At 43.2% G+C, this 72089-nt stretch overlaps 2 protein-coding genes across 6 annotated transcripts; both read right to left on the bottom strand.

The window, feature by feature from the left end:
- Positions 1-4100: 4100 nt before the first annotated feature.
- On the bottom strand, positions 4101-20392 carry LOC115105216 (C-terminal-binding protein 1-like). 3 transcript variants are annotated; one of them, XM_029626972.2, is made up of 10 exons: positions 20237-20392; positions 19286-19389; positions 10580-10734; positions 10227-10371; positions 9890-10096; positions 9388-9602; positions 8219-8349; positions 7901-8028; positions 7527-7647; positions 4101-7344 (listed from the first exon to the last, which is right to left on the bottom strand). In XM_029626972.2, the coding sequence occupies exons 2-10, from the start codon at positions 19341-19343 to the stop codon at positions 7155-7157; spliced, it is 1350 nt and encodes a 449-aa protein (XP_029482832.2). In that variant the 5' UTR covers positions 19344-19389; positions 20237-20392; the 3' UTR covers positions 4101-7154. The 3 variants fall into 3 exon arrangements, with proteins under 3 accessions (XP_029482832.2, XP_029482833.2, XP_029482834.2); XM_029626973.2 differs by lacking the exon at positions 20237-20392 and adding an exon at positions 17390-17505 and having other exon boundaries at positions 19286-19371; XM_029626974.2 differs by lacking the exon at positions 20237-20392 and adding an exon at positions 17390-17536 and having other exon boundaries at positions 19286-19366.
- Positions 20393-20801: 409 nt separating this feature from the next.
- LOC115105219 (protein FAM53C-like) lies at positions 20802-41866 on the bottom strand. Of its 3 annotated transcripts, XM_029626979.2 has the most exons (5): positions 41779-41866; positions 40278-40518; positions 36468-36525; positions 31144-31985; positions 20802-22014 (listed from the first exon to the last, which is right to left on the bottom strand). In XM_029626979.2, exons 3-5 carry the CDS (start codon positions 36472-36474, stop codon positions 21748-21750), a joined length of 1116 nt encoding a protein of 371 aa, XP_029482839.2. In that variant the 5' UTR covers positions 36475-36525; positions 40278-40518; positions 41779-41866; the 3' UTR covers positions 20802-21747. The 3 variants fall into 3 exon arrangements, with proteins under 3 accessions (XP_029482839.2, XP_029482842.2, XP_029482838.2); XM_029626982.2 differs by lacking the exons at positions 40278-40518; positions 41779-41866 and adding an exon at positions 38001-38025; XM_029626978.2 differs by lacking the exons at positions 40278-40518; positions 41779-41866 and having other exon boundaries at positions 36468-37994.
- Positions 41867-72089: the final 30223 nt, after the last annotated feature.

Here is a 72089-nt window from a genome sequence, read left to right on the forward strand (position 1 = left end):
TATTGCTGTTCACTGGACCGTATGATCACTTGGCTACATAGCTGATGCCTGCTGGACTGTTCATTAATCACGGTACTCCATTGTATTTATTTTTTTGTTTATCTGTCGGGCCCAGCCTCAAACTCAGGCCCTGTGTGTAGTTAACCGACCCTCTCTGCCCATTCATTGCCATTTAACTTGTTGTTGTTATCTTAGCTGATTAGCTGTTGTTGTCTTAAACATTGTCTTAGCTAGCTCTCCCCATCAACCCCCGTGACACTTTTTGTCTCTCTCGAATATCAATTGCCTTGTATACTGTTGTTTAGGATGGTTACCATTGTTTTAGTTTACTGTGGAGCCCCTAGTCCCACTCAACATGCCTGAGATACCTCCTTTGTCCCACCTCCCACACAGGCACTCTCATTTGTTGACTTCCGTAACCGAAAAAGCCTTGATTTCATGCATGTTAACAGCAGAAGCCTCCATCCTAAGTTTGTTTTACTCACTGCTTTAGCACACACTGGGGCGGCAGGGTAGCCTAGTGGTTAGAGCGTTGGACTAGTAACCGAAAGGTTGCAAGTTCATATCCCCGAGCTGACAAGGTACAAATCTGCCGTTCTGCCCCTGAACAGGCAGTTCCTGTTCCTAGGCCTTCATTGAAAATAAGAATTTGTTGTTAACTGACTTGCCTAGTTAAATGAAAAATACAACTCTGCCAACCCTGATGTCCTCGCTGTGTCTGAATCCTGGTTTAGGAGGCCACCAAATATTCTGAGATTTCCGTACCCAACTATAACATTTTCCATCAAGATAGAACTGGAGGGAGGAGTTGCAATCTACTCCAGAGATACCCTGCAAAGATCTGTCATACTTTCCAGGTCTAGGCCCAAACAGTTAGAGCTTCTAATTTTAAAAATGAATCTCTCCAGAAATAAGTCTCTCACTGTTGCCGCCTGTTATAGAACCCCCTCAGCTTCCAGCTGTGCCCTGGACACCATTTGTGAATTGTTGCCCCCATCTATCTTCAGAGTTCGTTCTGTTAGGTGACCTAAACTGGGATATGCTTAACACCCCGGCAGTCCTACAATCTAAGCTAGATGCCCTCAATCTCACACAAATTATCAAGGAACCCACCAGGTACAACCCTAAATCCGTAAACATGGGCACCCTCATAGATATTATCCTGACCAACTTGCCCTCCAAATACACCTCTGCTGTTTTCAATCAGGATCTCAGCAATCACTGCCTCATTGCCTGCATCCGCTATAGGTCCGCGGTCAAACGACCACCCCTCATCACTGTCAAGCGCTCCCTGAAACACTTCAGCGAGCAGGCCTTTCTAATCGTCCTGGCCCGAGTATCCTGGAAGGATATTGACCTCATCCCGTCAGTCGAGGATGCCTGGTCGTTCTTTAAAAATAATTTCCTCACCATATTAAATAAGTATGCCCCTTTCAAAAAATGTAGAACTAAGAACAGATATAGCCCTTGGTCACTCCAGATCTGACTGCCCTCGACCAGCACAAAAACATCTTGTGGCGGACTGCACTAGCATCGAATAGTCCCCGCGATATGCAACGTTTCAGGGAAGTCAGAAATCAATACACGCAGTCAGTCAAGAAAGCAAAGACTAGCTTTTTCAAACAGTAATTTGCATCCTGTAGCTCTAAATCCCCAAAATTATGGGACACTAAAGTCCATGGAGAATAACAGCACCTCCTCCCAGCTGCCCACTGCTCTGAGGCTAGGAAACACTGTCACCACCGATAAATCTACAATAATCGAGAATTTCAATAAGCATTTCTCTATGGCTGGCCATGCTTTCCTCCTGGCTACCCCAACTCTGGCCAACAGCTCCGCACCCCCCACAGCTACTTGCCCAAGCCTCCCCAGCTTCTCCTTCACCCAAATCCAGATAGCAGATGTTCTGAAAGAGCTGCAAAACCTGGACCCCTACAAATCAGCTGGGCTAAACAATCTGTACCCTCTCTTCCTAAAATTATTAACGTATTGTCCGAGATCCCTAAAGATTGGAATGCCGCCACGGTCATCCCCCTCTTCAAAGGGGGTGACAGTCTAGACCCAAACTGTTATAGGTCTATGTCCATCCTGCCCTGCCTTTCTAAAGTTTTCAAAAGCCAAGTTAATAAACAGATCACTGACCATTTCGAATCCCACCGTACCTTCTCCGCTGTGCAATCCGGTTTCCGAGCTGGTCACGGGTGCACCTCAGCCACGCTCAAGGTACTAAACGATATCATAACCACCATCGATAAAATACAGTACTGTGCAGCCGTCTTAATCGACCTGGCCAAAGCTTTCGACTTGTCAATCACCACATTCTTTTCGGCAGACTCAACAGCCTTGGTTTCTCAAATGACTGCCTTGCCTGGTTCACCAACTACTTCTCAGATAGAGTTCAGTCTGTCAAATTGTCCGGACCTCTGGCAGTCTCTAAGGGGGTACCACAGGGTTCAATTCTCGGGACGACTTTTCTCTGAAAAATCAACGAAGTCGCTCTAGCTGCGGGTGATTCCCTGATCCATCTCTACGCAGACGACACCATTCTGTATACATCTGGCCCCTCTTTGGACACTTAACTAACCTCCAAACGAGCTTCAATGCCATACAACACTCCTTCCGTGGCCTCCAACTGCTCTTAAATGCTAGTAAACTAAATGCATGCTTTTCAACCGTTCGCTGCATGCACGACTAGCATTACTACTCTGGCTCTGGACGGTTCTGACTTAGAATATGTGGACAACTACCTAGGTATCTGGCTAGACTGTAAACTCTCCTTCCAGACTCATATTAAACATCTCCAATCCAAAATTAAATCTAGAATCAGCTTCCTATTTCACAACAAAGCCTTCTTCACTCACGCTGCCAAACATACCCTCGTGAAACTAACTAGAAGAATGCTGTGGTAGCCAATGCATGTTGTGTGTCTTGAATTCTAAATAAATCACAGACAGTGTCACCAGCAAAGTACAATCACACCTCCTCCTCCATACTTCATGTTGGGAACCACACATGCGGAGGTCATCCGTTCACTTACTCTGCGTCTCACAAAGACATGGCAATTGAACCAAAAATCTCAAATTTGGACCAAAGGACAGATTTCCACCGGTCTAAATGTCCATTGCTCGTATTTCTTGGCACAAGCAAGTCTCTTCTTCTTATTGGTGTACCTTAGTATTGGTTTCTTTGCAGCAATTCAACCATAAAGGCCTGATTCACTCAGTCTCCTCTGAACTGTTGATGTTGAGATGTGTCTGTTACTTGACCTCCGTGAAGCATTTACTTGGTCTGCAATCTGACATGCAGTTAACTCTAATGAACTTGTCCTCTGCAGCAGAGGTAACTCTGGGTCTTCCTTTCCTGTGGCGGTTCTTGAGAACCAGTTTCATCATAGTGCTTTCCCACAGTTCTGTTAAAGTTACTGCGAGGGTGTCTGTTTAATTTATTACATCACTTCCTCACAGCTTTGATATAGATGTGTGGGGGGCTGGTATATCTGTTACATCTGCTATCCAACACATCAACAGATTACACATACATTAAGGTATAATATTGCACATTATTTATACTACTACAATGATGGCATAGCCTAACGAAAAACTCTAATAATTTTATTACCCTTTTGGCCCACATTTTAATCATATAGACAGTCAGGGGAAATCCAGAATACCAAGTCTCCGTTACACAGCAGGTGGGAGACAGGGCGACACCGTGTAGTCGCTAACTAGCAAGCTAGCTAGTTAGCACACGGTCTCCCCAGCCTCCCGGCCTGCAGGAGCGACAGGTAGTGTCCTTCGCCACCGCCTGTCAGGCAGTTCTGTTTTCCTGCAGACGGAGGGATGCCCACATGCAATTTAGCCCTAAATTGCGGGTTGCAATCACACACTATTTGAGCGCGCAAGTTTGGCTTTTTGAAATCCGCAGGTACACTGTGCAGGATGGCTCTGTCTGACAGGTTTACTGGAAATTATGTGACAGGAGCTTTTCAAATGCTAAAATGCACACACACCACTTTTAATAATTGCATGGGAAGCAAAAAGAATACAATCTAACTGACAAAAATGCCTTACCACACCTGAAACATTTCAGAGGAACATTACTTTGTATTAAAATACTTTATTGTAGAAGCTTACATCACAATGATTGTTCCTATTTAAAAAGTTCAGAATAAATCCTAATTACAAATGTACTGGGTTGTTCTCATTTTGCAGTCTGATTTGAGAAATCTAAACATGAAATAGAATAGCCTAATGCACATTACATTTCTGTATGTTGTAATGTAAATGATCCAGGCATCAATCACATCAGATTTGAACCACATGGATTCCATTTCTAAAGATTTGATCTCTCTCCCATACATCACACCCCCCTCAGCTAATTTCAATTTGCTCCGTTTTCCAGATAAATGATCAGTTTACGTAAAACAGGATCAGATGCTTGAACGAACCCAGAGAGACACGAACGCTCTAATCATGCTGTTTTACTAGGGCTGTCAAGATGAAGTCTTCAGAATACAGATCTAAGCTATATTTAACTTAACTCAAAAAACAAAACAAAAAGGAGCAGAGTGGAGCACCCATTTCGGGAGGGTGGGAAAGAACACGGGAGGGAAGTTAACGTTAGGTCCAGGATAAGGCATTCATCACAGCTGTGTATAGCTCAATGTACTACCTCTGCATAGAAAAAAATTATGATATGGGTGTCAGCAAGAAGTCCACTTTAGCAACAATGCTTGATTCCCCTTGTCTGTTCATATTCTCTGTTGCAATGTCAATAAAACAAGTCATCTCAATAATGATAAAAACTTGATTGATGAAATTAGGCAAGGACAACTATTCAGTCTGTTGTAGTTCCATTGTTACTTGCTTTAATCTCATTTCTTATTTTTTTTTTTTTTTGGGGGGGTGATTCTAATGACAAATTCATTAATACCCATAAAGAGAAACATACAAGACAACTTCAAAACTACAAGCATGGAGGTCAAGACTCATCCGGGAGGATTTCTTTTCTTTGAGTTAGAGAAATCTGCTGAAACGGAGTAAATCATGCATCTTACTAACAGATGGGCCAACAGTGATTTCACATATTTTAAATTGGTGATAGATCTCAGCAGTATCTGTTAAGAGGAATAACAGAGCGTAAGCTACATTCAATATCTGTTAATGAGGTATAACAGGCATTTCCCTATACTTGGCCAGTGTGTAATTACGAGTAGGGGTTGAAATGAAATTCTATAGATCATGATGGCCAAAGACGGCAGAATTCCGTTCCACTGCTTTCCCATTTGTAAATTACCCCTGATTACAAGTAGGCATTATGGGAGGCTGTCCATCTTTGGCTGAAGGTCCCCTTCTCCAGTAACACACTTACACAAATCTGAAGCTGTGCCAGTGTGATACCATGTATAAACTCCCTTGATTTTCTATGACTGTTAGCCTGCGAGGGTAGCCTAGGTATGACAAAAAGTAGTCTGGGTACCAGTCTGTTTAGCTATCATTCCACTTCATGACATATGCCAAAGATTATTCGGTTTAGCATAACAAGGAGTGGAATGATAGCTAAACAGACTGGTACCCAGACTACTTGTGTGTGTGTGTGTGTGTTTGGGGGGGAGGGGTGTTATGGCTTTGCCACTAGCATATCAGAATTGCTGATAAGTATAAGGGACTTCATTACCCACATCGGACTGCAATGCTAAGTACACACCCAAACTTATACTCTCAATTTTCCACTTCATCTGTTCTTATACTGGCTTTGATAGTCAGTAAACAGATTGGATATCCCTGCCACAGATTCCCTGGTCTATGTCCACAGGTACACTGCTTCTTGACACAATGCCCGCTCAACCCAGAAGCCAGCCAAAGTACCAAGCATTAATTCAGATTAAGACGATTATGAAATTAAGCCATCTAATCATTTCTCGAATTCATGTAGTAGTAATGAACCGCTGTCCCCCGGTCGTCAAATGTTCTGAATATGGTTGTGAACAACCCTGTGACCAAGCCACAGATGCGTGCCTGGCGCACACAAACACAGCAGTGAGCCCTAGGTACACCCAGAGCAGAAAAACAAACAGAATTGTTCCTGATGTGGTCAGGACATTGAACTGAACCAACATCAACTGGGCTCCTGCCCCCTTACAAACACTACTATGGGTGTGGACACATTTTGCTAGGATGCCATCATCCTTGCAAATGTGACAGACTAATGTCTTGAAGCCTCATTACGCCATTCCATTGACAGCCACTATGGAATCCATACAGGTAAAATAAGTTTCAATGCCTGCAGTACACAAGATGAACACCCAAAATTATAGCATCAGACACAGCATCACACCTCAGACACTGAGGGGCAATGTTGATATTGGAGTGCTGTGAAGGAGGATAGATCATTTGAGTACTTGGCAAAGATATAGTTTTCATGTTGTATTCATATCCAAAGGTAACATATAAAGGAAATAGAAAGGTAAGAAGACCGCCGTCCCTCTAGTCTTGGCAACCACAAGGATGTGCAGAAGATCTATACATTTAATCATGAAAATATTCCAAGACCAACAGAGAAAATAAGTGTAGGTGGTGGTCTTGACAAACATCGTATGCTGTATGTATTTTCCTTATCAGCAGAGGCATATCTTTCGATATTATTCAATTCACATCAAAAAGCTCATAAAAAGTCAGAGCCACACTTTTATCGTGATAACTAGAAATGTATTGAGCCCAATAATATAAAATCCTTTGTAAGGTTTGTGAACAAATAGTAGTGGAAAAAACGTTATTCATCTTCTATACCATTCCAGACTCATGTCAAACAGCAATTCATATAAAAAACAAACAAAAAATACAGGAAAAACATTAACAGGTTTCTCTCCGTAAAGGAGTCATTTACAAAAACACTGAGCCACAGGAAAGTCAGACAAAGAGGGGTTTAAAAGCAAACTGGAAAAAATCCTTGAGTAATCCACTTATTGCTTTCTGGATGAGAGAAAAGAGGACGAGTGTAGGGAGTCTATGCAGACTGGTCTCTCGTGAAGGATTCTGTTCTGTTGGATGGGACCAAAGTTGGGTCAGAATGGACCTCAATACTAGTGTATCTGCTTGCATGAACATGAAGAGTGATGACGGAATGTTGTGGACCAGAGGGGAAATGGTAGCTGGCTACTGGTCCGTTGGCATGTCTCTGTCTGTTTCTGCTTTAGAGGGTTGCCCCGGCGACGGTGTGTGGGGAGGTCGGGACACAGGGGCAATCCCATGTGCCATAGCCAGGTTCCCTGCAACAATTCCCTCCACTGCAGTGCCTGCCCCAGTCAGGCCTCCTGCTGCCACTCCCACTAGACCAGTAGAGAACCTGTTGACAAATGAAGAGTTGAGACAGAAGAATTAAAATAGCATTATATGGAATTATCTTTCTAGGGTCATATAACACAAGCCAGATGTCATCAATACCTGGAGTTGTCTTTACTGTCACTCATTTATTACCTACGGGTGCTTCCTGTCCCTCTTAACAGTCTCCGCAAAGCATGGTCGTACCTGTAATCAGTAACACCATTGTGTTCAGAGTGCACAGCCCCAGGGTCCATGCCAGGCCACTGGGGCGTTGCCATCAGATACTCCTTATTCACACAGTTCTTCAGACTGTCAGGGATGCGGCCTGTTGGGAGAAAAAACACCACAACAGTCAAACGGATCAAAGTCTACTTAATGACAACTCTTGATAAGGTTTTTTTGGGATGACAAAACAACTTGTGGGCTGTAATACATAAACTATATCACTGTGCCAAGTCTCATGTGGACCGACTGTTGTTCACTCTGCACAGAAATGCAATTGTATCATTGTACCCTAGTGTATGTGCCTAATGCCTATAAATATGCTGTTATACACTGAGGCTTGCATAACTGAATACCTGTGATGGCCCGGCGCACTTCCCTAGCTGCCTCCTCCCGCGCCTCGAGTGACGCCTGCTCACTGTACCAGGATGCGTGGGGAGTGCAAACCAGATTGGGGGCATCCTTCAATGGGCCCTGAGAGAAGCTGGAGGAGTATAGATGAACAGACTGGTGAGAGATATTAAAGAGTGTGTGCAAGGGGGTGATCACAAAAAAGAAATGTTAAAATGGTGAATCACAACGGTCAAACCAGTTATTGTTTGCACGTTTTAAATGACTGGGCTATAAGCAGGATGAGGAGGCTATAAGTGCCTGTGGGCTGGGAAGAAGCTGACCTGAAGGGCTCCGTCTCGTGTACGTCCAAGGCAGCACCCCGTATCCTGCCCTCTTTCAGTGCCTGGGCCAGGGCCCTCTCATCCACCAGGCCCCCGCGAGCCGTGTTAACCAAAAATGCTCCCTGACGCATCTGCACACGCGACAGATCAGTCAGCAAGCCACGCAGACAAAAATAACACATTGGTAATGAGGGTGTTGTGGGTGGCAGAAATGGTGTACACATGTGTGTTGGGGTTGTCACAATACCAGAATTTTTACTTTGATTTCAATACCAGGTTCAGTATCACAATACTTGATACCACGGTAGACAGCCAAGTATGCATAAATCAATTAGACTTTGTTTCTACAAATACATAATGGTAATCATTTATTTGAATGGTTAATCTCTATTGATAAACTGGGTAAATCAAGATGTAGCCTAGGCCTAGCCACAATACAGGTAAATGCATTCTCAATAGGTGCATGCATTGATTTGAGTCTGTTTTGCCTGTCTTCATGGGGCTACAGATGACAATATGTTTCCCTTCCATTTGAGACTTATTTTATTGTACTGATCAACATTTGCATAGAAGTAGCTTATTTTCAAAAAATGTGTGCCGTCTCTTTAACCAGTTCTGACGTCATTCACGAGGGAGTCTGTTCGCTGATCATCTTAGAGAGAAACGAGAGACCGCATGAAGGGGAGCTAACATGATGCAGCCCAGACTCCCAGTGCAGGCTAGCAATGACTAACGCCTCAATCACACCGACAGCGTCATTGCATTTTGGTACACCAGAAGTACATTCATTTCCAACGGAAATCTGCGTTTGCTTCGCAGCATTGCAGAGGCAGTTGCAGTGCGTTCTGTGTGGTGCATATGTTGGATTTATCGAACGTATGCGTCAAACTGTATGCGTAGGCGGCTTGACAGAAATGGTAGAAGGTGAATGTTGAACTTTTGTTGCACACATATCCAGATGATCACACCGATAGCGTCGTTGTCACAAGGCGAAAGTGGAGCAGGCACACCGCTATAATAAGGGGTCGACTGGACTGATAGATCAGCAATTGACAGATCTAGCGAAAGTAACAAAACCTACTACTGAACCGTTTTTCCATTTTAAGAGTATCAAAAAAGTACAGAAGCGTCGGTATACCTTGCAACAGTAGTGGGCGTGTGTCTTATACCTGTTTAATGGTGAAGTCGTTGATGAGGTGATGGTTGTGCTCGTTGAGGCTGCAGTGTAGTGACACACAGTCAGAGTGGATGAGCAGGTCCTGCAGAGTGGCCATTCTCTGCAGGCCCAGAGAGCGCTCCACTCCGTCTGGCAGGTAGGGGTCGTAGAACATCACACTGAAGCCAAAGGCCTTGGCCCGCAGCGCTACAGCTTGGCCCACTCGCCCTGCGCCACAAGATACACTCAGACTTGGAGGATGGCGTAGTGGTCAGAGTAACCTCTCACTACTTCTCAGAACACTAAAAATGATTTACTTTAAATATAATATAAATATACATTAAAATGATCTGAGAGGACACCAACAATAATAATAATGATTAAAAAAAATATTTAAAAAATACACTGCAACTTCGAAACAGATCACATCAGAAAACTTGAATCAACATGTGTGTCCTATGATGACTGCACTTGCAGAGAGCCCTCGCTAAGACGAGATCAATTTCCCTCCTCACCCAGGCCGATGATGCCCAGCGTCTCTCCCCGGATGCGGGCAGCTCCACTGGCCACCTCCCTGATCTGCTCCACGCTGGAAGCCCTGGTGCCCTCTCTCATAGCCTGGTGCATCCAGGTCACACGGCGGTACAGGTTCAGGATCAGACACATGGACGTGTCCGCCGTCTCTTCCACTGATGTCGCAGGCACATTACACACAGCTATACCTGAGGGGGACAGAGCACAAAGGAGACAGCGATTAGTTATGATACATATTGAGGTGGATGGATGGATGGGTGTAGTAGGTAGGAGAAAAACAGATGGGAGGTGAAGCAAAGTATTGATCCAGTAGCCAACCTAGTTCAGCCGCAGCCTTGATGTCCACGTTGTCAAAGCCACTGCCAATTCGCACAATGATCCGCAGGCTCTTGAACTTGTCCAGGTCGTCCCGCGAAAGGCTGATGGTGTGGTACATCAGGGCGCCCACTGCCTCATTCAGCACCTAAAGCACCAGGGAGAGAATGTACGAGTTCTACTATTGCACTAAAAGAGCAAATACATTCCCTAGCTCCATTGAGTTGGAAATAGCCCCCACCACAAAAACAACAGACAGGTTCATGAAGCATGCATTTCACAACTAAAAAAAAAATGCAGATAGATACTTAGAGGTGTATAGGAGAGTAGTGGTGCTGGGAGAGATAGTTGGTTACCTTCTCGTGGATCTCCTGGGTGGACTGGGCATCACAGAAGGCCACTGTGGCCACGTCCTTCAGGACAGGCATCTCCACGGTGCAGTCACGCCCATCCAACAAAGCCACCAGGGGCCGCGGGTGCATCGGCCCATTCAAAATCGGGGGGCGAATGCCTAGATATATACAACAAATCAATTTCAGCAATGTCAAATGGGACCCCCCATGTCTCCTTTCTATAGCGTCAATCAGATAGACCATCTACATGATCACATAGGCCAAACTGTCAATTTCCACAGTTTCCTCAACATCTGCATGTTTGAGATTGATTGGGGAACACAATCAATAAAACCACCAAAAATATACGTAATTTGTTTTGTTCTTTATGATCGTAACAATGAAAACCAATCAGAAGTTGCAGTACAATAATTAGATTTTCACTTTCAAAGTAACATTTTACACTCTAAAAACAGGATTTAAGTGTCCACTCAAGTCTAGGGATTACAATGATATACAATATGATGATATACAGTGTCACTTAAGAAACGCAACAGGAAACCTGCCCTGTACACGTCACTAAGTAAAATCCCATATGAATGCATTATGTCCAGCATGGACAGAGGTAACACATTTTTGCTAAATCCCTTTATGAGGACCACAACACATCTACAAAAAGCCAGGATGTGTCTCAAAGTTATAGTGTCATTGCAAATTTAAGCTATTACACTCTCGGGCAGCAGTATTCCAAAATTCCCACTAACTAGATCCATGGTGCCAAAAAGGACAGGTTTCAAAATGACAGTATTTCTATAAATAATTGCCACATAAGCCATCATTGGGCATTAACATTTTTGGGGTTTATTGAGAACACAATAAAATGGCCCAAACAAACCACAGTGCCTTCAGAAAGTATTCACACCCCTAAACCTTTGCCTACACCCACACTAACCCATAATGTCAAAGTGGAATTATGTTTCTCAACATTTCTATAAATTAATACAAAATAAAAAGCTGAAATGTCTTGAGTTAAAAGGTATTTGTTATGGCAAGCCTAATTAAGTTCAGGAGCAGAATTTTGCTTAACCTAAAAGTTGCATGGAATAACTGAGTGGAATAACAGTGTTTAACATTATTTTTGGAATGACTACCAAAATCTCTGTACCCCACACATACAGATAAACGTAAGGTCCCTCTCAGTCAAGCAGTGAATTTCAACCACAAAGACCAGGGACGTTTTCCAATGCCTCGCAAATAATGGCAGCTATTGGTAGTAATACAAAAAAACAGATATTGAGTATTCCTTTTGAGCATGGTGAAGTTAACACAAACATTGTGGTGCACCCAGTCACTACAAAGACGTCCTTGCTAACTCAGTTGCCGGAGGGAATGAAACCGCTCAGTGATTTCACAAGGCCATGGTGAAATGAAAAAGTTTGATGGCTGTGATAGGAGAAAACTGAGGATGGATCAACAACATTGTAGTTACTCCACAATACTAACCTAATTGACAGAGTAAACATAATTATATCTGTACAGAATAGAAATATTCCTTAACATGCATCCTGTTTGCAACAAGGAAATAAAGTAATAATAAAAATTTAAAAAATTTAAAAAGTGGCAAAGCTATTAACTTTTTGATCTGAATACAAAGTGTTATGTTTGGGGCAAATCCAATGTAAAACATTACTGAGTACCACTGTACATATTTTCAAGCATAGTGGTGGCTGAATCATGTTATGGCTATACTTGTAATCATTAAGGACTGGGGTGTTTTTCACAGGATAAAAAAAATAAAAATGAATGGAGCTAAGCACAAGCAAAAACCTAGAGGAAAACCTGTTTCAGTCTGCTTTCCACCAGACATTGGGAGATGAATTCACCTTTTAGCAGGACAATAACCTAAAACACAAGGTCAAATCTACACTGGAGTTGCTTGCCAAAAAGACATTGACTGTTCCTGAGTGGCCGAGATAGATATTACTGCCCAAAATCTACCCAGGTTACCATATATACACTGCTCAAAAAAATAAAGGGAACACTTAAACAACAATGTAACTCCAAGTCAATCACACTTCTGTGAAATCACACTGTCCACTTAGGAAGCAACACTGATTGACAATAAATTTCACATGCTGTTGTGCAAATGGAATAGACAGGTGGAAATTATAGGCATTTAGCAAGACACCCCCAATAAAGGAGTGGTTCTGCAGGTGGGGACCACAGACCACTTCTCAGTTCCTATGCTTCCTGGCTGATGTTTTGGTCACTTTTGAATGCTGGCGGTGCTTTCACCCAATGGTAGCATGAGACGTAGTCTACAACCCACACAAGTGGCTCAGTTAGTGCAGCTCAGCAAGGATGGCACGTCAATGCGAGATGTGGCAAGAAGGTTTTCTGTGTCTGTCAGCGTAGTGTCCAGAACATGGAGGCGCTACCAGGAGACAGGCCAGTACATCAGAAGACGTGGAGGAGGCCGTAGGAGGGCAACAACCCAGCAGCAGGACCTGCTTCCTCCGTCTTTGTGCAAGGAGGAGCACTGCCAGAGCCCTGCAAAATGACCTCCAGCAGGCCACAAATGTGCATGTGTCTGCTCAAACGGTTAGAAACAGACTCCATGAGGGTGGTATGAGGGTCCGACGTCCACAGGTGGGGGTTGTGCTTACAACCCAACACCGTGCAGGACGTTTGGCATTTACCAGAGAACACCCAGATTGGCAAATTTGCCACTGGCGCCCTGTGCTCTTCACAGATGAAAGCAAGTTCACACTGAGCACATGTGACAGATGTGACGGTCTGGAGACGCCATGGAGAACGTTCTGCTGCCTGCAACATCCTCCAGCATGACCGGTTTGGCGGTGGGTCAATCATGGTGTGGGGTGGCATTTCTTTGGGGGGCCGCACAGCTCATGTGCTCGCCAGAGGTAGCCTGACTGCCATTAGGTACCGAGATGAGATCCTCAGACCCCTTGTGAGACCATATGCTGGTGTGGTTGGCCCTGGGTTCCTCCTAATGAAAGACAATGCTAGACCTCATGTGGCTGGAGTGTGTCAGCAGTTCCTGCAAGAGGAAGGCATTGATGCTATGGACTGGCCCGCCCGTTCCCCAGACCCGAATCCAATTGGGCACATCTGGGACATCATGTCTCGCTCCATCCACCAACGCCACGTTGCACCACAGACTGTCCAGGAGATGGCGGATGCTTTAGTCCAGGTCTGGGAGGAGATCCCTCAGGAGACCATCCGCCACCTCATCAGGAGCATGCCCAGGCGTTGTAGGGAGGTCATACAGGCACGTGGAGGCCACACACACTACTGAGCCTCATTTTGACTTGTTTTAAGGACATTACATCAAAATTGGATCAGCCTGTAGTGTGGTTTTCCACTTTGATTTTGAGTGTGACTCCAAATCCAGACCTCCATGGGTTGATAAATTTGATTTCCATTGATAATTTGTGTGTGATTTTGTTGTCAGCACATTCAACTATGTAAAGAAAAAAGTAATTAGTAAGAATATTTCATTCATTCAGATCTAGGATGTGTTATTTTAGTGTTCCCTTTACTTTTTTGAGCAGTATATATATATATATTTTTTTTTTTTAATGTTTCAATTTGTTTTACATTTAAAATCACTTAGCGGTAAGGAGAGAGTCGCTGCTCAGCTATTTTCAGGTCTCACTCTGACAAAGAGTTTCAGAGTTCCTTTGTGGAGATGGGAGAAACTTCCAGAAAGACAACCATCTCTGCAGCACTCCACCAATCAGACCTTTATGGTAGAGTGGCCAGACAGAAGCCACTCTTCAGTAAAAGGCACATGATAGCCCGCTTAGAGTTTGCCAAAAGGCACCTAAAGGACTCCCAAACCTTGAGAAACAAGATGATCTTTTCAGGCCAAGAATGCCAATCATCACATCTGGAGGAATGGCACCATCTCTACGGTGAAGCATGGTGGTGGCAGCACCATGCTGTGGGGAAATTTTTCAGCGGCAGGGACTGGGAGACTAGTCAGGGTCGAGGGAAAGATTAAGAGAGCAAAGTACAGAGAGATCCCTGATGAAAACCTGCTCCAGAGTGCTCAGGACCTCAGACTAGGGCGTTGGTTCACCTTCCAACAGGACAACGACCCTAAGCACACAGCCAAGTCAACGCAGGTGTGGCTTAGGGACAAGTCTCAATGTCCTGGAGCGGCCCAGCCAGAGCCCGGATTTGAACCCGATCGAACATATCTTGAGACCTGAAAATAGCTGTGCAGCGACACTCCCCCTCCAACCTGACAGAGCTTGAGGGGATCTGTAGAGGAGAATGGGAGAAACTCCCCAAATACAGATGTGCCAAGCTTGTTGCATCATACCCATGAAGACTCAAGGCTGTAATCACAGACAAATGTGCTTCAAACAAAGTACTGAGTAAAGGGTCTGAATACTTATGTAAATGTGATATTCCAGTTTATTTTATTTCTAAAAACCTGTTTGTGCTTTTTCATTATGGGGTATTGTGTGTGTGTGTGTGGGGGGGGGGGGGGCAAATATAATCAATTTTAGAACAAGGCCGCAACGTAAAATGTGGAAAAAGTCAAGGGGTCTGAATTCTTTCCGGATGCACTATATATAAAAATTGCCATTTCAGAGTACACAGTACACAAAGTTGTCTGCTTCATTCTCAAATACAGACAAGGCAGTCCTCCAACCCCCACCAGACCCCTCCTGATCAGGGGAGACTCCTCCAGCAGATTAGCAGAAGGGTGCGGTTGGGGGCACAGGCTTGTTGAGTTATCATGACCTAAATGTCTATGTCTGGAGGCAGAAACCCCTGCCCTTCTGCAACAATACACAGCCTGCCTGCTAGCCCTATCGCCACAAACATCTCATAAATAAATGTACAAACGATGTACACCTAAATTAGCAAAGATAAATAGGGATGGGCATTTGAAATGATTTCCCCATTTCGAATAATAATCAGATTTATTAAAACCCTTTTTACATTAGCAGATGTCATGATATTTAAGATATCTGGATAGTCAAAACATGTAATAAAGCATGTATTTTTTTTGTACTTCAATGGAGACTTGCTAGCACGACTAGAGTAGGAGGGGCCGGTGAGTGTGTATGGCAGAGAGTGTGCAAGCGAGTAGCCAAACTGACTTGCGCTAGTCAAACTTGTTGTTGCCATAGGTTATTTATACCATCATCTGGTAGTGCTCGTCTTAACTTCATCAAATATTTGTAAAGACGCTAGCTAGCTACATTAGAGGCTGTTGCTGTGCTGCCTGTACTTGACTCCAACAACTCCATTCATATGAAACAACAGGCTGTTTGTTAATCAGTCATTGTAGCTACTCCTAATTTAGCCCAAAAATAATTCTGTAATTGTATTTCCATTTAGAAATACCCAATTTCACTTTCTTATATGGCACCTTTCACTGCAGCACTGCTTTGATTGACCGACAACAAGCTACACGTGTGAAATGTGTGTAGGCTACCTGTGCGTCTTTTTTATGGGGCGCACTCAAACTGTTGTACATTTTAATATGTCATGGTCTATCCTTGTAGGCTATATAGCAACATCACAGATAATTGCTTTTCATTTTAAACTAAGCATTTATTGTTAAAATAGGCCTTATTTATTTGAATTGTCTTCAAAAATGACTAGTCTCCGAGTAAGCAAATACTCATTTCAGTTTAGATATTCGAATAACCATGCCCATCCCTAAGAGATAGCAGGAAGATAATTCATTAACAGTTGAGAAATCCCCTAAAGTGATGCAGCAATTTAACTCTGCTAATCCTTGAAGGGCAGTAGAATGCCAACCCACTCCAATAGCGCAATTCTAAAACGTTAAGGCCAGAGTGCCAAGTAGAGACAGCAGAAAACTCTGAATGACAAGCAAAAAAAATAGCAATTACCAGTGTCTTTCTAAATCATGACACTAAACACAAGTGATAATGGAATTCACAGGCACACAAGGGGCCTTTCGTGGAGCTACAATGTTTTGCAGAGCTAAGGAAAATCAAAGAGTAGCCTAGACATTGACGCTTTGAAGAGACGAGAATGCAATACTCAAAGCAACAGCACTGCCTGCACACAGACCACAGCACTTGTGACTGTCAATTGCTTCCTTTGCTTAATATGAAGGCTCCAAGTACAGATTACTGTTCTGTTTGCCAACAAATTCCATCATTCCTCCTCAAGGACAACGCATGGAAAAATAAATTGCTTTTTTGGCTCATTCTAATCTGATCCAGAAAATGAAACATAGCAGTAATAAGGCGCTAGTCTGACAAATCTTCACAGGCGATTGGAGCAGAATATAAACACACAACAAAAGCAGAGCGCTCACCAAACATACAAAAATAACCCATTTCTATCTAGACAAAAAAAGGCATTGATTACAAATTAACCTTAAGACGACAACAAAAAGGTGCACAACAGAAAGAGAGCGGAGCTGGCAACACACATGCACCATATGGTCTTGGAGACAGACGCCTGGCAGTGTGTGTGCATGACCATGTGTGCGTGTGTGTGGAAAGCCTGGTCTGACCGGCAGCAGGGCCATGCACACAATGCCATTCATTCAGCGTTCATTCATTCTCCCCCTCCGCCTGCCACTGTGGGTGTAAGTGAGCTCGCAGGGAGGGGTGGCTGATAATGCTGCAGGACCCCACCCAGCCCCCTGCCACACAAGCTCCAGAGCTCGCTTTCTCTCTCACACACACACACACAATACCAGGAGAGACCCCAAGGACAAAAATGCTAAACCAAATAGCAGATTTGTACTCTGTCCTATCCATCTACCCCGCTCTCGTCCCAGAAAAACAAGACATTCATCCTCCTAACCTTGCATGCTGCAGTTGACCAGCCTTTCTTCCTCTCCTTCTCCACTTACAGCTACTGTCAGAATGCTTTCGCTTGGCACAATCCCAGGCAAACACCCTCCTCCTTCTGCCTGCCCCCTGCTCCAATCAGAGGGAGGAACAATTCAGCCTTAACCAACCAAAACAAAGCTTATTAGCATTGAGGCGCTAGGTTAGGTAGTCCTGCATGTGCACCATTTGTGGACAAAAAAGGAATAACTTGTGGACTTATTTTGACACTGAGGTAAGCAGAGGGGAAGTGGGTCTACAACAGATCCACGTTTGGAAAGTCTGTTTAATAATACGATCCTTTAGATATTTTGTCTCAAATTCCCATAATGACCAGCCTTCCTGCCCACTGGCACAGTAAGTTGAAATGGAATTGGCTTCCCGCAGACTGTTTTTGTGCAACCCAATACAATGGAAAGCAACACTAGTGTATGTAAATAAACCCATGTTGCTAAGAGCAGCTAGGCTGCTACTTGATATGCAGTAAACTAGATTAATAATAAAGTGCATAATATGCCAAAAGCTATTGGAGAAAAAATTACAATGAAACATAGCCTAACCACATGTAAACCCTTGAGTAAGGCACAGTGCTTTCAAAACTGAATTTTCTGTAGTAGATAGTGTGGATATAGGTAAATAGATCTATGAGGTTGGAATAATACTGTAGAATTGTGAAAATTATGATAATGCCCTTGAAGTGTAAGAGCAGTTTGAAAAGATCACCTGAAATTTCAGCCTGGGGATGGAGTTTTAGTTAATAGACCAATAAGAAAGAGTTCCAAACCTCTGTAAATAGCAGCAAACCCAGCAGCTGATTGATGGAGCCCACTGTGCACTTGGGGACCTTCAATGCTGCAGAAATGTTCTAGTACTCTTCCCCAAATCTGTGCCTCGACACAATCCTGTCTCGGAGCTCTACGGACAATTACTTCAACCTCATGGCTTGTTTTTTTTTATCTGACATGCATCCTCAACTGTGGGACCATATAAAAGACAGGTGTGCCTTTCCAAATCATGTCAATTGAATATACCACAGGTGGACTTCAAGGATGATCAATGGAAACAGGACCCCTGAGTTAATTTCCAGTCTCATAGCAAAGGGTCTGAATAATTATGTAAGTAAGGTGTTTTTTTTAATACATTTGCTAAAATTTCAAACAAAATGTTTTTTATTTTGTCATTATGGGGTATTGTGTGTGTGTGTGTAGATAGTTTTTTCTCAAAATATTTATTTAAAACTTTTTAGAATAACAGCCTTATTCTATAATGTAACAAAATGTGGAAGAAGAGAAGGGGTCTGAATACTTTCCAAATGCACTCCTGTTTTATCAATGTATGTAACCTAAACAGCCAGTGATGACTTGACAAAGGCAACATGAAGGACCACAGGCAGCCACCCGCACTCTTTTGCCGATTATGGAATTAGAGCTGTTATTCAATCAATCATTGGAGAACCCTTCCCTTCACACATTGAACAGCTTATAAGACTGGTCGCATTCCCCTGCTCAGATGCTGCATGCATTAACCAATGGTTGCGTGCCACTTCATCAACTGTTTCATCAACTGACAGATTGCTATAACATATGTGGTTTGCTGATACGTAAAATAGCTATCCAGGCGTTGTAAGATCTGGCATGTCAGTAACGCCTGGGCAGAGGAAAGCTCCCATTGTCTGCCATAATGAAGTCAAGCGCAACTTCATGCTGTCCATCACCTATTTATGTCTATGGTCCATCATCAGGCCATTCTACATTGGATTTTTTTTTAAATAAAATGTTCAAGAATCCTTAGCTATGTTAGTTAGCTACAGAAGCGTGTACACGTGGATTGTCAGTCACTAACATAATATGGGGCAAAAGTATGTACTGACCTTCACAAATGCGGTCCAGCCTCTGGCGCTTGACTTTGTGCTTATCCATGAGAGCCATCAGCGTTTTTCACCCCAGCCAAAGCACAAACAGACCAAAGGCTTAGCTGTGAAGCACACAAGCCAAATAGTCAAAACACTTCCCGGGGAACAATGTGTACCGATGAAAACCTGTAAGCTAAATAAAATGAACAGCGTTTCAATATTTAGATAAATTAGTTACGTGACAGGCTTCGCTACTAATTCCTAAAGTTGCTAGCCACACGACTAGTCGTAGCTATGGCTAATAAAGTTGTTTACTTATCTCTGCTTAGATTTTTTTTTGCTAACTAATTATTTTAGTTAACCTCTCTAGCTAACATGACTGCTGGCAAGAGCCAACACAGACAATTAGGGGCTAACTTCTCAACCATTTCCATATTAAAACTTTCACACTATTCTGGCTTCTTAGCTAACGTTAGCTAGCTAGCTAATACGTAAAACACTTCGAAGCTTCAGTTTATAAGTAGCTAACGTTAGCTAAATAGCTAAGCAGTAAGCAATATACGAACTTTAACATCAACTATCTACTGTAGTTGGCTAAATGTTGTTAGTTAATGTTAGCAGCCTAACTAGCCATCGTCAGCAAACTAAAAAGTAGTTAGCTAGACTAACAATTCAAAGTCAGCCAAGAAAGTCGTGTGGCTCACATGGCTAGTTAGCGTACCGAACACCAGGCAAACGTGAGTGTTCGCGAAAACAGGCCTGTTTTACAAAGCTATCAGCTAGCTAGTAAGCTAATGATAACTAGCTAGCGCTGATAAATTACAGGCATACATCAACACACAAGTTCAAGCGGCGAAAAACATTTAGTTTCAAGAGAATAATACTACGACTAACGTTACGGAGCAGTAACATTATTGTAGATGTTGGATCAGACCACTAATTGGTAGCTAGCAAAGGTTCATTCATTACCAAATAGTGCAGGTTCTATTCTTAGTGCTGTGGGGTCTAAATTAGTTGTCTTCCCACTGATCTCTCGTCATGAATCCAAACAGTTTGTTTAGAGGAGTCAGGTGACAGACGAGTCACAGAATGAAGAAAATCCTATATAAACCACTATTAGTTGAGTGTGGCGCCTTCACGTAACACAGGAGGTATTGCATATGGCAGGCCGCACACTGACCATCCGCCCGATTGCTCAGGGACCACATTTGAGGTCGATTAGTTTTTTTCAAGATGGCAAAGATCATAATGTATTCTCAACCACAGGCAGGCTGCTACTTCCCTTTTCAATGTATTGCCCAATGCAATTGCTACAGTTCCAGTGAATATAGTGGAGGGCAGTCACAGACAGGATAAGAGTGGACTCTTACTGTGCTACTTGAGGATATCACTCACTGCCATTAATTGTGGTCAGTGATGGTTGGGGGCTACCCATTCTTGGTGGATGTGGACAGATACCTGACATGCATGCTTGAGATCAAGCATGTATGCACTACACACACATTATTTAAAAAAAGCTCACTGGACACTTGCCTTTCCTTGTAAAATAATTTCCAATAAACTTTATTTATTCACAAACTGAGTTTGAAATTGCCATCTTTTTTTTTTTTAACACATACAATAAAAAAAAATGTCTAAAAGACAGCCATGGCCTGCCCCAGGTCTCCCAGCTACCATCTTTACACAACTTTTCAACAAATGATCGCTGTATAATACAATATTACAATGTGCCCTCAGAATACAGTGGTTGCTTCCATTTTTAGGTTAACTTGTCAAACAGTGCATTCATTATCAATACATCTCTATTTTCAGAAGATGAGTCATAGATATAAAAGAAACAATGAAAGGACTAATAGCAACAGCTACACAATTCATTACCTTTTCATAGTTGTATTTTTTTGTTTACAGAAAAAAGGTGTCTTAAGGCTTATGCTGAATCATATGGATTGTTTAACAGAAAATAACAGGACTGCAGAAAGAACTGCAATGACATACTGCTCTTTTGCATCAAACTGAACAAAACACAGATATTCAATTCACCACCATCATTCAAGCCTATTCTTACTACTGCACCAACAAAAATACAATTAAAAGAAAAGTAATGTAAAAGAAAGCAAGTGACCAGAAGCTTGTTAGTCTTCCAAAATTCCATCAGTCTGAGGGTGCATTATATGAAGACATCCAACAGACACTATGGGAATAGCTGGCATCTCCAGCATTCAGATTATTCACAATGTTTCAGCAACTGGTTCTGGAATGTACTCTGATGGAAGGACAGCAGCCATGGCTACCTGAATTAATTGTTATTATTGGTAGTAGTCAAATCATGACCATTGTCAATGAGATTATATATACCCCAGCTCTTCCCATGAGAGAGAAGTCATGTTCCTGAGAGCCCTGCCGATGAAGTACAGCAGGGCTGGGAGTGGAGTGTTGAATGCTGGCGGTAAAGGGGAAAACAGTCTCCAATTAACAATATTTTAATTTTCTTCAATTAGGCTCAAATCTAATTCTGTACAATCCCTCTCAAAGATACTTGGCTGACACTCTTCTCGATCAGGATCTTCCTCCCCCTCTTCCCCCTCCTCGTCACTCTCGCTTAGAGGACCAATGCTTGTCCTTCCCAGCCCCTCTGGTGAACACGACCCTCTGAAGTCCCCCAAAAAAGTCTCAAAGCCCATGCAAACGTCCCCTCCACAAGCCAGCCTCCCACGCGCCATACCACTCAAGGGGTCTGTACTGCGAGTCTGAAAAGACACAAATAGGAGAAACATTTGAGAGCGAACAAGGCCTTGTTTACACATGTATCATCCCTCACTAGAAAAGACAAGAGCGGGCTACATTCAAACCACATGTTCTCTATTCATGATACAGAAATATGTCAAGTGTCGTTCCATATGATTTCAAATCATTCTGACTGCACCCCTTTCTGATTAGAATGAAACCTTCCATACATGTTTGCCCATGGTAGAAGTGGTCAGAAAGTGACTTTTTGGACCTGAACACCAAAACATTCAGGAGATAGAGGTGCTCAAAGTTGACCCATTTTGCATGCCTCACCCTACCATGACACATCCATGTCTTCATGACTGAAAGATAAATGTTTGAGTTTGTTATCATTTGAAAGCATACAAACAGGGTTGTCAAACTATTTGATCATTTCTTTACATAAATTACCTAAAAACCCATCTCACTCAATGAGAAAAAACTTGAAATATACAAGATGGCGGCGTACACATTGTTAGATTTCTTCATGGAGCAAAAAATATATTTTAATAGTTTGCTAAATTCAATTTTCTACGGACACCCTGCAACTAGACAAGGACATTTTATGAAACTCATGTTTCCACAAATGGAGGATGAAGACAGTATTGCCAAGGTTGGTCCATTATACACCAAACAGTATAATGGATACCCATTTTGGGGGGTTCAAACACAATATCTGGTGTTACAATCTGTAGCTAATGTTTTGGCTGATAAATCAAATAAAACATGAATAAAATTGTAATTACAACTTTCAAACGGTACCACAAAGATGGTTGAAGGTCCACACATCAGATAACGTTGACTTGAGTGGGAATATCCATTGACAATTTCATTTAAAACAATCTTCCATAGGAATCCTATTGAAATCATAGAAGTATAATAGAATATAGATTTGAATTCATGTTGACATTCAACAGTGGGTGGACTGGTGGCCATCTTTCTGGTAGTAATTGAAACTTTGAATAAAAAACATGAGCTGGCGCACACCCAGAGAAAATTATTTTATGTAGAAGTGCTGACTAAAACGGCAAATAAACTATAAGCTATAAACATAAAGAGAGTTGCACACTATATATAAACTCCCAGTAATTTATTGGGTAAATCACCAACAATTCGGCATCGCTGTGCCTTCAGGGTAATGTGATAAATGCTTGAACCAGGTTATGTAGAAAAACAGTGCAACCAATGACAATTGTGTCATAATTATTAAGTTCATTAGAATGAACTGATGGAAACTTAAACTTTTTTTTTCTTTTTAATAGTTTATAACATATTGAATATATTAGCCTATTGTTATCATATGAAAACAGTTAAATATTGTACATAATATGAGCATCAATATAGATTGTTTTATTACATTTCACCAATTAAGTATATTTAATTGTTTCCTATTTCATTACATTTTTTGTTACATGTCATCTTTTGGTTAAACTATAATTCATAATAAGCATCATCAACAGGGGGAACATAGTAGGTGTACGCTGATAAGCTGTAGAAAGAATATATCAATTTATAAGACTTGTTCATAAGAGAGAATTGTTCCCAAGGGCCTGAGATCAAAGTCAATATTCAGACCACTAGGGGTCAATGTTCTTACACCTGATTGAGCTGTGGTGTTCAGCAAAGTGTTGTTTAAATTGTCCTTTCATTTGTCCTACGTAGGCTTTCCCACATGAACAGGTGATGAGATAGATACTCCCTTGGTCTTACATTTACATTTACATTTAAGTCATTTAGCAGACGCTCTTATCCAGAGCGACTTACAAATTGGTGCGTTCACCTTAAGACATCCAGTGGAACAGCCACTTTACAATAGTGCATCTAAATCTTTTAAGGGGGGTGAGAAGGATTACTTTATCCTATCCTAGGTATTCCTGAAAGAGGTGGGGTTTCAGGTGTCTCCGGAAGGTGGTGATTGACTCCGCTGTCCTGGCGTCGTGAGGGAGTTTGTTCCACCATTGGGGGGCCAGAGCAGCGAACAGTTTTGACTGGGCTGCGCAGGAACTGTACTTCCTCAGTGGTAGGGAGGCGAGCAGGCCAGAGGTGGATGAACGCAGTGCCCTTGTTTGGGTGTAGGGCCTGATCAGAGCCTGGAGGTACTGAGGTGCCGTTCCCCTCACAGCTCCGTAGGCAAGCACCATGGTCTTGTAGCGGATGCGAGCTTCAACTGGAAGCCAGTGGAGAGAGCGGAGGAGCGGGGTGACGTGAGAGAACTTGGGAAGGTTGAACACCAGACGGGCTGCGGCGTTCTGGATGAGTTGTAGGGGTTTAATGGCACAGGCAGGGAGCCCAGCCAACAGCGAGTTGCAGTAATCCAGACGGGAGATGACAAGTGCCTGGATTAGGACCTGCGCTGCTTCCTGTGTGAGGCAGGGTCGTACTCTGCGGATGTTGTAGAGCATGAACCTACAAGAACGGGCCACCGCCTTGATGTTAGTTGAGAACGACAGGGTGTTGTCCAGGATCACGCCAAGGTTCTTAGCGCTCTGCATGAGATGATACCCCTAACAGGGATTTTTCAACCTGGATGTTTTTATAGTGCTATTGCACTGTGCGCATTAGCCACATTTGTAGTTCCCATTTGGAATGGGTGTCAATAGTGTCTGGTGGGCTCAGGATACAGGTCAGATCTCAGCAAGCTATCTATAATATTGCGACCACACTTATAGACCACAGAGTGGGGATTCCTTGAACAGGTGTGCGATATTTTTGTCTGATTGCAGAATATGCCAGTGCTTTTTCAGGATTGCTTTCATTTTCTCCGAACACTTGGTGCAAAACACTGTTGCGCTGTTATTCTTCTTTGGTTGAGTTAAGCAATTCCTCTCTTGGTTTGAGATATTTTCATCATTGCAGTGTTAAGAGTTTTGTCGTTGTAGCCTCTCATTGAATTTTTCTTTTTTTTATAGCATTGCTGTCAAATCTGTCTGGTGGCTACAAATTAATTTAACCCTACATAACTGGCTATATGGTAGACCATTCATGAGGGGACCCTGCATAACTATATGCACATAGCAGGGTATTGCGGCCTGTGGGCTTTGTGTATAAGTCTGTGTGTAATGCATCACTCTCTTTGATGATCCATAAATACGGGTAGTATACTTTTCTCTCAGTCTGCATGGTGAATTTGAGGTATTCAGAGCTCTCGTTTAGTAGTTTGTAAATCATTTAGTTCCTGCTTACTTCCTCCCCATAGCACAAAGACATCTATGCATTTCTTCCATAGGATGCCTTTAGAAAGTAGGGTGTGTATGTTTTGTAAAGGAGTGCTTCCTCAAATTGTCCCACATACATGTTTGCATAGTAATTGAAACGTAAAAATTAAATGTCAATAGTGTACCAGCTAAAGTGGTTAGAGCGTTGGACTAGTAACCGGAAGGTTGCAAGTTCAAACCCCCGAGCTGACAAGGTACAGATCTGTTGTTCTGCCCCTGAACAGGCAGTTAACCCACTGTTCCTAGGCCGTCGTTGAAAATAAGAATTTGTTCTTCACTGACTTGCCTAGTTAAATAAAGGTTAAAAAAATAATAATAATAAATAAAAATACCCTTGTAAAACTGAACATCCTACCGATCCTCGACTTCAGCGATGTCATTTACAAAATAGCCTCCAATACCCTACTCAATAAATTGGATGCAGTATATCACAGTGCCATCTGTTTTGTCACCAAAGCCCCATATACTACCCACCACTGCGACCTGTACGCTCTCGTTGGCTGGCCCTCGCTTCATACTCGTCGCCAAACCAACTGGCTCCAGGTCATCTACAAGACCCTGCTAGGTAAAGTCCCCCCTTATCTCAGCTCGCTGGTCACCATAGCAGCACCCACCTGTAGCACGCGCTCCAGCAGGTATATCTCTCTGGTCACCCCAAAACCAATTCTTCCTTTGGCCACCTCTCCTTCCAGTTCTCTGCTGCCAATGACTGGAACGAACTACAAAAATCTCTGAACCTGGAAACACTTACCTCCCTCACTAGCTTTAAGCACCAGCTGTCAGAGCAGCTCACAGATCACTGCACCTGTACATAGCCCATCTATAATTTACCCCGAACAACTACCTCTTCCCCTACTGTATTTATTTATTTAGCTCCTTTGCACCCCATTATTTTTATTTCTACTTTGCACATTCATCCACTGCAAATCTACAATTCCAGTGTTTTACTTGCTATATTGTATTTACTTCGCCACCATGTCCTTTTTTTGCCTTTACCTCCCTTATCTCACCGGATTTGCTCACATCGTATATAGACTTATTTTTCTACTGTATTATTGACTGTATGTTTGTTTTACTCCATGTGTAACTCTGTGTATTTGTCAAACTGCTTTGCTTTATCTTGGCCAGGTCACAATTGTAAATGAGAACTTGTTCTCAACTTGCCTACTTGGTTAAATAAAGGTGAAATAAATCAAATAAAAAATAAACATTTAAATATTTTTCAGTAATGAAAACATGGATGACATCTCATGGTAGGGAGGGGTATGCAAAACAGGTCAACTTTGAGCACTTCTATCTCCTAAATGTTTTGGCATTCTGGTCCAAAAACTTTCACCACTTCTACTATCAGGAAACTTGGATGGAAGGTTTCATTCAAATCTAAAGGGGTGCTATCAGAAAGTAATTGAACTCTTATGGAATGACCCTAAATCAAATGAAATCAAGTTGATATAACTGTTTAGGAAGTGGAAAAATGTAGCATCATATAAAATCTTTGTGATTCTTACAACATGGGCGCAGTAGTTTAGCTAGTTCAGGATTTTCTTTTAAAAAATGTGACAAACAATAGAAACAAGGGTAATATGATGCCACATCTCCCTGAAAATTAACTGGGATTGTATTGTCAACTTGAATATAGCGGGCTGGACTACCGAATACTGTAGGTGTAAGCCTAGTCTCGTATGCTCTTCCAATGACTGTGGCTGTTGAAAGAGTATTCTAAACCTAAACAGAACACAACGGTTGTACATATACCACATGTAAATGAGTCTGGCAAAATTAACCTGCAACTTTTAAAATGTAGTGTACCATGTTTTTTTTTTATGTGAAGGAGTGACTGGGTGAGTGCACTGAAAAGGGACGCCAGACTTTCTTGCAGCTGCATGCAAATTATATGCAAATCCAGTCAAGAGTGAGTCTTGGTGTACAGTATAACATTGGCCTGGCATTGCCTACAGGGAGAGCCATTGGCACCCTGCCAATTAACCACACTCAGGGTTTGCGCCTGGGGCATGGGAACAGAAGAAGAGACATCTGCGGCCTGGGACGATTGGTAACAAGGACAATAATACACAGGTATGGTCTGTATTCTAAGAATGGAGTTATGGGTGAAAGTTGCCTCTGCATGTCTATTGGATGTTATAAAAGGCAGACTCAGCGATATGACGTCGATGCTTGGGGTGTGGCGAGCAGTTGGACAAAACGAGTATCAAATCAAATTTTATTGGTCACATACACATGGTTCGCAGATGTTATTGCGAGTGTAGCGAAATGCCTGTATCGTAACGGTTCTGGATACGATTTTGAGCAGAGTATTTTTTGTAATTGTCCATGATCAGAAAAAATGACATTGTCGGGTGCCAGCACGCATCTTTATCATGTCAGTCAGTCAAGGTTTAACGTGATCTAAATAACTCAACTGGCTAGTTTGCAAAGAGAAGGGTGGGCCGTATGCTCTGATTGGATAGTGAAGTTGTAGCTGTCCACTCGCTTCATAATTTCACCTGATCATTCCTTTGGTCTGATCATTTAGATTGCTGCTGCCTGCTACTATGATAAATTGCATGGTAAAGACGTTTGCTATCAAGCTATCAATGTGTATAATATCTAACAAGCGAGGCAAGGGTATGGGAAGAAAAATTTGGGATGCACGATATATCGGTGAACATATCGGAATCGACCGATATTAGCTAAAAATGACAACATCGGTATCGGCCCAATGTCTAGTTTAATGCTGATGTTAAAAACCGATGTCAAAGCTACATTGCATACCTATATAACGTAGGTAGATGAAGTAATAATACCACGTAAAATTTTGCGCTACATGTGCAACACAGCATTCCTAACCTAGCCCACATAATGTCTGCTGTGTGGATCGAGCAGCCATTTGAAAGAGTAGGAACATTTCAGTGAGACAACTCGAAGGCGAAATCCATTAAAGCCAAGGTAATGGAATTCATTGCCCTTGACAATCCACCGGTGGTCTCTGTCGTGGGTGATGCTGGCTTTCACCAACTGGTCGAGCACCGGTACACACTACCAAATGCGCTATTTTTAGATGTTGCCCTACTGGAGTTACAGAGTAATAGCGCACCAAATACATGCTATTAGCGTCACCACATACATACTATGGAACGCCATTTGGATCTTTGTTTGTCAAAAATATACAGTAGCACTGTCAAAAGCACTGTCAAAAGCTGTACAAAAAAGTCTGCAAACAAGCAAACACTGGCCACGAATGATGCGTTTACAATACCGCGTTGGTAATAAAGCATAATTTGTTCGACCACAACTTCTGGGGTCACTAGCTTTAGCTTGGTAGCTAGCTACCACCAATACAACCAGCCTGAAAACAATGACCAGTAGAAACTGCAGGCATTTTCATTATTCTTAGCAATGATTTAGGAATCGTTGTGAGTAAGTATTAGATAGGTTGCCACTAGTTCACCTATTGAAATTGAACTTCATTTCATAAAAATAAATAGTTAGCCAGCTACTTAACCCTGTTGCCCAAAGCTAAAGTTATGAGCAACCAGCTAGCTTCATCTGGCTAGTGAGGCTCGACCGGACCGGGTTATGTGTTGTAAAGCTAGCCACAATAAGGATTAGGCACAAGAGTGGAATTTGCGGTTTGCCTTCAAAAATCAAAGTTTGTCATTGATAGTGATGCAAATGAACACAAATAGTAGAATTATGCCATACTTTTATTTAAGGCTAACCGCAAAGTCCACTAATGTGGCTAATCCTTATTGTGGCTAGCTTCACATAGATGGGTCTGACAACCATTAATCAAATAAGAACTGTCTTATAAATTAGGGTTATTTTAGATGACACCTAGCTATATAGTTATAGTTATAGTTATATAACTATAGCAACTGAAACAGATTATGTCGTGTTATTTGACCTGTCATAGTGTTATTTGATGTGTATGTTTTTTGACACGCAAAGACCCAAACAGCGTTCCATAGAAATCCTGGTTGAGAATGAAACGACTGAACAAATGAACAACGAAACAGCACAGCAAGTAAGTGAAAGAAATAGGTTTTGATTAGATTTTACTGGTAATGGGGACATACGTAAATGCCAACAAAATAACCTTTTGGTCAGTGTGGTGTGTGTGTAACCTTTAACTTCTTTGGGATAGGGGGCAGTATTTATGTCCGGATGAAAAGCGTGCCCAATGTAAACTGCCTGTTTCTCAGGCCCAGAAGCTAGGATATTCATATAATTGGTAGATCTGGATAGAAAAAAAACACTGAAGTTTCTAAAACGGTTTGAATGATATCTGAGTATAACAGAACTTATTTGGCAGGCGAAACCCTGAGGACAAACCAACCAGAATTTTTTTCAATGGGTTTTCATTGGGAATCTAGAATTCTAAGGCAGTTCCTTGCCATTCCTTTTGCCTCCACTGGATGTCAACAGTCTTTAGAAATCGGTTGATGTTTTTCCTTTGTGTAATGAAGGAGTAGGGCTGTCCAGAACAAGGGTCGAGTGAAGTGTACTGTTTGATAGAGGCGCGTGACCTGAAAAGCACGCGCCACTTTGTTTTCCTCCGGTATTAAACGCAGTTTATCCCGTCTTAAATTGTGTCGATTATTTACGTTAAAAAATACCTAAAGTTGTATTAGGAAAGTTGTTTGAAATGTTTGGACAAAGATTACAGGTAACTTATGAGATATTTTGTAGTCATGTTGAGTGAGTTGGAACCGGTGTATTTTCCAAATCATACACGCCAAATAAATTGACATTTTGGACATATATAACGACAGAATTAATCGAACAAAAGGACCATTTGTGATGTTAAAAATGAACATATTGGAGTGCCAACAGAAGATCTTCAAAGGTAAGGCATGCATTATATGTTATTTCTGACTTTTGTGTTGAGTCTGGTGAGTTGAATTATGATTTTCATGTGTATGTTTGCTGGGGTGCTGTCCTCAGATAATAGCATGGTTTGCTTTCGCCGTAAAGCCTTTTTGAAATCGGACACTGTGGTTGGATTAACAAGAAGTTAAACACTGATGCGCATTCTGACTGAGTGACAGCAAACTTGGCTGCCTGCTGCAAATTGAGGACATACACATTTTTGCAGTGAGAACGTGCAGGAAGGTATTTTGCCAACATATACTTAGCATATTAAAACACTTTTGTTTTTTCCGATCACAGGTATCATCCAATCCGACTATCAACTGTGAATTTACGTATACAACTAGGAGAACGTTAATGTTGGCACACCTCTAGTAGATGCAGAAAGTAAACAGCAGTAGGTCAATTTCTGCAAAACAGTAGGGAAGTGGATATTCGACCAGCAGAACAAATATTTAAGATTAAGGTTAAAGGTCAACTCAGCAATATGATGTAGGTGCACAAAGTAAACAGCATAGTGGGTCAATTTCCACAACAACTGAGGGGGTTTTAGTGCAAAGCTCAACTTCTCTGCTGTTTTGGGGCCCTGGCTACCCATGTCCATGCGCAGATACTGTGTGACTGTATGAGCGCAAAGTCATGCATCTTGCTTATCTCAATATCTGCGGTGGTGCTCGTGGCAACGTCATCTTTCTGAGTCTACCTTTAAAGGGATAGTTCAACCAAATTCTATATTGGTTTCCTTAACCGGTATGCAGTCTATGGACAATGTATGACAGGAATCCATGCTTTGGTTTTGTTTCCGAATGCTAACGTTCTAGGCTGTGTGACACAAATACCATGCATTGCTGTCATACCTTGTCCATAGACTGCTTACAGGATAAGGAAACAAAATTCCATGTTGTAATTTGGGTGAAATATCACTTTAACAACTTTCCTCTGGCTAGCAGATGGCATGTTCCACCACCACCCTACATACGGCTAACATTTCTATTCATTTCTGACCCTTAAAGATTTTTTGTTTACCTGAGTCATCTTGGTGAAATCCAGTACTGGCCGGGCAAATGGTCTGTCTGGGTCACGGCGTCGCTTCAGTCCTGGTTTGAGAAGGAGCAGGTCACAGGGCTGTGAGTGGCAGCGAGGGAGCTGAGGGGGGATGGCCCGGCGAAGAGAGGACGGGGTGCTGCAGGCAGAGGAGGGCAAAGCAGGCACAGCCGGAGGGGGTGCTGCACAGTGGGGTGGAACTGGAGGCGGGGGCAGGAACTTGGCGGCAGCCTCTCTGATAAGGACAGGTGACAGAGAGAAGCGTCGCTGTGGAGGAAGGGGAGGGTGGAGCGGGGACGGAGAGGAGCATGATGATGGGGAGTGGAAGAAACAGCAGCAGGCGCCTCCTCCAGCAGTGTCACTGGGGTCCCATGGGAAATTCCAAGGCAGTGGGGAGTCAGGAGAGAGAGCAATGCTAAAGAATGTGGGGCTTGAAGAAGAGTGTAGTGAAGAATTTAGAGATGAGCTAGGAGCACGAAGCGGACAAGGCCCCCCGGCTACCCCTCCACTGTGGCATTGACGATTCACAGGTGTCCAGACCCTCGAAGCGCTGGGCCGCCAGGTGTAACGGCAGCGTGAAAGGTCCTCTGGCACGGACAGTGAACGACAGTGGCGTTTGGGGGGTGGCGGGGGGGGAGGGGGTGCACCTGGAAAAGACAGGTCTGTCACTGAGGTGCTTGGGACCAGGGGCTGGTGCAGGGCTTCCCCCTCTGCCAGGTGAGTTTCGGGGGGAACCAGAGGGACAGGGCAGGGGGGGAAGCTGGAGCTCAGCACACCCTGCAGGCCAGGCTTGGAGGGAGGGCAGAGCTGCCAATAACCACTCTCTATTAGGGAGAAGGAAAGATGATACCATAAATTAGAGCTTGAATGATTAACCAAAAATGTCGACATCAACCAAACCGACCACTTATCAAATACATTTTACAACACTAGAGAAATGTGAAGTTTGAAAAGAGTCTGCTAATTTGGGCAATTCCTAATGGGACATTTGATAACTACTACAATCAAAGTAATACTAGTAACAAGTATACAAACATAACTATGGTGCACATTAATGTCAGACTTATCGTTCTATTTGTGACAAATCTATATCATAATAAATATACTGAAGAATTTTGTCCCTTCTAACATTAATAGAAACCACTTTTGAGATTTATTTAATTAAATAATATGTGAGAAAATCAAAAAGCAATTCATTCCTGATACAATGTAGTTGCAGCTTACTCTTGACAATGACAGCGGTCCTAAAGCTAACTTCCTGCAATTCTATCCATTTTACCATGGGGATTTGAACTGTGTATTTAAATAATGTATTCTCGACATAAACGTTGTTGCTCATTCTAATATTTCTACGACGTGACTATAAATGAGAACTTGTTCTCAACTGGCCTACCTGGTTAAATAAAGGTGAAACAAATACAAAAAAATACACACAAAAAAACACCCCATATTTATTTATATACTGGATTCTTGACATAGCTTACTAAGTACTGGGCGATATGGCCAAAATATATAATTTTTTTATTTTTATTTTATTACAGTACGACAGTATTTTATGTTTTTTAATAATAGAAGTTCTACATTTGCTTTGAGTAGTGCGTGACCCTAGGGTGGCAACACACACATTCTCAGTGATTTTAATGGGTCTTTCTCCATTCTGATTGAACAGTATAAAACAATTCAACACCAAAAGTCGTAATTTCCATTTGAGATCATTTCCACACTGCCACGTAGGGCTGCACGATATGGGCAAGTAATCTGGGCCTTATTTTAACAAAATGTTGCAATTTGACTTGCGATTTAGAGCAAATCACTTGGGTTAACTGTTAGAATCATGGGAATAGAATTTCAGTATATAAGTATATAGTTAGAATATAGTAGTGGGCACTTTTAATACAGTGTTGTTTGACATGACAACGAATGAAAATGCCAGGGAGGAGTTATTGTGACAGGGTAAAAACTAAATGTGTTGATAGGTGTTTCCTAGGGGACCCAATAATCTTTGGCTACATTGAATGCTTTCTCTTAGCTGCTTCATGTAGATAACATTCTTGCTTTGCGTTTAATTTACCTCTTTAATTTAGAAGACACTGTTGCACAAACATGCCGATTACGTCTACGCAATCACTGGTATTATCAGGCTGCATAGCTAATTACGCTTGCTCTTACTCAGTACATTTATTAGCTAGCTAGAGATTAGCATTAGCAGCTAACAAGATTTAGGAACAAAATGCTAAGAAAAGACAAACTAGCTTGTTTGCAGATGTAAGAAACAAGCTAATAGTGTAATTATAGAATGCTAGTAGATTTATATTAAAAGCAAAGTGACAACTGCATCGATGTTATAAATTGTGTTGCATATGCTGCATTGACCATGCAGACTGAAGGCAAGTGTCTCCTGATTGAAAAACATCAAATGCGCTCCTTGAGTGACAGGGAGTGTGCCTAGGTCTGTGTGGAAAGCGGCATAGAAAGAGATGACTCAAGTAGCAGAGTAAACTATAAAAATGGACGCTACACATTGCGTATCACATTTAAGAAACCAAACATTCAAATACCGGTACAAAAGGTAAAGTAAAAACCCAAACCAGTCCGTGCATCAATACCTGTTTATAGCAACAACAAAAAAAGAAGGGTATAGCGCCCAGCCCTAAGCTTACTCTAATAAACTCAGCAAAAAAATAAACATCCCTTTTTCAGGACCCTGTCTTTCAAATACAATTTGTAAAAATCCAAATAACTTCACAGATCTTCATTGTAAAGGGTTTAAAACACTGTTTCCCATGCTTGAACCATAATTAATGAACATGCACCTGTAGAACGGTCGTTTAAACACTAACAGCTTACAGATGTAGGCAATTAAGGTCACAGTTATGAAAACTTAGGTCACTAAAGAGGCCTTTTTACTGACTCTGAATTACACCAGAAGAAAGATGCCCAGGGTCCCTGCTCATCTGAGTGAATGCACCTTAGGCATGCTGCAAGGAGGCATGAGGACTGCAGATGTGGCCAGGGCAATATATTGCAATGTCCGTAATGTGAGATGCCGCTACAGGGAGACAGGGCGGACAGCTGATCGTCCTCGCAGTGGCAGACCACGTGTAACAACACCTGCACAAGATCGGTACATCCGAACATCACACCTGCGGGACAGGTACAGGATGGCAACAACTGCCCGAGTTACACCAGGAACGCACAATCCCTCCATCAGTGCTTAGACTGTCCGCAATAGGCTGAGAGAGGCTGGACTGAGGGCTTGTAGGCCTGTTGTAAAGTAGGTCCTAGCTAGACATCACCAGCAACATTGCCTATGGGCACAAACCGACCGTCGCTGGACCAGACAGGACTGGCAAAAAGTGCTCTTCAAGTGACGAGTCGCGGTTTTGTCTCCCCAGGGGGGTGACGGTCGGATTCATGTTTATAGTCGAAGGAATGAGCATTACACCGAGGCCTGTACTCTGGAGCGGGATCGATTTGGAGGTGGAGGGTCCGTCATGGTCTGGGGCGGTGTGTCACAGCATCATCGGACTGAGCTTGTTGTCATTGCAGGCAATCTCAACGCTGTGTGTTACAGGCAAGACATCCTTCTCCCTCATGTGGTACCCTTCCTGCAGGCTCATCCTAACATGACCCTCCAGCATGACAACGTCACCAGCCATACTGCTCGTTCTGTGCGTGATTTCCTGCAAGACAGGAATGTCAGTGTTCTGCCATGGCCAGCGAAGAGCCAGGATCTCAAACCCATTGAGCACGTCTGGGACCTGTTGGATCGGGCTAGGGCCATTCCCCCCAGAAATGTCCGGGAAATTACAGGTGCCTTGGTGGAAGAGTGGGGTAACATCTCTCAGCAAGAACTGGCAAATCTGGTGCAGTCCATGAGGAGGAGATGCACTGCAGTACTTAATGCAGCTGGTGGCCACACCAGATACTGGCTGTTACTTTTGACCCCCACATTATTCCATTTCTGTTAGTCACACGTCTGTGGAACTTGTTCAGTTTATATCTCAGTTGTTCAACCTGTGGTAAATTACATTGATTGGACAGGATTTGGAAAGGCACACACCAGTCTATATAAGGTCTAAGCACGTCAGAGCAAAAACCAAGCCACGAGGTCGAAGGAATTGTCTGTACAGCTCCGAGACAGGATTGTGTCAAGGCACAATCCTGTCTCCTCTGTGGAGATGGGAGAACCTTCTAGAAGGACAACCATCTCTACAGCACTCCACCAATCAGGCCTTTATGTTAGGGAGGCCAGACAGAAGCCACTCCTCAGTAAAAAGCACGACAGCCCACATGGAGTTTGCCAAAAGGCATCAAAAGGACTCTCAGCCCATGATAAACAAGATTCTCTGATCTGATGAAACCAAGATGGAACTCTTTGGCCTGAATGCCAAGCGTCACATCTGGAGGGACGAGGTCAGAGACCTGACCGTTGTGGTGCGTCACATCTGGAGGAAACCTGGCACCAGCTGTGGGGATGTTTTTCAGCGTTAGGGACTTGGAGACAACTCAGGATCCTTGATGAAAAAATGCTCCAGAGCACTCAGGACCTCAGACTGCGGCGAAGGTTCACCTTCCAACAGGACAACGACGCTAAGCACACAACAAGACAATGCAGGAGTGTCTTCGGGACAAGTTTCTGAATGTCCTTGAGTGGCCCAGCCAGAGCCCAGACTTGAACGCAATCCACAATCTCTGAAGAGATCTGAAAATAGCTGTGCAGCGACACTCCCGATCCATCCTGACAAAGCTGCAGAGAAGAATGGGAGAAACTCCCCAAATATGAGTGTGCCAAGCTTGTAGCGTCATACCCAAGAAGACTCGAGGATGTAATCGCTGCCAAAGGTTCTTCAACAAAGTACAGATTAAGTGTCTGAATACTTAAGAAAATGTGATTTCAGTTTAAATACATTTGGGGAAAAAAATGTAAAACAGTTTTTGCTTTGTCATTATGGGGTATTGTATGTATCTGATTGAGGGTAAAAGAACAATTTAAGAATAAGGCTGTAACATAACAAAATGGGGAAAAAGTCAAGGGGTCGGAATAGTTTCCGAACGCACTGTATTGCTGAGTGTACCTTTAAGAAGACTCCCTTTGCATGATCAGCCTGAGAAGATACATGCGTGGAATAAATCACGTAATGTGTTTTCCTGTTTAACAACCTATACAAACATTTCCTTTCTGTCATTTGGAATTCACCTCCATTTATCTGTGCTCTTATCAACAGTGCAAAGCCAACGTTACAATGCCTAATGCAAGACATTGCTGAATAACAGGCTACGTGGTTTCACTTGTACATACTCACCAGGCATCAATCCATCTGTAGGCCAGCAAATTCCTAGGTTGTTGGGGTCCAGCAGAAACTGGAAGACAGACATGTTTATTGAGGAGCAAAAGCACAGGGGAAAAAATTCAGAACGGCTCAATTAACAGCAAGAGAAATAAATGGTCATGAAGCTGAGCACTGTTACAAACAAGACAAGGACATGCAAGCAGAGTCATAGGCTGACACAAAGGGGGCCCCCGAGTGGTGCATCGGTCTAAGGCACTGCATCTCAGTGCTAGAGGCATCACTACAGACCCTGGTTTCAATCCAGGGCTGTAATCACAACCGGCTGTGATCGGGAGTCCCATAGGGCGCCACACAATTTGCCTAGCGTCATGCAGGTTAGGGGCGGGTTTGGCCATTATTGTAAAATAAGAATTTATTCTCGACTTCAAAACAAATTTTATTAGTCATATGCGCCGAATACAACAAGTATAGACCTTACAGTGAAATGCTTACTTAGGAGCCTCTAACCAACAATGCAGTTTAAAAATACATACAAATAAACAAAAAAACATAAATAAAAAAAACAAGTAATTAAAGAGCAGCAGTAAAATAACAATGTGAGACTATATTACAGGGGGGTACTGGTACAGAGTTAGTCGAGGTAATATGTACATGTAGGTAGAGCTATTTAAAATGACTGCATAGATGATAACAGAGAGTAGCAGCTGTGTAAAGGGGAGGAATGCAAATAGTCTGGGTAGCCATTTGATTAGATCTTCAGGTGTCTTATGGCTTGGGGGTAAGAGATGTTTAGAAGCTTCTTGGACCTAGACTTGGCGTACCGGTACCGCTTGCCGTGCAGTAGTAGAGAGAACAGTCTATGACTAGGGTGGCTGGAGTCTGGCAATTTTTAAGGCCTTCCTCTGACACCGCCTGGCATAGAGGTCCTGGATGGCAAGAAGCTTGGCGCCAGTGATGTATTGGGCCGTGCGCAGTACCCTCTGTAGTGCCTTGCGGTTGGAGGCCGAGCAGTTGCCATACCAGGCAATGACACAACCAGTCAGGATGCTCTCGATGGTGCAGCTATAGAATCTTTTGAGGATCTGAGGACCCATGCCAAACCTTTTCAGTCTCCTGAGGGGGAATAGGTTTTGTCGTGCCCTCTTCACAACTGTCTTGGTGTGCTTGGACCATGTTAGTTTGTTGGTGATGTGGACACCAATGAACTTGAAGCTCTCAACCAGCTCCGTCGATGAGAATGGGGGCGTGCTCGGTCCTCTTTTTCATGTAGTCCACAATCATCGCCTTTGTCTTGATCACGTTGAGAGATAGGTTGTTGTCCTGGCACCACACGGCCAGGTCTCTGACCTCGTCCCTATAGGCTGTCTCATCGTTGTCTGTGATCAGGCCTACCACTGTTGTGTCATTGGCAAACTTAATGACGGCGTTGGAGTTGTGCCTGGCCATGCAGTCATGAGTGAACAGGGAGTACAGGAAAGGACTGAGCATGCACCACTGAAGGGCCCCTGTTTTGAGGATTAGCTTGGCGGATGTGTTGTTACCTACCCTTACCACCTTGGGGCACACCGTCAGGAACTCCAGGATCCAGTTGCAGAGGGAGGTGTTTAGTCCCAGGGTCCTTAGCTTATTGATGAGATTTGAGGGCACTATGGTGTTGAACACTGAGCTCTAGTCAATGAATAGCATTCTCACATAGGTGTTCCTTTTGTCCAGGTGGGAAAGGGCAGTGTGGAGTGCAATAAAGATTGCATCGGTGGATCTGTTAGGGCGGAATGTAAATTGGAGTGGGTCTAGGGTTTCTGGGATAATGGTGTTGATATTAGATGTCGACCGATTAATCGGAATGGCCGATTAACTAGGGCCGATTTCAAGTTTTCATAACAATCGGAAATCGGTATTTTTGGACACCGATTTAAATTTAGATTTTATTTATTTCATCTTCATTTAACTAGGCAAGTCAGTTAAGAACGCATTCTGGGCCTCACGGGTGGAGCAGTGGTTAAGGGTGCTGTACTGCAGCGCCAGCTGTGCCACCAGAGACTCTGGGTTCGCGCCCAGATTCAATCTTGCAAATTACAAACTAACTAGTCCAACGCTCTAACCACCTGCCTCTCATTGCACTCCACGAGGAGACTGCCTGTTACGCGAATGCAGTAAGCCAAGGTAAGTTGCAAGCTAGCATTAAAAAAATAAAAATAAATCAATCAATCAAAATCACTAGTTAAACTAGTAATAATCATCAACCATGTGTAGTTATCTAGCGTGTCCTGCGTTGCATATAATCGATGCGGTGCGTATCATTGCTCCAATGTGTACCTAACCATAAACATCAATGCCTTTCTTAAAATCAATACACAGAAGTATATATTTTTAAACCTGCATATTTAGCTAAAAGAAATCCAGGTTAGCAGGCAATATTAACCAGGTGAAATTTGGGTCGCCTAATTTGCTAGAATTTTACATAATTATGACATAACATTGAAGGTTGTGCAATGTAACAGGAATATTTAGACTTATGGATACCACCCGTTCCGTATTTCACTGAAAGAATAAACGTCTTGTTTTCGAGATGATAGTTTCCGGATTCGGCCATATTAATGACCTAAAGGCTCGTTTTTCTGTGTGTTATCATGTTATAACTAAGTCTATGATTTGATAGAGCAGTCTGACTGAGCGATGGTAGGCAGCAGCAGGCTCGTAAGCATTCATTCAAACAGCACTTTTGTGCATTTGCCAGCAGCTGTTTATGACTTCAAGCCTATCAACTCCTGAGATTAGGCTGGTGTAACCGATGTGAAATGGCTAGCTAGTTAGCGGGGTGCGCGCTAATAGCGTTTCAAACGTCACTCGCTCTGAGACTTGGAGTGGTTGTTCCCCTTGCTCTGCATGGGTAATGCTGCTTCGAGGGTGGCTGTTGTTGTTGTGTTCCTGGTTCGAGCCCAGGTAGGAGCGAGGAGAGGGATGGAAGCTATACTGTTACACTGGCAATACTAAAGTGCCTATAAGAACATCCAATAGTCAAAGGTTAATGAAATAGAAATGGTATAGAGAGAAATAGTCCTATAATAACTACAACCTAAAACTTCTTACCTGGGAATATTTAACTCATGTTAAAAGGAACCACCAGCTTTCATATGTTCTCATGTTCTGAGCAAGGAACTGAAACGTTAGCTTTCTTACATAGCACATATTGCACTTTTACTTTCTTCTCCAACACTTTGTTTTTGCATTATTTAAACCAAATTGAACATGTTTCATTATTTATTTGAGGCTAAATTGATTTTATTGATGTATTAAGTTAAAATAAGTGTTCATTCAGTATTGTTGTAATTGTCATTATTACAAATAAATAAATCAAATTAAACTCGTACGATTAATCGGTATCGGATTTTTTTTTGTCCTCCAATAATCGGCATCGGTGTTGAAAAATCATAATCGGTCGACCTCTAGTTGATATGACCAGCCTTTCAAAGCACTTCATGGCTACAGACGTAGTGCTACGGGTCGGTAGTCATTTAGGCAGGTTACCTTAGTGTTCTTGGGCACAGGGACTACAGTGGTCTGCTTAAAACATGTTGGTATTACAGACTCGGACAGAGAGAGGTTGAAAATGTCAGTGAAGACAGGTGGACAGCGCATGCTCTCAGTACACGTCCTGGTATTCCGTCTGGCCCTGCGGCCTTGTGAATGTTAACCTGTTTAAATGGTCTTACTCACATCGGCTGCGGAGAGAGTGATCACACGGTCCTCCGGAAACGCTGGTGCTCTTATTTATGTTTCAGACTTGATTAGTTAAATAAAGGTTAAATTTGAAAAACTTACCACGTTTAGGGCCCTTTGGTGAGCGTTGCTGTCCAGACTATGTTTCTGCAGATGCTCGATCAGTGAAACAATGCATGGTTGCGAGGTGGTGGGCAGTGTTGAGGGGAAGGGGCGTGTCCCTCTATCTGTTCTTCAATCTAATTGTGACTGGCAGAGCTTCTCTGGCACCTCCACTCCTCCTCTGGGCCAGGTTGCCCTGCCCAGTCTCACTGGGACATGGTCATCACTGTAGTCAGCTCACCTGAAGGGTAAAGTCCGATAGCAGGACGGACCAGTGTTACCAAAAGTAAATGACAGTGCAGGGGTTTTCAAATACAGGTGATACCGCTCAAATGGGGAAGCTGTTCATGTTTTAGGACATTTGTAATCACATTTTCATGTTCTGTACAGTTTGCCATATTGACTTTTGGTAACCCATCACTTTCTCTGTATCTTATGGAGTAGACACATTAAGCCTAGATGTCGAAATGGGGTCTTTTCCAGACCAGACATAACTTTAACACGTCTTTAGATGCTCAACCACTGACCAAACGTGCTCACAGGTGTTCAGACACACCATCTCTGAGTGCAGAAGTAATGGTGACAGGTGCCTGGGATGTGATGGCCTTCCTGATGCCAGAGATGGCCTTCCTGATGCCACTCGGGGGTTTATTGAATACCTACTCAAGATCACGAGGCACATGTCCGACAACCAGAAAATGTAACCAAAAACGAACACCTCAACCAGTAACCTTAATGATGGATACGTGAATTTGAAAAGGGTGCATACTGAGGTCCAATCTGGCAAAGTACCAAGCATGTCATGATCTATCAAGAACTGGCATGCTCTTCTTCACTCAATAACAAGATTGAGAAAAAGCTTCTTAGCTAGCTAATGTTTGGTAGCTACCATTTTGATAAGAACATTTGGAAAGACAGAATGATGGCTACATAACTAGTTTATATCAAATGATGGTATCCATGCTGTCCATTACAAACCTTTCAAATGAGCAATGTGTGGTAGCGAGCTATTCGTTCACAATTAGTATATCATATTTTTGAAGATCGTTCTAAACCCCTTCACAGAATATGAAGCCTTCACTTAGCTAGCTCAGTCAAGATGACTAACGTTAGCAATAGCAAGCCGCACTGACAATATGATGCTAACTAGCTCGGTTAGCTAACGCAAATCGTAATTTGTATGGTTAGCAAGCTAGCTAGCTTGGCGTACATCCATTTAACCGATTATGCAGACACATCCACACAAAACACCGCTTGTTAATCTGTAATAAACAAATGAATTATTACCCCCTACCCGATTAGATCACTAGCTGTCGAGGCTCGCTAGCTATTCTGCTTGCATTTATCGCTAGAGCCTTGGACCGCTGTGCCATGTCTAGGACGCGTGCTTACAAAAACACGGCCATGCATTTTATAACGCAGTGAGACGTTTCAGATAAATAAAACTGCTAATCAATAACTTTTCTTTGTAACGGCTACTTGATTCAAATGTCGTTCTTACCTCGACCAACACCACCGTACATCAGGCCTTACAGGGGTTAAATGCTGCTGGTGAAGGATAAACCAATTTGGAGCCTGTGCAGAACGCGACTGGCAGCCACGTTAGTATCTGTGTCTCCGATATTATTGACCTATTAAAAAGCATAACATGTACCAGAACCGTTGTTGATTACAATATCTGGAACATAAAATTAACGTCATAATCAACGTGCCATTGAAATATACAAGACATATCCGTATTAGACAAAAAAATAGCACAGCATACAATTCAGTCGTCCATTTAAAATAAATTAAATTTACGTTCAAACCTGTGAGCGATTTGAATGTATAAATAGGGGGCGCCCAAGTAGTGGGCGCATTCGATGATAATTCGAACAACAGATTGAAGTAGCTGACGTGCAATAGCGTAGCATTTTAAAAGAGCGGACAAAAACTTCTTCTTTTTTTAAGATGTCAAATCGCAAGATTTCATTCATTGTTGAAAATGGCACAACTTTGACTGAACTGACGTAAGGTTATTAGATGGCTATAAAGTGTGGTACTTGTAGTTCGCTACTCATATTCGGATCAGTTGTTTACTTGACACATTGATAGGCCCTGGGACCATTTTAAAGTCACGCCTTAACACTGGAATATGTCACTTTTCATATTACTTATATATCATCCCACCGTACGATTTATTGGTGAGGCAAGTACAAGAAATAGCGTATACCGTTATCTTGTGGATGCTTTGAATACTGCAGTTAGCGTTGCATGTTGGACGGGCCGAATGAAAGCGCAAAACGTTATGACCTCAGCGCTATCCCCCCAATCCCGGAGACCCATTAAACCAGGAAAGCCAACTTCAACATCTCCTGAGAATTGTGTGTGGAAAAATCAAATCTTTATTAATTTCGCTTTGCATCAGTACTCCGGTTGTAACAAATGACAATTGAGAAAAACAAAATAAGAAACCAACCAAACAAAGTGATCAACATTCTGTTTTTAGAAAAACAGTGAGGTAGGTAGGATAGATGAGACAGTAGAGCCTGAGAGTCAGCCGAGTCGCAGACTGGTGAACATGGTGAAGTGGCTAGTGGGTCAAAAGCAACAAAACCAAATATGACATCTTTACTACTAAAACAGAATTGGGAGGGTGAGAAGAGTGTTAGAGTGCTGGGCCATGAAGAAAACCTAACACAAATAAATGTAATTGGGACAAGAAAGTAAAGTTTAAACAAGTTAAGAATAATACTGGGTCCAAATAAACATTCAGGTAAAACATTAGTGAAGCAGATACTGCTTAAACATGTGTTTGATACAAAACAATGTGTAAAAAGTGTCCCAAAACTGACAAGTGTGTGGTCAATATTTGACAGAAATCATATCTTTCAGTCAGCACCCAGTGAACCCCTGCAAGTCGATACCGCTGTGACTGACAGCCATGATCAGGATGGTTTCCACGGTAGCCAGTCTCCCTGCATGGGCCCTTGTTGATCATGATCAGTTTCCAGGAGAAATCTGAGCAAAATATAACTTGAAATATTACATTTACATAAGTATTCAGACCCTTTACTCAGTATTTTGTTGAAGCACCTTCACAGCGACTACATCCTAGAGTATTCTTGGGTATGATGCTACAAGCTTGGCACATCTGTATTTGGTGAGTTTCTCCCATTCTTCTCTGCAGATCCTCTCAATCTCTGTCAGGTTGGATGAGGAGCTTCACTGCACAGCTATTTTCAGGTCTCTCAAGAAATGATCGATCGGGTTCAAGCCCGGGCTCTGGCTGGGCCACTCAAGACATTCAGAGACTTGTCCTGAAGCCATTCCTGCGTTGTCTTGACTGCATGCTTAGAGTTGTTGTCCTGTTGGAATGTGAACTTCGCCCCAGTCTGAGGTCCTGAGCAGGATATAGTCAAGGATCTCTGTACTTTGCGCCATTCGTCTTTGACTCGATCCTGACTAGTCTCCCAGTCCCTGCTGCTAAAAAACATCCCCACAGCATGATGCTGCAACCACCATAGGGATGGTGCCAGGTTTCCTCCAGACGTGACATTTGGCATTCAGGCCAAATAGTTTAATCATGGTTTCATCAGACCAGAGAACCTTGTTTCTCATGGTCTGAGAGTCTTTAGGTGCCTTTTGGAAAACTCCAAGCGGGCCATCATGTGCCTTATGCTGTGGAGTGGCTTCCATCTGACCACTAAAATAAAGGCTTGATTGGGAGAACCTTCCTGCAGCACTCCACCATCGCCACAGAGGCACTCTGGATCTCTGTCAGAGTGACCATCGGATTCTTGGTCACCTCCCTGACCAAGGCCCTTCTCCCCCGATTGCTTAGTTTGGCATGGCAGTCAGCACTAGGAAAAGTTCAAAGCTTCTATTTAAGAATGATGAAGGCCACTGTTCTTGGGGGCCGTTAATGCAGCAGAATTTTGTTAGTACCCTTCCTGTGCCTCAACCTGCACAGGAAGGTCTGTGCCTCGACACAATCCTATCTCAGAGCTCTACAGACAATTCCTTCTACCTCATGGCTTGGTTTTTGCTCTGACATGCACGGTCAATAGACAGGTGTGTGCTTTTCCAAATCATGTCCAATCAATTGAATTTACCACAGGTCGACTCCAATCAAGTTGTAGAAATATCTCAATGATGATCCATGGAAATAGGATGCACCTGAGCTCAAATTTGAGTCTCATTGCAAAAGGTCTGAATACTTATGTTTAACACATTTTGCTTTGTCATTATTGGGTATTGTGTGTAGAAGAGGAGGAAAAAAATAATTGAATAGACTTTAGAATAAGGCTGTAAGGTAACAAAATGTTTTTAATTTTTTTTTTAAAAGGAGTCTGAATACACTGTAGGTCTCATCCAATAAACAGTTCACTAAATGTGTTTTTGTGGGCTCTTCACAGGCCATCAGTTACCTTTCAAGAACCTAGTTACAATAAAATTGTAGTATAATCAGTTCTCATACTTGGGAACTTGCTCCAGGTAATTCTGGTAGACAGACGTGTTCTTGCCGTACTGAATCTGTTTCTGCCGTCGTTTCAAGACCGATTCATTGTCTTCTGTGTGAGATGGATCCAGGTTTCGTAGGGCCCACCGCATCCCTGCCTGGGACCTAGGAAAAATAAGCCCCTATAATATTTCCCCCTATAATATTGCTTGAAATAATATTGTGCATGGAAATAAAGAACATGCACTACATTTCAAAAGAGGAAAGGTCATGTAGAATGGTAAATGGTTCAATTCCACCAATTGAGGTACTGAGGCCCTTCAGATGAGTGTGCTTAATTGTGTTCTTTAGGTTAACAATTTTTTATTATCTACATTTTAGTCATTAAGCAGATGTGTTTTCCAGAGCGACTTGCAGTAGTGAGTGCATATATTTTAACATACTGACCTCCTGATACCATCCATGTCCTCTGTTCCAACAGCAACACTGGCAGTAGACATGCTTAGGATACGTCGTTGAAGGATGGATGACCTGATGGGAAAAGCAACCAGAGACGCCGCAAACTTATCCAATAAGAACCGGATATTTTCATTTGCAAAACATTTGGCTACGTGTGCACTAAGTCCAAGGCAGGTGCTATAATACCATAGTCATGAACAGTACCTGCAATGCTTTTGCATAGCAGGGGCAGGTCCCCTTTCACCATTCATTGGTGAGGTAAGCATGGCTGGGGCTGAATTACTAAAAAAGGGACATTAAATGTTGATTAAAAACGTGATAAAGATAAGTAGGGAAATGGATATTTGACCGGCTGAACAAATATTTAAGATTCGGCATAGGGGTCAAAATTAATTAAGGTTAGGGTTAAAGGTAAACTCCGCAATATGACATAGGTGCAAAAAGTAAACGGCATAGTGGGTCAATTTCCAAAACAACTAAGAGCGTTGAAGCGTGAGGCTAAACTCCTCCAGTGTTTTGTAACTACCACACTCAGAGTGAAGCAAACTCATGCACAGATACTGTGTGTCTTGCATCTCAATATCTCCGGTGCTGCTCATGGCAACGTAATTTAGCTGAGTCAACCTTTAACATTAGGTTAAGGAAAACAAATCAAATGTATTTATATAGCCCTTCGTACATCAGCTGATATCTCAAAGTGCTGTACAGAAACCCAGCCTAAAACCCCAAACAGCAAGCAATGCAGGTGTTGAAGCACGTTGGCTAGGAAAAAAACCCTAGAAAGGCCAAAACCTAGGAAGAAACCTAGAGAGGAACCAGGCTATGAGGGGTGGCCAGTACTCTTCTGGCTGTGCCGGGTAGAGATTATAACAGAACATGGCCAAGATGTTCAAATGTTCATAAATGACCAGCATGGTCAAATAATAGGTCTGGGACTGGTAGAACGTCCGGTGAACAGGTCGGGATTCCATAGCCGCAGGCAGAACAGTTGAAACTGGAGCAGCAGCACGGCCAGGTGGACTGGGGACAGCAAGGAGTCATCATGCCAGGTAGTCCTGAGGCATGGTCCTAGGGCTCAGGTCCTCCAAGAGAAAGAAAGAGAGAATTAGAGAGATAATACTTACATTTATACAGGACACCGGATAAGACAGGAGAAGTACTCCAGATATAAGATATAAAATATATAGTGAAAACAATAGTGGTCCTAAAACAGAACCTTGAGGAACACCGAAATTTACAGTTGATTTGTCAGAGGACAAACCATTCACAGAGACAAACTGATATCTTTCTGACAGATAAGATCTAAACCAGGCCAGAACTTGTCTGTGTAGACCAATTTGGTTTTCCAATCTCTCCAAAAGAATGTGGTGATTGATGGTATCAAAAGCAGCAGTAAGGTCTTGGAGCACGAGGACAGATGCAGAGCCTCGGTCTGATGCCATTAAAAGGTAATTTACCACTTTCACAAATGCAGTCTCAGTGCTATGATGGGGTCTAAAACCAGACTGAAGCATTTCGTATACATTTTTCTTCAGGAAGGCAGTGAATTGCTGTGCAACAGCCTTTTCTAAAAAATTTGAGAGGAATGGAAGATTCGATATCGGCCGATAGTTTTTTTATATTTTCTGGGTTAAGGTTTGGCTTTTTCAAGAGAGGCTTTATTACTGCCACTTTTAGTGAGTTTGGTACACATCCGGTGGATAGAGAGTCGTTTATTATGTTCAACATAGGAGGGCCAAGCACGGGCAGCAGCTCTTTCAGTATTTTAGTTGGAATTAGGGTCCAGTATGCAGCTTGAAGGTTTAGAGGCCATGATTATTTTCATCATTGTGTCAAGAGATATAGTACTAAAACACGTGAGTGTCTCTCTTGATCCTAGGTCCTGGCAGAGTTGTGCAGACTCAGGACAACTGAACTTTGAAGAAATACCCAGATTTAAAGAGGAGTCCGTAATTTGCTTTCTAATAATCATGATCTTTTCCTCAAAGAAGTTCATGAATTTATTACTGCTGAAGTGAAAGCCATCCTCACTTGGGGAATACTGCTTTGTAGTTAGCTTTGCGACAGTATCAAAAATACATTTCAGATTGTTCTTATTTTCCTCAATTAAGTTGGAAAAATAGGACGATCGAGCAGCAGTAAGGGCTCTTCGATACTGCACGGTACTGTCTTTCCAAGCTAGTCGGAAGACTTCCAGTTTGGTATGGCGCCATTTCCGTTCCAATTTTCTGGAAGCTTGCTTCAGAGCTCTTGTATTTTCTGTATACCAGGGAGTTAGTTTCTTATGAGAAATGTTTTTAATTTTTAGGGGTGCAACTGCATCTAGGGTATTGCGTAAGGTTAAATTGAGTTCCTCAGTTAGGTGGTTAACGGATTTTTGTCCTCTGACATCCTTGGGTAGGCAGAGGGAGTCTGGAAGGGCATCAAGGAATCTTTGTGTTGTCTGTGAATTTATAGCACGACTTTTGATGCTCCTTGGTTGGGGTCTGAGCAGATTATTTGTTGCAATTCCAAACGTAATAAAATGGTGGTCCGATAGTCCAGGATTATGAGGAAAGACATTAAGATCCACAACATTTATTCCATGGGACAAAACTAGATCCAGAGTATGACTGTGTTAGTGAGTAGATCCAGAGACATGTTGGACAAAACCCATGGAGTCGATGATGGCTCCGAAAGCCTTTTGGAGTGGGTCTGTCTCTGCCTGGCCGGTTCCCCTCTTTCCACTGGGATTCTCTGCCTCTATAACCCTGTTACAGGGGCTGAGTCACTGGCTTACTGGGGCTCTCTCATGCCGTCCCTGGGGGGGTGCGTCACCTGAGTGGGTTGATTCACTGTTGTGGTCGGCCTGTCTGGGTTGGCGCCCCCCCCCTTGGGTTGTGCCGTGGCGGAGATCTTTGTGGGCTATACTCGGCCTTGTCTCAGGATGGTAAGTTGGTGGTTGAAGATATCCCTCTAGTGGTGTGGGGGCTGTGCTTTGGCAAAGTGGGTGGGGTTATATCCTTCCTGTTTGGCCCTGTCCGGGGGTGTCCTCGGATGGGGCCACAGTGTCTCCTGACCCCTCCTGTCTCAGCCTCCAGTATTTATGCTGCAGTAGTTTATGTGTCGGGGGGCTAGGGTCAGTTTGTTATATCTGGAGTACTTCTCCTGTCCTATTCGGTGTCCTGTGTGAATCTAAGTGTGCATTCTCTAAATCTATCCTTCTCTCTTTCTTTCTCTCTCTCGGAGGACCTGAGCCCTAGGACCATGCCCCAGGACTACCTGACATGATGACTCCTTGCTGTCCCCAGTCCACTTGGCCATGCTGCTGCTCCAGTTTCAACTGGCCTGGGCCCTAGCACCATGTCCCAGGACTACCTGACATGATGACTCCTTGCTGTCCCCAGTCCACCTGGCCATGCTGCTGCTCCAGTTTCAACTGTTCTGCCTTACTATTATTCGACCATGCTGGTCATTTATGAACATTTGAACATCTTGGCCATGTTCTGTTATAATCTCCACCCGGCACAGCCAGAAGAGGACTGGCCACCCCACATATGCTCTCTCTAATTCTCTCTTTCTTTCTCTCTCTCGGAGGACCTGAGCCCTAGGACCGTGCCCCAGGACTACCTGACATGATGACTCCTTGCTGTCCCCAGTCCACCTGACTGTGCTTCTGCTCCAGTTTCAACTGTTCTGCCTTATTATTATTCGACCATGCTGGTCATTTATGAACATTTGAACATCTTGGCCATGTTCTGTTATAATCTCTACCCGGCACAGCCAGAAGAGGACTGGCCACCCCACATAGCCTGGTTCCTCTCTAGGTTTCTTCCTAGGTTTTGGCCTTTCTAGGGAGTTTTTCCTAGCCACCGTGCTTTTACACCTGCATTGCTTGCTGTTTGGGGTTTTAGGCTTGGTTTCTGTACAGCACTTTGAGATATCAGCTGATGTACGAAGGGCTATATAAATAAAATTGATTTGATTTGATTTGGTCTGTGGACTTTTCCATGTGAATATTAAAGTCACCAAAAATTAGAATATTATCTGCTATAACTACAGGGTCCGATAGGAATTCAGGAAACTCAATGAGGAACGCTGTATATGGCCCAGGAGGCCTGTAAACAGTAGCTATAAAAAGTGATTGAGTAGGCTGCATAGATTTCATGACTAGAAGCTCAAAAGACCAAAAAACATTTTTTTTTGTAAATTGACATTTGCTAAATGTAAATGTTAGGAACACCTCCGCCTTTGCGGGATGCACGGGGGATATGGTCACTAGTGTAACCAGGAGGTGAGGCCTCATTTAACACAGTAAATTCATAAGGCTTAAGCCATGTGTCAGTCAGGCCAATCACATCAAGATTATGATCAGTGATTAGTTCATTGACTATAATTGCCTTTGAAGTAAGGGATCTAACATTAAGTAGCCCTGTTTTGAGATGTGATGTATCACGATCTCTTTCAATAATGACAGGAATGGAGGAGGTTAGGTATAGTTTCAGTAAGTTGAAGGTAAGGTTTAGGGAAAGGCATAACAGTTAACATTGTTAACAGCACCGCTGTTCATTTTCTGCCTGTGTAAAAGTAGCCAGCAGAAAAAGTAGCCAGCTGCACTAGGGTCAGACAGCATTCCTATGTAGATTAAGACACTGCAGAGCCAATGTGAGATATACCTCGGAAAATGTAACTCAATCCAGGGGTGAGAAATGCTTTGTCAAAGATTTGAATAACTTACCTAAGATTGACCAGAGCCTATCATTTCCAATGGGAGCACATTAATCAGTGGGCAGAACAAGCAAAGAGGTGGGCAGAGCCAAACTAGGTAGATCCTATTAGCGTGTTCTAGCATTTATTTGCACATTGCCATTAGGGAACTCCTATGCCGAAATTCACGTGTGCAATAACTCAATTCGCCCTTGCACTCCTAAACAACCATTTTTAATCAACTTTGGCAAACGTCTAAAAAAAATTAACAAGGCTTTGTTACATCTTTGTTTCATTGATAAGAACATTTGCAGAATGTTTGGCCAAAATCCATCTCACTCCATTTTCTCCCACCGGGCTTCCTCTTATCAGTGAGTTGAAATGCCAACCAGATGCTTCACATATATACAGCCAGTGAAATATCTGCCTCTTTGTTTATCTGTGGCGTTGTCCCATTATCAAATTGAAAACACATAGAAGATTATGACTGCTTGTTTATAGCAGTCTTTCACAATCTTCTCTGTGTAACAGTTAGGCCAATAGGACAATTCAGAGTACAACACATTTTTACATTCCTAAACTACACAGGAATGCTGTCAGACCCTAGTGCAGCTGTAAGCAAGCGAGTCAGATCTGCTGGCTAGTCTAAAAGTAATCCAGACATTTGGACATCTTTTTTTTGGCCTAAACCTGCTTCTCTGGATATGTTTTGATGTTTGGCTGTTGTGCTGAATCAACAAAGAAAATCTGGTATCTCAATTAGAGGGCTCTTCCTCCTCCTTACCTGACTAGACAGTCATACACAGCTCTACAGCCTGGAAGAAGCCAGGGTTCAGGGCTGTATAAATGAGTTGTTGCTCTGGACCTGAAGCCAGGGGGCAGCTCTGGGATGCCAGACCAAAGAGGCATTGACCAACCCCTAAAACAGCAGCACACAGGGAGCAAAATGTTACTCTATCAATATACAGTAGGAATGGGCAACTCCAGTCCTTGAGGGCCTGATCTGTGTCACTTTTCCCTCAGCCCTATAGCTAAAACACTTGATTCAACTAATAGCATTCCAAACTAAAGACCACGGCTAGTTGATTATTGGAGTCAGGTATGTTAGTAGGGGCAAATGTCACCAATCAGGCCCTCCAGGGCTGGAGTTGCCTGTCCTTGATATGGCCAAAAGATTAGAATGAAAATGAATATTTGTGTCAAAGTCTGCTGCCTCAGTTTGTATGATGGCAATTTGCATATACTCCAGAATGTTATGAAGAGTGATCAGATGAATTCAATTAATTGTAAAGTCCCTCTTTGCCATGCAAATTAACTGAATCCCCCCAAAAACATTTCCACTGGATTTCAGCCCTGCCACAAAAGGACCAGCTGACATCATGTCAGTGATGGTGTGAGTGTTGACGAGGACTGGCTGGAGATCACTCTGTCATGCTGATTGAGTTTGAATAACAGACTGGAAGCTTCAAAAGGAGGGTGGTGCTTGGAATCATTGTTTTTCCTCTGTCAACCATGGTTACCTGCAAGGAAACACATGCCGTCATCATTTCTTTGCACAAAAAGGGCTTCACAGGCAAGGATATGCTGCCAGTAAGATTGCACCTAAATCAACCATTTATCGGATTGTCAAGAACTTCAAGGAGAGCGGTTCAATTGTTGTGAAGAAGGCGTCAGGGCGCCCAAGAAAGTCCAGCAAGCGCCAGGACCGTCTCCTAAAGTTCATTCAGCTGTGGGATCGGGGCACCAACAGTACAGAGCTTGCTCAGGAATGGCAGCAGGCAGGTATGAGTGCATCTGTACGCACAGTGAGGCGAAGACCTTTGGAGCATGGCCTGGTGTCAAGAAGGGCAGCAAAGAAGCCAGTTCTCTCCAGGAAAACATTAGGGACAGACTGATATTCTGTAAAAGGTACAGGGATTGGACTGCTGAGGACTGGGGTAAAGTAATTTTCTCTGATGAATCCCCTTTCCGATTGTTTGGGGCATCCGGAAAAAAGCTTGTCCGGAGAAGACAAGGTGAGCGCTACCATTAGTCCTGTGTCATGCCAACAGTAAAGCATCCTGAGACCATTCATGTGTGGGGTTGCTTCTCAGCCAAGGGAGTGGGCTCACTCAATTTTGTGCATGTTTTTATTTTTTTCACCTTTATTTAACCAGGTAGGCCAGTTGAGAACAATTTCTCATTTACAACTGCGACATGGCCAAGATAAAGCAAAGCAGTGCGACAACAACAAAAACACATGGATAAACAAACGTACAGTCAATAACACAATAGAAAAGTCTATATACAGTTTGTGAAAATGTAGTAAGATTAGGGAGGTAAGGCAATAAATAAGCCATAGTGGCGAAATAATGACAATTTAGCAATTAAACACTGGAGTGATAGAGGTGCAGAAGATGAATGTGCAAGTAGAGATACTGGGGTGCAAAAGAGCAAGAGGATAAATAACAATATGGGAATGAGGTAGTTGGGTGGGCTATTTACAGATGGGCTGTGTACAGGTGGAATGATCGATAAGCTGCTCTGACCGCTGATGCTTAAAGTTAGTGAGGGAGATATAAGACTTTGTAGTATTTGTAGTTGTCCACATATTCTAAGTCAAAACCGTCCAGAGTAGTGATGCTAGACGGGCGGGCGGGTGTGTGCAGCGATCGGTTGAAGAGTATGCATTTAGTTTTACTAGCATTTAAGAGCAGTTGGAGGCCACGGAAGGAGTGTTATACGGCATTGAAGTTCGTTTGGAGGTTTGTTACCAAAAGAAGGGCCAGAAGTATACAGAATGGTGTCGTCTGCATAGAGCTGGATCAGAGAATCACCAGCAGCAAGAGCGACATCATTGATATATACAGAGAAGAGTCGGCCCGAGAATTGAACCCTGTGGCACCCCCATAGAGACTGTCAGAGTTCCGGACCTCTGTAGCAACACAGTGTATTAACTCGCTAGCTTGCTAGTTAGCGACACAGTGTGTTAGCTTGCTAGTAACACAGTGTCCCTGCCTTCGCTCCCGCTTACCGAACACCTGCTCTCACTGTTATTAACAGAACTGCAGGAAAACTGTGCCAGATAGGTGGGGGTGATAGACACTCTACTGGTGTGTACTAGCTATAGCTAGCTACCGTTCTTCTTCTTCAGTGAGGTTTAACGGCAGTTGGCGCCAATATGTTGCATTACTGCCCCCAACTGAACTATGGTATAGATCCATTACACTTTACATTTACATTTACATTTAAGTCATTTAGCAGACGCTCTTATCCAGAGCGACTTACAAATTGGTGCGTTCACCTTAAGACATCCAGTGGAACAGCCACTTTACAATAGTGCATCTAAATCTTTTAAGGGGGGGGGTGGGTGAGAAGGATTACTTTATCCTATCCTAGGTATTCCTGAAAGAGGTGGGGTTTCAGGTGTCTCCGGAAGGTGGTGATTGACTCCGCTGTCCTGGCGTTGTGAGGGACTTTAATGGGGAACCCCAAAAAATAAATGTATAAAATAAAAATATACATTTATTTTTAATTACCCTACCAGCTAACTCTATACTCATTAAAACCCAACACCTTATTCCACTACTTTAACCCTATATTATCCTACCCCAGGCCAGCAGCCTGAGAGGACGGGACACTACCACTCAACACATGCTGTAACTCTTCTGATGACAAATATCATACCCCCAAGTTCTTCTCTTCAGCTGCCACTACAACATATATTTTCACTTCGGGTTACCTTCACCGACTCAACACCACCCACCATCTTTTCCACCCAACCTGAAACCACCCATGGATCAGCCAAAAGGCCTGGTTCCATCCTCTTCAAAAACCAAACGTATCTTTATCATAACCATGTCCATCAATGCAAGGTTCAGGCTCCGAGCTCCTCCAAACACCTTCCATTTCACCTCCAGAACTCAAACTGGCGTCTGACTCACTCTGTTTGAACTTGACACCGATCTTCCTCGAACATACCCTCTCCCTTGTTATTGCTAGCTTCATCCTCTGCCTCCCTCAGTCTTTTCAACCTCCTCTCTCTTTCCCTCCAACCCTCCTCCCTTAACCGATTACGAGACTCCTTCTGAAAATATAAACATTTTTCAAGCCAAAATCAAATTTTAGCCTCCTTGAGAGACTAAGCTGAGCTTTGTACTCCCTCCACTTCAAACTCATTCAGCCCATCAGCTAGCATGGCAGACTACACCTATTGGTGTATTGCTGCCACCCACTGTACGGGGTCTTCTTCTTTGATATCATGACGGTCCGCAAACAAATGCTATAGGTGTATGCCGCCACCTACTTTTTTGGCTGTATATCAGCCCAAATAATCAGCTAAATTAAACTTAACAAAACTCAATGTACTCATTTTTTCGATTCAACTGGCAAGCCTATCCTTACAGGCTCTGGGTCCTTCGGATGGTATTCTTTGCAATGTTTTGGCAAGTCCTAGAAACACAAAAACCTTTCAACCCCAGAAACTACTAGGTCTAGTGTATTTTTGTTCCTTTGTGCATTACAATTAATCACATGGGCGATAAACAACATAAAATCCACCTTCTACACAATCAGTATATCAGTTTGCCTCAACTGTTGAACAACACTCTGAATCTCCACAGTCTGCAGAGCATCCACCGCCATATCTTAAGCTCCCCTCACTCCTTCAACTATTTCACATGCCTCCGTGTAGGAGACCTGCTGTGTAGCCCTGACCCTTGCCACTTCGTACTGCTTTATCTTAACCGGGCACTCCACAGTGGACTAAAGGGGTGGCGTTTTTTATTTAACCTTTATTTAACTAGGCAAGTCAGTTAAGAACAAATTCTTATTTACAATGATGGCCTACCCCAGCCAAACCCTAACCATGATGAGCCAATTGTGCGCCGCCCTATGGGACTCCCAATCACGGCCGGTTGTGATACAGCCTGGAATCAAACCAGGGTTTGTAGAGACGCCTCTAGCACTGAGATGCAGTGCCTTAGACCCCTGCGTCACTCGGGAGCCCGAAGTGCCTGTGAGTATTAGCACTAAAGATGTAAGCGACATCCTGAGAGCAGGCGTTCTAGTGAATTGGCGCTCCGGAACTGTTTGCCGTGTGGTAGCAGAGAGAACCGTCTATGACTAGGGTGGCAGGAAGCAGGAAACTTGTGCCCAGTGATGTACTGGGCCATTCGTGCCTCTCTAGTGCCTTGCGGTCGGAGGGCCCGAGTAGTTGCCCTACCATGCAGTGATGCAAACAGTCAGGATGCTCTCGATGGTGCATCTGTAGAACCTTTTGAGGACCCATGCCAAATCTTTTCAGTCTCCTGAGAGGAAATAGGTCTTGTCGTGCCCTCCTCACGACTGTCTTGGTGTGCTTGGACCATGTTAGTTTGTTGGTGATGTGGACACCAAGGAATTTAAAGCTCTCAATCCACTCCACTGCAGTCCCGTCAATGAGAATGGGGGCGTGCTCGGTCCTCTTTTTCCTCTAGTCCACAACCATCTCCCTTGTCTTGATCACAATGAGGGAGCGGTTGTCCTGGCACCACACGGCTAGGACTCTGACCTCCTCCCTATAGGCTGTCTCGTCGTGGTCGGTGATTAGGCCTACCACTGTTGTGTCATTGGCAAACTTAATGATGGTGTTGGAGTCGTGCCTGGCCGTGCAGTCATGAGTGAACAGGGAGTACAGGAGGGGACTGAGCATGCACCCCTGAGGGGCCCTGTGTTGAGGATCAGCGTGGCGGATGTGTTGTTACCTACCCTTGGGGGCACACTGTCAGGAAGTCCAGGATCCAGTTGCAGAGTGAGGTGTTTAGTCCCAGGGTCCTTAGCTTATTGATGAGATTTGAGGGCACTATGGTGTTGAACGATGAGCTGTAGTCAATGAATACCATTCTCACATAGGTGTTCCTTTTGTCCAGGTGGGAAAGGCTAGTGTGGAGTGCAATAGAGATTGCATCATCTGTGGATCTGTTGGTGCGATATGCAAATTGGAGTGAGTCTGGAGTTTCTGGGATAATGGTGTTGATGTGAGCCATGACCAGCCTTTCAAAGCACTTCATGGCTACAGACTTCAGTGCTACAGGTCGGTAGTCCTTTAAGCGGGTTACCTTAGTGTTCATGGGAACAGGCACTATGGTGGTCTGCTTAAAACATGTTGGTATTACAGACTCGGACAGGGAGAGGTTGAAAATGTCAGTGAAGAGACATGCAGTTGGTCAGTGCATGCTCTCAGTACACGTCCTGGTATTCCGTCTGGGCCTGCGGCCTTGTGAATGTTGACCTGGTTAAAAGTCTTACTCACATCGGCTGCGGAGAGTGTGATTGTGTGGTCTTACGGAACAGCTGGTGTTCTCATGCATGTTTCAGTGTTATTTGTCTTGAAGCGAGCATAGAAGTAGTTTAGCTCGTCTGGTAGGCTCGTGTCACTGGGCAGCTCTCGACTCTGCTTCCCTTTGTAGTCTGTAATGGTTTGCAAGCCCTGCCACATCCGATGAGGGTCGGAGCCGGTGTAGTATGATTCGATCCTAGTCCTGTATTGACGCTTTGCCTGTTTGATGGTTCATCGGAGGGCATAGCGGAATTTCTTATAAGCTTCCGGGTTAGAGTCCCACTCCTTGAAAGTGGCAGCTATAGCCTTTAGCTCAGTACGGATGTTGCCTGGCTTCTGGTTGGTATGTACTTACGGTCACTGTGGGGTACGACGTCATCGATGCACTAATTGATGAAGCCAATGACTGATGTGGTGTACTCCTCAATGCCATCGGAGGAACATATTCCAGTCTGTGCTAGCAAAACAGTCCTGTAGTTTAGCATCTGCTTCATCTGACCATTTTTTTATTGATCTAGTCACTTGTGCTTTCTGCTCTAATCTTTGCTTGTAAGCAGGAACCAGGAGGATATAATTATGGTCAGATTTGCCAAATGGAGGGCGAGGGAGAGCTTTGTATTTGTATTTGTGTGTGGCGTAAAGGTGGTCCAGAGTTTTTTTTATCCTTCTGGTTGCACACTTAACATGCTAATAGAAATTCCCTGCATTAAAGTCCCCGTCTACTAGGAGCGCCGCCTCTGGGTGAGCGTTTTCTTGTTTGCTGATGGCTGAATACAGCTCATTCAATACTATCTTATTGCCAGCCTCAGTCTGTGGTGATATTTAAACAGCTTCGTAAAATACAGATAAAGTCTCTAGGTAGATAGTGTGGTCTACAGCTTATCATGAGATACTCTTTTGAATGTGGGATTATCCAGTGTTGATGAGTGTGGAGGATATGGCCCTAACAAGAGTAACAAGAGAAGAAGGCAGAGATGATGGAAAAAGCATTTGTCCAAGTGCGTAGCTTGGCTAATCTGCTTGAGGATGGGCAGAGGGGGAGAGAGAGAACGAAAGGGGAGCAACCTGATGTGCTGGACAGGAAATAATGCATTGAGTGCACCTTTTACTAGGTGAACTGGAGGTGAAGAGGGCAATAGGCAAGGCTGGTTTAACCTCAGCTGGGAATGATGAGGTGTGCTATGCCATGCTGACCCATCTCAGTGAGGCACTGGATAAAGTATTGGGCCTGTACAACAGAGTGTGGCAGGAGGAGAAGTTACCAGGCAGCTGAAAGGAGGCAGTAGTGGTGCTAATCCGGAAGCCAGGGAAGGACCCAACGAGGCCAACAAGCTATCGGCCAATAGCCCTAACATAACATTTATGTAAGATTATGGTACGTATGATTACGGAGAGATTAACTTACTTCTTGGAGACCAGGGGGCTAGTATCGTCACATCAGAGGGGCAACTATGGACACAGTGCTCTGTGCAGAAGCAGACTTCAGGATGGCCCAAATGAACAAGGAGACATGTGGAAAAGGTGTACAATATGATGTGGAAGGAGGGATTGCTAATTGAGCTTGATCTTTTGGGGGTAGGAGGTAGAACGTTCAACGAGATAAAGGGCTTCCTGTTTGGAAGGTATATCCAGGTGAGGGTGGAGAAATCTCTATCAGACAGCTAATTGGTGGATAACGGTACAACGCAGGGGCGTGTGATTTGTCTTCTTTTGTTCTTAATCATGATCAATGATGTATTCTCTCAGCTGAACATTGGGAGGTGTTTATTTGCAGATGATTGGGCCTTATGGAATAGGGAAAGAAATGTACCATACATAGTCAGGAAGGTACAGGAAGCAATTGATGAGGTGGATTGGTTGTCATTAAAGTGGGAAGTCAGGTTCTCTGTAGCGAAAACTCAGTGTTTTTTAACAGGAGGATTGGAAGGTAGGAGATGCGATAAGCCTGCGGTTGTATCAATTTAAATAAAATGTTATTGGTCACATACACATGGTTAGACAATGTTATTGTGAGTGTGGCAGAATGCTTATGCTTATAGTTCCGACAGTGCAGCAATATCTAACATGTAATCTAACAATTCCACAACAACTACCAAATACACACAAATCTAAGTAAAGGAATGGAATAAGAATATATACATTTAAATATATGGATGAGCAATGACAGAGCAGCATATGCAAGATGCAATAGATTGTATAAAATACACTATATACATATGAGATGAGTAATGCAAGATATGTAAACATTATTAAAGTGGCATTATTAAGTGACTAGTGATCAATTTATTAAAGTGGCCAATGATTTCAAGTCTTTATGTAGGCAGCAGCCTCTTTGTGTTAGTGATGGCTGTTTAACAGTCTGATGGCCTTGAGATAGAAGCTGTTTTTCAGTCTCTCGGCCCCAGCTTTGATGCACCTGTACTGATATCGCCTTCTGGATGGTAGCAGGTTGAACAGACAAAGGCTCGGGTGGTTGTTGTCCTTGATTATATTTTTGGCCTTCCTGTGACATCGGGTGCTGTAGGTGTCCTGGAATTCAGGTAGTTTTCCCCCAGTGATGTGCTATGCAGACCACACTACCCTCTGGAGAGCCTTGCGTTTGTAGGCGATGCAGTTGCCATACCAGGCGGTGATACAGCCAGACAAGATGCTCTCAATTGTGCATTTGTAAATGTTTGTGAGGATTTCAGGTGTCAAGCCAAATTTCTTCAGCCTACTGAAGTTGAAGCCTTCTTCATCACACTATCTGTGTGGGTGGACCATTTAAGTTGGTTTGATGTGTACGCAGAGGATCTTAACTTTCCACATTCTCCACTACTGTCCCATCGATGTGGATAAGGGGTGCTCCCTCAGCTGTTTCCTGAAGTTCACGATCATCTCCTTTGCTTTGTTGACGTTGAGTGAGAGGTTGTTTTGCTGACACCAAACTCAGAGTGCCCTCACCTCCTCCCTGTGGGCTGTCTCGTCGTTGTTGGTATTCAAGCCTACTACTGTTGTGTTGTCTGCAAACTTGATGATTGAGTTGGAAGCATGCATGGCCACGCAGTCATGGGTGAACAGGGAGTACAGGAGGGGACTGAGCACGCACCCTTGTGGGGCCCCAGTGTTGAGGATCAGTGAAGTGGAGATGTTGTTTCCCACCTTCACCGCCTGGGAGTGGCCCGTCAGGAAGTCCTGGACCCAATTGCACAGGCCGGGGTTGAGAGCCAGGGCCTCTAGCTTAATGATGAGCTTGGAGGGTACTATGGTGTTGAAAGCTGAGCTATATTCAATGAACAGCATTCTTACATAAGTATTCCTCTTGTCCAGATGGGATAGAGCAGTGTGCAGTCTTATGACGATTGCATCACCTGTGGACCTATTGGGGTGGTAAGCAAATTGAAGTGGGTCTAGGGTGACAGGTAAGGTGGAGGTGAAATTATCCTCGACTAGCCTCTCAAAGCACTTCATGATGACAGAAATAAGTGCTACTTAGTTCAGCTATCATTGCCTTCTTGGGTACAGAAACAATGGTGGCCATCTTGAAGCATGTGGGGACAGTAGACTGGAATAGGGAGAGTTTGAATATGTCCGAAAACACCCCAGCCAGCTGATCTGCGCATGCTCTGAGGACGGGGCTAGGGATGCCGTCTGGGCCGGCAACCTAACGAGGGTTAACATGTTTAAATGTCTTACTCACGTCGGCCACAGAGAAGGAGAGCCTACAGTCCTTGGTAGTGGCCACATCGGTGGCACTGTATTATCCTCAAAGCGGGCGAAGAAGGTGTTTAGTTTGTCTGGAAGCAAGACGTCGGTGTCCATAAAGTGGCGGGTTTTCTTTTTGCAGTCCGTGATTATCTGTAGACCCTGCCACATATGTCTTGTGTCTGAGCCGTTGAATTGCAACTCCACTTTGTCTCTATACTGACATTTTGCTTGTTTGATTGCCTTGTGGAGGGAATAACTACACTGTTTGTATTCGGCCATAATCCCAGTCACTTTTCCACAGTTAAATGCGGTGGTTTGCGATTTCAGTTTTGCGCGAATGCCGCCATCTATCCATGGTTTCTTGTTAGGGTAGGTTTTAATAGTCACGGTGGGTACAACATCTCCTATCCACTTCCTTATAAACTCACTCACCGAATCAGCGAATACGTGTCAATATTATTCTCTGAGGCTACCCAGAACATGTCCCAGTCCGCGTGATCAAAACATTCTTGAAGCATGTATTCCGATTGGTCAGATCAGCATTGAATAGTTATTAACACGGGCACATCCTGTTTGAGTTTCTGCCTATAGGAAGGGAGGAGCAAAATTGAGTCATGATCAGATTTGCCAAAAGGAGGGTGGGGGAGGGCCTTGTATGCATTGCGGAAGTTAGAGTAGCAGTGATCCAGAGTTTTGCCAGCACGAGTACTACAGTCAATATGCTGATAGAATTCAGGTAACCTTGTTCTCAAATTTGCTTTGCTAAAATACCCAGTTGCAAGAAATGCAGCCTCAGGATATATGGTTTCCAGTTTTCATAAAGTCCAGTGAAGTTCCTTGAGGGCCGTCGTGGTATCAGCTTGAGGGGGCATATACACGGCTGTGACAATAACTGAGGAGAATTATCTTGGGAGAATATACGGTGGGCATTTGATTGTGAGAAATTCTAGGTCAGGGGAACAAAGGACTTCAGTTCCTGTATGTTGTTACAATTACACCATGAGTCATTAATCATGAAACATACACCCCCCTTCTTCTTCACAAAGAGATGTTTTTCCTTACAGGGCGACGTACAAAGAATCCAGGTGGCTGTATCGACTCCGACCGCATATCCCGAGAGAGCCATGTTTTCCATGAAACAGAGTGTGTACAATCCCTTATATCTCTCTGGAAAGCAACACTTGCCCTAATTTCGTCTACCTTGTTATCCAGAGACTGGACATTAGCAAGTAATATACTCGGTGGGTGGTGTGCGCGCCTCAGAAGTCTGGCCAGAAGACCGCTCCGTCTACCTCTTCTCTGGCAGCGTTGTTTTGGCTCAGCCTCTGGAATCAGCTGAAATGCCCTGGGAAGTTAGGACAAAATATCAGCTTCGGTACAGTCATATTCCGAGTCCTAATGCTGGTAAGTTGACGTCGCTCTGATATCTAATAGTTATTCCAGGCTGTATGTAATAGCACTTAAGATTTTCTGGGCTAACAATGTAAGAAATAATAAATAATACATAATGATAAATAATGCAAAGTTTCCTAAGGACTAGAAGCGTGGTAGCCCGCTCTGTCGATGCCATCCTGAGTATGGGAGACATTGGGGTTCTTCATGTTCCTTGGGGTGTACATTGATACTAAGCTGGCCTCAGCAGAAAACATGGAGAGAGTGATGGTAAAATGTAAAAAAGTTATAAATGTGATGCGCTGTTTGACAGAGATGGAGTGCGGGGCTGGGCGTTCCTCACTGAGGACCATGTACAGTTGAAGTCGGAAGTTTACATACACCTTAGCCAAATACATTTAAACTCAGTTTTTCACAATTACTGACATTTAAAAATCCCTGTTTTAGGTCAGTTTGGATCACCACTTTATTTTAAGAAATATCAGAATAATAGTAGAGAAAATTATTTATTTCAGCTTTTATTTCTTTCATCACATTCCCAGTGGGTCAGAAGTTTACATACACTCAATTAGTATTTGGTAGCATTGCCTTTAAATTGTTTTAAGTTTGGTCAAATGTTTCGGGTAGCCTTCCACAAGCTTCCCACAATAAATTGAGTGAATTTTGGCCCATTCCTCCTGACAGAGATGGTGTAACTGAGTCAGGTTTGTGGGCCTCCTTGCTCGCACACGCTTTTTCAGTTCTGCCCACAAATTTTCTATAGGATTGAGGTCAGGGGTTTGTGATGGCCACTCCAATACCTTGACTATGTTGTCCTTAAGCCATTTTTCCACAACTTTGGAAATATGCTTGGGGTAATTATTCATTTGGAAGACCCATTTGCGACCAAGCTTTAACTTCCTGATGTCTTGAGATGTTGCTTCAATATATCCGCATAATTTTCCATTCTCATGAAGCCATCTATTTTGTGAAGTGCACCAGTCCCTCCTGCAGCAAAGCACCCCCACAACATGATGCTGCCACCCCTGTGATTCACGGTTGGGATGGTGTTCTTTGGCTTGCAAGCCTCCCCGATTTCCTCCAAACATAACGATGGCCATTATGGCCAAACAGTTCCATTTTTGTTTCATTAGACCAGAGGACATTTCTCCAAATAGTACGATCTTTGTCCCCACGTGCAGTTGCAAACCGTAGTCTGTTTATTTTATGGCAGTTTTGGAGCTGTGGCTTCTTCCTTGCTGAGCCGCCTTTCAGGTTATGTCGATATAGGACTCGTTTTACTGTGGATATAGATACTTTTGTACCTGTTTCCTCCAGCATCTTCACAAGGTCCTTTGCTGTTGTTCTGGGATTGATTTGCACTTTTCTTACCAAAGTACGTTCATCTCTAGGAGACGGTTGACTCAAATTATGTCAATTAGCCTATCAGAAGCTTCTAAAGCCATGACACCATTCTCTGGAATTTTCCAAGCTGTTTGAAGGCACAGTAAACTTAGTGTATGTAAACATCTGACCCACTGGAATTGTGATACAGTGAATTATAAGTTAAATCATCTGTCTGTAAACAATTGTTGGAAAAATGACTTGTGTCATGCACAAAGTAGATGTCCTAACCAACTTCCCAAAACTATAGTTTGTTAACAAGAAATTTGTGGAGTGTTTGAAAACGGAGTTTTAATGACTCCAACCTAAGTGTATGTAAACTTCCGACTTCAACTGTATGTTGCTTTGATCCTATCAGTAATAGACTATGGAACTATAGTGTATGGTTTGGAAGCCAGGACATCACTGGAAAGGGTTGATGTCATGATGTCATACAGGTGCAAGAACTGTAGTGGGACCTTTCTGACATCTCCCGTGTTAGCTCTACAGCTGGAGATGGGGGAAGATGCCATTACATATTAGAAGACAACAGCTGACAACAGCTGACAATGAAATATTGGATTAACTTACAGGGACATGGCATGTCTCACCCCATGAAAGGGGTGACTGTTACAGGCATGTTGGGAACATGAACGTGGTCAGAATACAAGCTTTGGATGGGTGCGTAATACCGAGGCGAGGCAGATGGGACTGTATGACAGGGAGTGTAACCCAACTTTACCTATCCCTGTGAGTCCACCACTACTCCCTACTCCAGTAGTTGATATACAAATGTTGGAGAGATTAAGGAAAGACAGGGTGAGGGTTGATTTATTCAAGTTATTTAAAAGATGGCTGTATACTGTATATCAGGATTTTATGCCGATATATACAGATGAGTCAAAAGACCCAAGGGCAGGTTGGACTGCGTCAGCCTTTGTTGTACAGGAAAGTGGGGTGGCAGTCAGGAAACGCATTACAGATCACTTCGCTGTTTACACAGCAGAGCTGATAGCTGTACTGTTGGCTTTGCAGTTGGTGGAGGAAGTCAAGCCAAACAGTGTAGTTATAGGGGATGCAGGCAGCCTAGTGGTTTGAGCGTTGGGTCAGTAACTGAAAGGTTGCTGCATCGAATCCCTGAGCTGACAAGGTAAAAATCTGTTGTTCTGCTCCTGAACAAGGCAATTAACCCACTGTTCCCCGGTAGGCCGTCATTGTAAATAAGAATTTGTTCTTAACTGACTTACCTAGCTAAATAAAGGTTAAATACATTTTTTTAAACCTGTTATATGCAGTATCATACCTGTTAAATGAGATATTCCTCACCCATGGCTGGGTATGACAGATGGGTACACAGGCTAGATTTACTTGTGTCCAAGCTCATGTGGGGGTGGAGGGAAATGAGGCAGCTGTTCTGGCAATGCAGTCCCTTAACAGTGGGGAGGTGGACATAGAGGTGCCCATGAGTAAGGCAGAGGCTAAGAGCCTCATATGGACAGCGGTGATGCAGGCATAATAAGGGTAGGCATCTCTAGCAAATACAAAGGAAAGTTGGAGAGGGGAGGATGGCAGGAAGGGACAGGAAAGAGGAGCCCATTTTCTCTAGGACACAGCCGGCTGAACACCTAAAAGTGTGGTTACTGCCAGGAATTGCAAACTTTTGTGTTAATACAGTGTGGACCATATGAGAGGGAGGGAGAGAGAGGTTGAGAAGTGGTATGACAGAGAAGGGGATAGAGGAATTTAGTATAAAACAGTTTATTAAGTAGAACATCAGTAGTTATACAGTAGTTTCCAACCTTTTAAATTTTTTTAAGACAAATGGGGCTGGCAGGTATGATTTAGGTGGCGGTAATGCACCTTAACATTGGATGCCAACTGCTGATAAACCCCACAGAATAAGGCTTTTCTGCTTATTTATAAAGTTTTAGGGTGAAATAAATGCAATGTAAACTAATTTGTGCACAAAATTCGAGAGAAATAAGATTTTCATGCATTTGGAACATTTCTGGGGTATTTTATTTCAGCTCATGAAACATGGGAACCAACACTTTACATGTTGGGTTATTTTTGTTTACTGCACATTAGAAGGGCTGAGTAGATGGCTAATTTGGTAATAATTTGTATTCTCTCCTCTCATCTTCTTTCTTCTCACAGACCAGAGGAATCTGGAAATGTCCATGCGAATAGAGCGCTCCTCATTCGTCCGGGTGAAGAAACGATTTGAAGCTAACAATAAGAAGATTGAGGAGAAGCAGAAGGAGTATGATTTTGAAGAGTGCATGAAAGAGCTTTGAGAAGAGGTCAGTGATGGGGCTAGAATAAGCTTACTCTGTGTTAGTCCAAATGGATGTAATGTCTATTAGTTCAGGTCAGGAAATAAATGTCATTGCTGGTATGTCTAACATGCCGACTTAACCTGCTGGGTTGCGTGCGCCAGCATTGCAAATTAAATGTACATACATGTTATTCAATCATTGAATCCAAACTGCTCGCGAGCGACAAAGGGCGTCTGCATTGCCAGGCCCTAAAATAGAACTTGGTTCTATGTATTTTAGATGCCTATAAAGTGCTGCAAGTCCTGCCTCTCCCATCTGCTCCTTGGTTTGTAAGATCCTACGGACCTACATAGGTGATTGAAAGATGAATGAGGTGCACACTTAAGTCAAATTGGTCAAAGATTTTTTATAACTAACCAAAGATAGACCACAACCTGTCGTTTCTAATGGGAGCAAATGAATCATAGTAGCAGAACAAGCAAGGAGGTGGGCAGAGCCAAGCTAGAGCTAGCGAGATCCTGTTGGTACATTCTAGCATGTATTTGCATATTCCCATTAGGGAACGCCTTTTCTGTGAAGTGCTCATGTGCATTAACTTAATTTGCCCTGGCACTCCTTCAGAACAACACCATTATTAAAACTTTGGTAAAGGGGAAATTCTACAAAACTTAGTCCACTGTTTGTAACAGATTCTAGTTTTGGAAACAGAAAACTCTATTGAGATGAAAATGTTGAATCGATGAGAAAATTATCAGAACATCGGCCAAAATCCATCTCGCTCCATCTTCTTCTACCTTCGGCCACTGGGCTTCCTCTCATCGACCATATTTGGATGTTTGTAGGAATGCCAACCGGATGCTTCCGGCTCATTGTTCTATTTGGGTTGTCACTATTTACGACATCCACACAGTCATAAACACCACCTATTTCTGCAATTTCTCTTCTTGAAATGTGATTTTAAACCTGTGAGATTGTTGCGATAATGCACCTTAAAGTTGGTTGCCAACCGCCATATAAAATCCACAAAAGAAGAAGAATGATGCGGAACGAGGAGAGATTAATCAAAGAAAATGAAAAACGAACTAGGTTTCCCCTAGTGGAGAACACATGATTTTGTATGACTCAAAATGGGTAAAAAAAAATTTACCATATGCATTTCAGGTGAAATAACAACCCAATGTTTATCCATCAGGACAAATTAGCTAGCAGCAACAAGCTAGATACATTTCCATGAATGTTTCATGTGTGTTTCGACCTGTCCCAAAATTAATATTGTTGGTTCACAGTTGGTTTTGGTATTTTAACTTGCGTGTCAGAATGCATCAGGTGGGGATAGACAAAATCAACATGTGCACGATGACGCATGCAGACGCATGCACGGAGACGGGTTAGTCAACATGTAAAACACTTGAGTTTAATGGCTTTAAAGCTATGCTACAACAATTAGTGAAAGCATGTATTTGAAAGGCTCGTCGGGGCTCACATCAACACCATCATCCCAGAAACCCTAGACCCACTCCAATTTGCATACCACCCCAACACATCCACAGATTACGCAATCACTATTGCACTTCACCCTGTTCTTTCCCACCTGGTCAAAAGGAACACTTACTTGAGAATGCTGTTCATTGACTACAGCTCAGCTTTCAACACCATAGTACCCTCAAAGCTCATCACTAAGCTAAGGACCCTGGGACTGAACACCTCCCTCCGCAACTGGATCCTGGACTTCCTGACGGGTCGCCCCCATGTGGTAAGGGTAGGTAAGAACACATCTGACATGCTGATCTTCAACAAGGAGGGCCCTCAGGGGTGTGTGCACAGTCCCCTCCTGTACTCCCTGTTCACCCATGAATGCATGGCCTGGCACAACTCCAACAACATTATTAAGTTTGCCAACGACACAACAGTGTTACCACAAGGCCTGATCACTGACAACGATGAGACAGCCTATAGGGAGGAGGTCAGAGACCTGGCAGTGTGGTGCCAGGACAACAACCTCTCCCTCAACGTGATCAAGACAAAGGAGATGATCATGGACCACAGGAAAAGGAGCTCGCCCCCATTCTCATCAACGGGGCTGTAGTGGAGCAGGTTCAGAGCTTCAAGTTCATGGTCCAAACACACCAAGACAGTCGTGAAGAGGGAATGACAATGTCTATTCCCCCTCAGGAGACTAAAAATATTTGGCATGGGTCCTCAGATCCTCAAAAAGTTATACAGCTGCACCATCGAGAGCATCCTGACTGGTTGCATCATTGCCTGGTATGGCAACTGCTCAGCCTCCGACCGCAAGGCACTACAGAGGGTAGTGCGTACAGCCCATTACATCACTGGGGCCAAGCTTCCTGCCATCCAGTACCTTTATACCAGGCGGTGTCAGAGGATGGCCCTAAGAATTGCCAAAGACTCCACCTGCCTTGTCATAGACTGTTCTCTCTGCTACCGCGCGGTACCGGAGTGCCAAGTCTCGGTCCAAGAAGGCTTCTTAACAGCTTCTACCTTCCAAGCCATAGGACTCTTGAACAGCTAATCAAATGTCTACCCGGACTATTTCCATTGCCCCCCTCCCATTTTTACGCTGCTGCTACTCTCTGTTCATTATCACTTTACCTCTACCTACATGTACATATTACCTCAATTACCTCGACTAACCTGTGCCCCCACACAGTGACTCTGTACCGGTACCCCTGTATATAGCCTCATTACTGTTATTTTATTGCCGCTCTTTAATTATTTGTTATTTTTTACATTTTTTTTTCTCAATTTTTTATTTTATTTTTTACTTCAGTTTATTTGAGTAAATACTTTAACACTTGTTTTTCTTAAATCTGCATTGTTGGTTAAGGGCTTGTAAGTAAACATTTAGCTAAAGTCTACTACACCTGTTGTATTCGGCGCATGTGACAAATACAATTTGATATGCTGTATCCCAGCTACTTCTTTTCCCAGGAGAAAGCAAAAGCTTACAAGAAGGAGAAGCAGAAAGAAAAGATTCTTCAAGCAGAGGAGGATCTCTTCGAGGAGAATGATGACATCGCTGACCTGATAGGATTCTGTTCCTCAAACAAAGACACAATTACCTAAAGAAATGTATTTGATCACAAAGAAAACTTTGCTGTCTGTAGTATTCTATTAGTGTCACTATACTCCCTCTCTGGCCTCTAGGTCATCAGGCTGCTGATTATCCTGCACACCTGTCACCATCGTCTCGCGCACCTGCGCCTCATGACACTCACCTGGACTCAATCACCTTGGTTAACTTCCCTATATGTGTCACTCCCCTTGGTTCTTTCCTCGGGTGTATTTGACTCTGTTTTCATGTTGGTGCATTGTTTGTGTTTTGTGTTCCTTTACTCCCTGAACTTGCTTCCCGACTCTCAGTTATAATTAGACTAAGGGTGTTCTGTTTTATTCCTCACCTGGCTATTTACTCCAAGAGCCCCCATCATCAGATAATAAACCAGAAAGCATAAAACCCCAGGCCCCTTAAATGAAGTATCCTTATATAAAAAAGAAAGTGAGACACCTGATTCATGTCGGTTTTGGGGACGGGATATCTTTGATGACCCCTAGTTTTTCTAGTAGGGGGTCATCCACCTTCACAGCACAGAGGAACAGCAAAAGCCAAGAAAGAGGAGAAAACCAGTGGCCCCACACATGACTGCCACACCAGGCATGTACTGTAGGTTTCTGCATACACTGCCACCTGTAGATACCATGGAAGGACAGGACTCTGAAGTCAGTGTAAAAATAAATGCTTAGTTATTGATAATGCACTGGTCAATGTAAGACCGCTAGATTATGTGCTGTCACAACAGACAGACAATAACTTCAAGCCCCAAAGTGTGTTACCATGCCAGCAAGGGCCCAAGAGAGCATGCTGTTGATATCATAGTAGTACTTGTCAATGAGTTGAATCAATAGTCTGTAGAGTCCTCCGCTTGAAGCAGCATGCAGCAGGTTTATGGTGGCCAGCCCCAGCAGCTGGCCCTCATCAGTATCCAACACACAGGGATGCCCATCACCAGGCCCAAGAAGCCCAGTATTTGAAGGCGTCCTCCCAGCACCGACATCTATGAACAGTCATACCCAAGGGAGACATAAGGGCCTCTTATCAAATTAGATTTGCTCAACCTCCTGCGTCCTCTCTCCACAGTCCTCTCTGTCCTCCTATTGAAAAAGGTCAAATTTAATACTCGAGGAGAGACGGCGAGGAAAGTGACCGTGGATGGAAATGCGCTTGCTTGAAATGAGACGGTCCTTGTCCAAATAAATGTGTAAAGTGCCCACATGAAAAAATAATATAGTATACCATGGTATAAATACTATAGTTTTCAATGTAGTTATGTTGTGAACTTTACTGTAGTACTTACTGTAGTATTCTGTAGTATTTACATTTAAAAATAGAAATACTTTAGTAGTAGTATATACCATAGTAATTAATGTAGTGTTTTTGTTGATTGTAGTATACTGTAAGTATTCACATCCCTTGACTTTTTCCATATTTTGTTGTGTTACAGCCTAAATGGATTAAATATAGATTGTTTTGGTCACTGACCTACACACAATACCAAATAATGTCAAAGTGGAATGATGTTTGGCACCACACGACCAGGTCTCTGACCTCCTCCCTATAGGCTCCCTCATCTTTGTCGGTGATCACTGTTGTGTCATTGGCAAACTTAATGATGGTGTTGAAGTCGTGCCTGGCCATGCAGTCATGGGTGAACAGGGAGTACAGGATGGGACTAAGCATCACACCCCTGAGGGGCCCCCATATTGAGGATCAGCGTGTCGAATGTGCTGTTACCTACCCTTACCACCTGGGGGCAGCCAAATAGTTTAGAGCTTAAGCTCTTTTCTATAACCTGCATGGAACACAATATATGGTCTTTTCTAGGCATGTAGGTTTCTCACTTATGGGCTGCACAAATTGGAATTTGGGGGAGGGGAATGGGCACAGTTTATGCAAACTATAAACTGTTGTATTTACTATGGTTAAAGTGTAGAGTTTTTGGGGACATTACTGTTACATTACTATCGTATTTACTACATTTGTTTTAGGATAACACTAGTATTTACTATAGTATTCTACAGTATACTACAACATTCTATAGTAAGTACTACACATGATCGAGGGATACTGCAGTATGCTATTCTACAGTATACAGTGCAGACCACTTCACTTTTTCCACATTTTGTTACGTTACAGCCTTATTCTACAATGTATTACAATGTATTACATCCCTTAGGTGACCAAGAACCCGATGGTCACTCTGACAGAGCTTCAGAATTCCTCTGTGGAGATGGGAGAACCTACCAGAAGGACAACCATCTCTGCAGCACTCCACCAATCAGGCTTTTATGGTAGAGTGGCCAGACATAAGCCACTCCTCAGTAAAAGGCACATTACCCGCTTGGAGTTTGCCAAAAGGCACCTAAAGGACTCTCAACCCATGAGAAACAAGATTCTCTGGTCTGTTGAAACCAAGATTGAATCTTTGGCCTGAATGCCAAGCGTCATTTCTGGAGGAAACCCGGCACCATCCCTACGGTGAAGCATGGTGGTGGCAGCATCATACTGTGGGGAAGTTTTTCAGCAGAAGGGACTGGGAGACTAGTCAGGTTTGAGGGAAAGATGAACGAAGCAAAGTACAGAGAGATCCTTGATGAAAACCTTCTCCAGAGCGCTCAGGACCTCAGACTGAGGTGAAGGTTCTTCTTCCAACAGGACAATGACCCTGAGCACAAAGCCAAGACAACGCAGGAGTGGCTTCAGGACAAGTCTCAATGTCCTTGAGTGGCCCAACCAGAGCCCGGACTTGAACCTGATCTAACATCTCTGGAGAGATCTGAAAATAGCTGTGCAGCGATGCTCCCCATCCAACTTGACAGAGCTTGTAAGTATCTGCAGAGCAGAATGGGAGAAACTCCCCAAATACAGATGTGTGAAGCCTGTAGCGTCATACCCAAAAAGACTTGAGGCTGTAATTGCTGCCAAAGGTGCTTCAACAAAGTCCTGCATAAAGGGTCTGAATACTTATGTAAATGGAATTTTTCAGTATTTTATTTTTAATAAATGTGAGAAAAAAATCTAAACCTGGTTTTGCTTTGTCATTATGGGGTTTTGTTTGTAGATTGATGAGAGGAAAACTATTTAAAACACTTTAGGATAAGGCTGTCAAGGGGGTCTGAATACTTTCCGATGGCCTTTGAAATTGGGACTCCAGCATCATGAGCATATGAGCATCCAGCATATGATCCTATAGCCCACAGAGAGATGGCTGCAGCTGCATAACCCAGCAAGATCACACTGATATAGTCTGCATAGTCATGGACAGAAGTCTGGGTCAATACGAGATACTCTCTCTGCTTATAATACATACCTAAATCTTGAATTTGAGTATGGTATGTGACTGGTTCACACCTGTGATGGGTAGGAGGCAGAGGTTTGACTGACGATGCCTTGCTGGTCCTGAACCCAGTGACAAGCCAGAGGGTAGATTAGTTCTGAGAAAACAAGAACACTCTCAACACAGGCCATATAACAAACCTCACCTAAAAAGTATTGAGTGGAGAGAAAGTGGCCCAAGAACCATGGTTTTAGAATCAGTGAGTGAGAATACCTGAGTAAACATATGCAGGTTTGAGTATTATACTTTCTAAATGTAATTGGTTACAGTTACTAGTTACCTTGTAATCAGTAATGTAATTACTTTCAGTTATTTTTGGATTACTTTCCCCTTATGCACTAGGAGAAGACAAACATGATCCATCAAACACATTTAGGGTGTCATCATAGTGGTCTCTCACTTGTGGTCAGAGTCGCTCAGGTGGAACAAACTTAAACTTGCGCCTTTTTTCAGTGCTGAATTGAATGTCATTGTGAAAACAGTAAGGTATCATAATGTTTTTTTTTTTGCAAACATCTGAATTTAAAAGCATTCAACAAGTAATCATATATATATATTTTTAAGTATCTGTAGTCTGATTACAATATTTTTGCCTTTAACGTAACACCCCAACCCTGCCCCCCCAACCCTATCAGTTACACCCCAACCCTGCAGATATGAGGTGGGTTCTGTTCTCTCGTTGGCAGCCCCTAGTGCCAGAGTAGTGGCCACATCACAGCGAACATAGTTGAAGAAGTACACCATGTTTGTGTTGTCCAGTGTGGGGAAGAATTGGGTTCTGATAAAAGTGTT

Source organism: Oncorhynchus nerka, linkage group LG22, assembly GCF_034236695.1.
Source record: "Oncorhynchus nerka isolate Pitt River linkage group LG22, Oner_Uvic_2.0, whole genome shotgun sequence".
Taxonomy (NCBI): Eukaryota; Metazoa; Chordata; class Actinopteri; order Salmoniformes; family Salmonidae; genus Oncorhynchus; species Oncorhynchus nerka.

Bases quoted from the DNA above. Each gene is read 5' to 3' on its own strand.
- LOC115105216 (XM_029626972.2), bottom strand. From the start codon at position 19,343: ATGGCTCTCATGGATAAGCACAAAGTCAAGCGCCAGAGGCTGGACCGC. The intron at 10,097-10,226 runs GTTGGCTACTGG...TGTCCCCCTCAG, and splicing joins CAAGGCTGCGGCTGAACTAG to GTATAGCTGTGTGTAATGTG. The intron at 9,603-9,889 runs GTGAGGAGGGAA...CTTGTGGCGCAG, and splicing joins GCTGGGCATCATCGGCCTGG to GGCGAGTGGGCCAAGCTGTA.
- LOC115105219 (XM_029626978.2), bottom strand. From the start codon at position 36,540: ATGTCTGTCTTCCAGTTTCTGCTGGACCCCAACAACCTAGGAATTTGC. The intron at 31,986-36,467 runs GTGAGTATGTAC...TCTCCCTAATAG, and splicing joins TACAGATGGATTGATGCCTG to AGAGTGGTTATTGGCAGCTC. The intron at 22,015-31,143 runs GTAAACAAAAAA...GTGTCTTTTCAG, and splicing joins ATTTCACCAAGATGACTCAG to ACTCGCAGTACAGACCCCTT.